The sequence below is a fragment of the Cupressus sempervirens genome, chromosome 3 (genome assembly GCF_028749045.1).
Source record: "Cupressus sempervirens isolate cs-2001-9-10 chromosome 3, ASM2874904v1, whole genome shotgun sequence".
Lineage (NCBI taxonomy): Eukaryota > Viridiplantae > Streptophyta > Pinopsida > Cupressales > Cupressaceae > Cupressus > Cupressus sempervirens.
The window spans coordinates 169026973-169099061 of NC_143120.1; the positions used below are offsets into that span (position 1 = coordinate 169026973).

At 36.2% G+C, this 72089-nt stretch overlaps 1 pseudogene across 1 annotated transcript; it reads right to left on the bottom strand.

Annotated features, from left to right (window-relative positions):
- Positions 1-29681: 29681 nt before the first annotated feature.
- On the bottom strand, positions 29682-56321 carry LOC149565301 (uncharacterized; annotated as a pseudogene). The gene is made up of 2 exons (XR_016362032.1): positions 55563-56321; positions 29682-30811 (listed from the first exon to the last, which is right to left on the bottom strand). The product of XR_016362032.1 is annotated as an uncharacterized LOC149565301 (transcript).
- Positions 56322-72089: the final 15768 nt, after the last annotated feature.

Sequence of the window (72089 nt, forward strand, 5' to 3'; positions counted from 1 at the left end):
CATGTAAAATCAAAGGGAAAGGCTCTATAAAACTTATAGAGAAAATTTCACGTAATAGTGCATACTATGTTGAAAGATTGAACTATAATTTGTTGAGTGTATCACAGTTAGGGAATGTAGGTTTCAAAATAGAGTTTAGAAACAAAACTGCCAAGATTTATGACACTAATAAAAATCTAATAGGAAAAGGTGAGCAAACTAGGAGTAACTTGTTTTACCTAGATATGGAAGATGCAACTTGTCTTGTTGTTAGACTTGATGATGTGTGGTTGTGACATGAAAGGTTGTATCATGTTAACTTTGACAATCTAATTAGTATCAACAAAAAGAAGAAAGTCATAAGACTGCCTAAATTGAAGAAGCTTGAAAATACAATGTGCAAACAATGTCAACTAGGGAAGATGACCAAGTCTAGCTTCAAAAGCAAAACATACGCTTCTAAAGAAGTACTAGAGCTAGTTCATACAAACTTATGTGGTCCAATAGAAGTGCAAAGTTACCTAGGAGACAAATACATAATGCTATTTGTAGATTACTAATCAAGGATGATGATTTCTATGTTTCCAAAGCAAAAATCTAATGTATTTCAAATGCTCAAGTGGTATTTGGCTAGAGTTGAGAAGGAAACAGGTAAAAGTCTGAAATGCCTAAGATCAAACAAAGGAGGTGAGTTTACATCAAAAGAATTTAAAATATTCTACAATGACAAAGGTATTAAAAGGAAAACATCAGCACCAAGAACTCCACCTCAAAATGGTATTGTTGAAAGAAGGAATAGATCAGTGATAGACTATGCAAGAACCTTGATGATTAAGAAAAATGTTGCTCTAAAGTATTGGAGAGAAACTATAAGTTCTACTGTTTACACCCTATATAGAGTCCAAGTCAAGAAAGGTACAAATACAACACCTTTTGAACTATGGTATGGTCACTCACCTAATGTTAAACATTTCAAAGTATTTGGTTTTAAATGATATATTCTTAAAGATACTAGAAATGGCAAGTTTGATGCAAAGAGTGATGAAGGCATATTTCTTGGCTACTCCACTAGAAGTAAGGCATATAAGTGTTTGAATACTAATGCTAATAAGATTGTGGAAAGTGCAAATGTAAATTTTGATGAGCATGTAGAATTTTAGGTTGATGGAACTAAGCAATCATAGGATTATAGATCCTTTGTATAATTCTATGAAGGAATGATTGCTGAAGACAATTCTATAAATCAAGTTGGGAATCAGCAACAAATCTTAGTATCAGCCGAGTCACACCCAATGAATGTCGAGCCAAATTCAAAAGCTAAGTTGCAGAATGAAAAAAACGCACATTCTGACTCTAAAATTAGTGCACATGAAAGAAATGATGAAGCACCAGATGAAGAAGAACAAAATGAATCTGAAGCTGAAGGATCAAACATGGAAAGAAGGATAGAACCAAGGTTAGCTAAGTATGTGAGAAGACATCACCCTGCAGATCAAATCATTGGTGAAAAGGATGTCAAACCAATGACAAAGAATAGACTAAGAAATGAATCATGTCTACTAAGCAAAGTTGAGCCCAAAACAGTAAATGATGCACTACAAGATAATGACTAGTATAAAGCTATAGAAGAGGAGATAGATCATAATAAGAAGAACAAAACCTGGACTCTAGTTCCTAGACCAACTAATAAGAATGTAATTGGTACCAAATAGGTTTTTAGGAACAAACTTGATAGAATGGTGAGATAACAAAAAATAAAGCAAGACTAGTTTGTAAAGAATATGCACAAGAAGAAGGACTGGATTATGGGGAAACAGTTTCCCCTATTGCAAGAATGGAATAAGTAAGAACATTACTTGTATATGCTTCTTACAAAGGTTTCAAATTCTACCAAATAGATGTAAAGTCTATTTTTCTAAATAAAGTATTAGAAGAGAAAGTTTACATTGAACAACCAGAGGGATTTGTTGATGACAATAACAAGGATATTGTTTGCAAACTACATAAGGCACTTTATGGTTTGAAGCAAGCACCTAGAGCATGGTATGAGAGACTGCACAAATATCTTGTGAAGATAGGATTTGAGAGAATAGATGACAATAGCAACTTGTACATCAAAGCTAAAAAAGGTAAAGATATTTTGATATCAGAAATCTTTGTTGATGATATAATATTTGGAGGAAAAGATGTTCTATGAAAAAAATTTGTTGATCAAATGAAACATGAGTTTGAGATGTCAATGTTTGGAGAAATCAAGTTCTTTGTTGGATTGCAAGTACATGAATTGAAGCATGGCATATTTGTGACACAATCAAAATACATCAAGGAGATACTCAAAACATTTGGATTGGAAGAGTCAAAACTAGTTAGCACACCAATGGCAACAGGTCATAAACTATCCAAGAATGATGAATCAACTGAAGTGAATCAGACAATGTATAGATCAATGATTGGAAAGTTGCAATATGTTGTACATAGTAGACCAGACATTGCATTAGCTGTTGGAATAGTGGCAAGATTTTTTGCAAATCCAAGAGAAAATCACTTGATGGTAGTAAAGAGAATAATGAGGTACCTAAAAGGAAGTGATGACTTTGGTTTGTATTACAAGAGAAGTGAAAAGTTTGAGTTAAGAGCCTACACTAATGTAGATTGGGGAGGAAATATTGATGATAGAAAAAGAACCAATGGAGGAGCACTTTTCTTGAGGAAAAGATTGATTACATGGACCAGCAAAAAGCAAAGTTGTACCTCACAGTCCACTGCAAAAACTGAATACGTTGCAGCTGCTATAAATTGCACCAATATTGTATGGATCAAGCATTTGTTGCGAGGTATGAAGGAAGAGGTAAATGAGCCTATGATACTTTATTGTGATAATACAAGTGCTATCAATAAACATATCAAAGAATCTTGTAATACATGTTAAAACCAAGCATATTGCAATCAAGTATCACTATGTAAGAGAATTGGTAGAAGATAAGCAAGTGAAGATGGAATATGTTAGCTTAAAGGAACAAATTGTTGACATCTTCACAAAAGAACTACCTAAAGATGTTTTTGAGTATCTTAGAGGTAAGTTAGGGGTAATACCCCTAGCCAAGGCTACTTAAGAATAAGAAAGACTCCCCTGCATCAAATGAGTTGATTGTTGAAGATTTTACACATTGATGCAGATGATGTTTACTTTAGGAACATGCCTGAAGTAATTGAAGTACTGAAAGTTCAAGTTCAATCACAAGCAAGGTGACAGAGGGAGAAATTGAATAAACTTGCAAAAGCTACACTTGCATATTAAGATGTTGAAATGGTATGTCTTTGGCATTGTTGTCAAAGAGGGAGAAATGTCAAAAAATTGATCAATTGTTGAGAAGATAAAGAATGAAGAAAGAGGGAGAAAATGAAGAAATTGATCTAATGAAGACTAAGGGAGAAATAGACAGAAATGATCAATAGTTGAAGGAAAAGATGAAAAAGCTTATTAGAACAGAGAAAGAATAGGAGAAAATAAGCAATACATATAGAGGGAGAAAATGTAAGAATGGAGAAAACAAAGAAAAAAGGATACAGCAGCTAAGAGGGAGAAATAGAAATAAAGCAATCAGGATAGTATATCAAGAGAGGGAGATGTGAAAATTGATGGTAACACAATTTTCTTTTTGGCATTTGACTTATTGTTCTAACCTAGTTAGCATGTGGTTGAATAGTTTAGTCTGATGGTTGATTAGTTTGGTTTGCTATCAATACCGAAGAGGGAGATTGTTGGAAATTTGATTGAAAAGATCATTAAGATTAGTTGATAATGAATGTTTTCAATCATTTTTTTGTCATTGATGTCAAACCTACTATTTGTAGGAATGACAATTGCTTATAAGATCTAAGTACTATCAATTAGTTGATTGATGAAGAGGATTTGATCAACAAGATGTAACAAGAGTACCTAAGGGAAAGGTTGAGTTATGGTTTTGTAATGAAGTGCAAGGATTAGTTAAGACAATGATTAAATAATGTATTGATAACATACTCAAAGATATAGAGGCTGACCACACTTAAAAACATTAGAAGTATAAGTTAGAACAAGATTAACTACCAAAGCTTAAACTAAGTTCATTAGTGGGTGCTGAGAAAGCTAGTTGAAGCTGAGCAAATTCTCAGTTGGAGCCAAGAAAATGCAAAATCTAGTGTGTTCCAAGTGAACTTTAGGTGCTGAGTGAAGTTCAAGTGTTGAGCAAAGTATCAGGGGTCGAGCATTAGTAAAATCACAGTTGATGCCGAGTAACATAGTATCAGGTTTCGAGCATCAGGATTTGAATATTGTTGAGCTACTGCATTATTTTAAATAACGAAGATTGGCCAAATCTAAGCTGACAAAGTTGTTATCTTGAATTTTGTGAACCAATTGGAAGATAAGAATGATGAGCCGGTGGCACAGAATTCCATGTGAACCATTTTTTAGCAAATTCAAGAAGATTCTTCATGATGTTTTCAGAAGAAAATAATATGGGTTAGATACAATGAATCCTACCTAATCCATACGAATTGAAATTAAAGGAGGGAAGAACCGAGTCAGAAAGAAACTTCAAGACTTTTATTTAAGGAGTCACAGACCAAGAAGCAAGAGCTACTGGAGTGCTAAATTGCGAAGTGGTTAGAAGGGTGTCAAGGAGAAGACATCTAGGAGAAGGAAGAATAGCACATAGAGTCTCTGCTTCTACTAGTGGTCAAGAAAAGATGATTGCACTGGTACAGTGAGCATGAAGACTCAAGGAGACTAAGCTTGAAAGGAGGGCAAGCTATCAAGAATTGCAGAGACTGAAAGCCAGGCGAATGAAGAAGAGTTGAATGGTGATCTAAAATTTGCAAGTTGAGTTGTATTATGTAATCAGGTCAAAACCCCTAATTGTTACTCTTTAGCAATTGTATCAGTTAGGATTGAAGGGAAATCCTATGGACTTAGGTTGTTCTAATAGCCATTTGTAAATCCTTTAACAAGGTGGCATTCCAAGTAAATATTCTAAAGTCCTCGTACTAGGCCCACTTCAAACAAGGTGGTTAAATTCTCTAACAAGGTCACATTTAACAGTATGTTTTAAGCCTTTAACGGGGCAAGCCTTTCATAGGGCATCACTTCAGAAGAGTGAGAATTGAGTAGCATGTTACTGGTGGTTTTTTCCAAATTGGGTTTTCACGTAAATCACGGTGTTATGTGTTGATCTTTTCATGTGTTATACTTGCATGTTATTTTATAGTAACTTGTTGATTAGGAAAGTTAAAACTTGGATGAATGAATGGTTGAATGGGCTCACTAAGTGAAAAAGTTTGAATTGGACATGTTGGACCCTGAATAACTAATTCACCCCCCCCCCCCCCCCCCCCCCCGCCCAGTTATTTTAAAGCATTTCTAACAAAGGAATACCATCAGCATTCATGCTAACAATCTCCCCATTTGGCATTGATCACAATATATATGAAAAACATCTAAAGTTCCAAAAATACCAAAACAACACTCTGTTGCAACGGTTGTTCTCAACTTTTCAAATCCTCTTCATCAATCAAATCTAAAATGCTTTGGAACACAACTCTGTTTTGCATCTCTTTATTTAGGATCGACAATAGTTGTTCATACTAAAATCCTCTCAACTTCTCCCTCATACATCAATATCTCCCCCATTAGAGGATCTTTTCCCACATACATACTTAAGAGATGTTTTTCCATGCATACTTCTATTCTCTCCCATTCATATTTAGGAGATTTTTTTCATGCACACTTCTCTCCCCTATTGACATCAATAACAAAGGATTCATTATGTCAATCATTAGTTTCAAACTTTCAATTAGCTCAATTGTCCAAAGACACTTTTCAAGACCAATTACCAAGAGTCCTAGAAAACTCTTCTCATTTTAGATACTTCCCCATATAGGAAGCATCAGCATTCAATCTAGTCAAACAATAGTGCTTTGTACCACTGGACTGATGCAATCTATGCATCATCTACTCAAAAGCAATCAGGGGCATAACCACAAGCATACCTCTCAAGTACTCAAATGTATCTTTAGGCAAACACTTTGTAAAGATATATGCAATTTGATTTCTTTCTCTGCTACTTTCTCTCTCAAAAAATGATACTTAATAGATATTTGTTTAGTCTTAGAATGTAATACAAGATTCTTAGACATACTCACTGTACTTGTGTATCTCCACTATCTCATGAGTCATAGCCTCTACTTGGCTCTCTTTACCAAGACCTCTTCTTATGGCCCAATCCTGTCGCATCTCTACAGTCCCACATCCAGTCATCCTCACTCTTCAAAATATATTGTAAAGGCAATCAGGCATCCTAATCTCATGAAGGATACTACTCCCTCTAGTTCTTTCACTATTGAGTCCAAAGCTTGAATATCTATAGAGGCCACCACCTAGCGAGCCCGAGTCACTAGAGCTCCTCTATCCGCGAAGAATGTCTCTCTCATCATTGCTTTTGGCACTACTAGATGCTCCTACTACACACCCATAGCGCTCTCTATTGCTTTTGCCATCTGTTATATAGTGTTATGTAGTAATCCCTCATCTTGTGTCTGCTCCACCTCCTATGCCTGGAAAGGGTTTTCCTCTAGAATTGCTTCTTGTGTAGGTGTTTGCAGGTATGCCACTTGAGGTGTTGGGGTATGGTGGAACCGCATAATCAGGTACATGCTTAACTTCTAGGTTTTTCTTTCTCTATCTCCCTTAGGTGATGCTAACAATGTCGTAACCACCGTAACCATAGCATCTGAGCCTACTATGTCCAATTGGACACCCGGCACCCTCAAACCCTCGCCTGTCAATACCTCCATTACTCCTACCTCCGTGTCCATTTCTATATTAGGTACAAGTACCTCATCCCCAACCTTTGGTAAAGCCTCACGAGAAGGCTACATCATTACCTACCAAGCAGCTATCTTTGTTGGTGACGGATGTGCCTCTGCTAATGCCTCAAGTATGGCTCGTGTCTCCACAATGGGTTGCATCGCAACTGAAGTCAGCATCATCACTACTGGTTGCCTAAGCTGACCAAAACTTGGAATGCCATGTATACCAATAGGAGTCAAATGTGTCATAGCTGAAAGTGCAGGCTATGGGAATATCAATGGTGTATTTATAATTACCTCTACCTCCTCCCCATCGGTCCCACTTTCCTTAGAAGAAGTCTCCTCTTGAACACTATCAATATTTCCTTCGTCTGGTCTCGGTTGATTATGCTTGATGGTCTTAGTGCCAAGTGCATCAAGATGTCTCCACTACATAATCAGTGGTTCACCTAGCACGAGTGGTCCCGATTTGGCCTCTAGTATATCATTGAGGATCACTTGCATTGTTGCCTCTAAGAATAGGTTGATGGTATAATGCATCATGTAGAATGTCTATACAGCCAACAATGTGGCCTATATAGCCTACCGCGCAAAATCATGTTCATCATCACCACATGTGGAAATGAAATATCTGAGGTGCAGCTAGAGCCTATGAGGAAACTCTTCACAATGTCCATCAGACAACACCAATGACCTTCATGCACATTGGATTTCTTCAGCCCTCAGCCCCTTGATGTGTCCAAGAGAGTTTCTTGTTCCACCTGCATTGGGTCTCCACACGCTAGCTGTATCAACTATATTTTTACTTATTGGCTCATCATTTTGGGTTTGCTTTCTATTTTCCTTCCCCCTGAGCATGGTCAGGTATCTCGAATACTCATGTGAAGTTGGCGGGTTTGAATGATACCACCAAGTTGCAACCAAAGTAAGAAAACGTACTAGTCAAGAGAACCTATCATACGTTTCTATCATGATGCATAGAAACCCTTCATAATCTTTGATACAAAACATTGGCATTTGTATCACCCATTCAACTTGTGCTTTTCGAATGTTGGCTTTCACGGGATGGTTATCAAGTGTCTCCTACCATCACTTCCAGCATTCTACTCCATTCAATCCTTCAAATGCAACATTCTGCGCTATGAGAATATTCATCGCAATCAACTGTGTTGGTTGCTTCACTTCCTTTTTGCTCAGTCTTGTACTGGTTCCTCCTGCTACACGGACTCCAGATGGAAAAAAATTTTACAGTCTTTTTGTCATTTTTCTTGAATACAAAAAAATCTGTTAGGTCAATTACCTCTCCGTGCAATTTCCTAGTGCTTGCGTACAACTTCTTATTTCCCAACTCTATCTGTTGTACAGCTACAGTCTTTTCTCCTTCTAAGATTTGCACAGATGGTGACTTCTAATATTTCAGACAACCCAAGGTCCGCAAAATGTATGGTGACTCTCCTCTTGTAATCCTCTTAGTCGTATATCGTACAACAAAACCAAGATGTGCTTGTGATGGTCATATGGTTTTTCCTTCTCCAAGTTCTTTCCATACGGAATGGCTCCGAGTACTTAATTTGCTGATGTTATATATCCTTGCTATCGTATGGTCTTCCCACTCTAACCGTTGCTTCTGTATGGACCGTGCAACATAGTTCTTCAGCTGCCAATGTATGTACAAGTTTTTTGTATTATCTCTTCTTCTTCGCCATATAGTCACCCAACCTCCAATCAATCTAGCTGTATGGTCATACGGGGCACCTATGGGTCTCTTCCTGCAACTTCCCATCCATGTAGTGTATCCTGATTTGTTCCTTGTATGATTTCTTGTGCAAAATTCTCCCTATCCTCTGGTGGTCGTACGGTCCTCTTTCCCTTTGCTACGTAATTCTCTATGTTCTCGAGTGGCCATACGGTCCTCTTTCCTTTGTTGGAAATGATTGCTTTCATACACATTTAGCACTTTATTGATGGCAACTATACTTCCTTTTATCGTATAGTCGTATGGCTAACCTTCTTTCCTACACTTGGTCATACGATCAGATTTGTTTGTAACTTGTTCATAGCTTTATTTATGTCCATACGGTCATTGCCTACTCCTAGTGACTTTCGTACGGGTCGTATGACATGACATTTTTTGTTCCTCGGTGTGTCGTATGGTCCTTTCTTCCTCAGTACAATCGTACGGTGCCTTCCAATTGTACATTGCTCAAATTACTCTTTGTTCTCCAACGAGTGTTATCGTTCTCTGTTCAACAACATTTATAGTGTCCTTTTTTTATAACACTTATTTTACATATATACATTAATATTCATTATCTACTCTCAGTTTTTTGTTCATGGGGGCACATTACTTCTTTCATGATAGATTTTCAACTTTGACCCATTCACTGTGTCAGGTACTTCCTTCCCATCTAGCATCCATAACTTGATTACCCCATTAGCGCCAACTTCTCATATCTTGTATGGTTGGACCCATTTAACTTTGAACTTTCCTTTCCTAATCTCATTCCACCTATTATACTTCAAAATTAACTAGCCTAGTTGAAACTTATTTAATTTTAGATGCTTATCATGCCATGCTTTCCACCTAATTTGTGCAACTTATGTGGCTCATTGTGCCTGCAGTCGTCACTCATCTAGTTTATTAAGTTGTACAATCTCTCCCTTAGGCTTTCCATGTCGCCCAATTTGTTCTTGATTGCTATTCTCAAACTCGGTACCATGAATTCTATCGGTACCACTGCCTCTTGTTCATACATCAGCTCGAACAGAGTGTGTCCGGCAATTACTTTATATGCAATACAATACACCCATAATGTTGATGGTAGCTTTTCTTCCCAATTTTCTCCCTCAATTGCACAAGACTAATAAATCACTCTGACCAAGATTTTATTTGTGGCTTTGGCTTGTCTGTTGGCTCTCGGGTAGTACGGGCTCAATTGTCAATGATAAATTCAGAATTTGGTAGTGAGTAGTCAAATGACATGATTAACAAAGTGTTCTCCCCGATCACTTGTCAACTACAGTGGAATCTCATATCTGGTGATGATTTTCTCATAAATAAATCTCGTTGTTCTCACCATAGAGTTGTCTAGTAGTGTGTGTGCCTCCACCATCTTGGTCATGTACTCTATCGCCACCACAATCTATCTGCACCTTCTAGTTTTTCTTACCTTTAGGGGTCTAACAAAGTCCAATCCCCATCTTTCAAAAACCTCCTGCACATGCGAAGGATTCAAAGGCATGAAGTCTCTCTTCAATGCTTTTCCAACTTGCTGACATGTGTGTCATGTAACAACCCACTCTTTGGTGTCATGTATGGTTGGCCACCATAACCCTACCAAAATTATCTTCCACGCAGTTGTGTCAAGCCCCATGTGTCCTCTTGTTGATTCCTCATACACTTCAATACCTTCAAAATTTCTTGCTCTAGGATGCACCGCCTTAGACTTTGATCGAGTCCCATTTTGTACAGTAGCCCGTTGATCAACTAAAATGTTCAGCTCCTTAGCACCAATTTCGTTCTCTCATTCGGTGACATCTCGCTAGGAAACTATCCAGTCAATAGATACTCCCCAATACGTGATACCAGGATGGTAGTACTGCAACTTGAAATAGCTACGCGTCAAGACAATCATCATTGACTCCCTCTGGTAGCTCTCCAGATTTTATCCTTGACAAGTGGTCTGCACTTACATGACTTTTCCCTAGCTGCACCACAATCTTAAATGTGAACTACTACAATAATAATAGCCACCAACTTATTCTTCCCTAAACAATTAGCTTATTTACCAGATATATCAGTGCCTGATGATCTACATAGAATAAAAATGGTGTTACCAAAAAATAATGTCTAAATTTTTGTACTGTGTACACCATCCTTAGTGCCTCTGACTACGTCATAATGTAGTTTTTCTCCGCCTTAGATAATAATCTACTTGCAAAATACATTAGATGGTCCAATCTGTGGTCACCTGTCTATGCCAGTGTTGCTCCAATGGCATAATTCAATGCATCTACATGAACATGAAATTCCTAATCCCAATTCGGATAGGCTATAATCAGTGTCGTGGCCAACCTCGTTTCTAATCCCTCAAAAGCTTCATTCTATTTTGCTTCCCATTTGTAAGGTTCGCCCTTGCAGGTGAGTTTGTCCAACGGGTAAGAAATCTTTGAAAAGTTCTTAATAAATCTCCGATAATATCCAATGTATCCGAGGAATAGCTTTACTTCAGATACATCCGTCAATGGTGGCATATTCAAAACTACACAAACCTTGTCTGGATCCGTCTTTAGCCCTACGTTGTAGACTGTGTCCGAGAAGCTTCCCTTGTGGTACCATGAATCTGCACTTCTTCGAATCCAATGCCAATCTCGCTCGTCTACACCTCTCCATGCATTCTCGAAGTGTTGTTATGTGTTTATCCTCTGTGTTAAAAACTAACCAATCATCTAGAAATGCTTTAAAACTTCCAACAAACATTTTATCAAATGTGTAGGATAATTCTCTAGAACATTGCCGAAGCATTGCATAGTCTAAACGGCATCCTGTTGTAGGTGTATACTCCATCTTCCACGATGAATGTTGTTTTTAATTTGTCTTCTTTGATGATGGATATCTAATTGTACCCCGAGAACCCATCCATGAATCAATAAATTTCATGCCCCGCAACTTCCTCCAAAATGCTATACGTGAATGGCATCGAAAACGGATCTTTAATTGTTACCACATTTAGGCATCAGAAGTCTACGCATATTCTTATCTGAGTGGTGTCCTTTTTCAAAGATATCACAATCGGTGACACCCATTCACTCGTTTGTACTCTGAAAATAATTCCTACTTCCAACATTGATCGATCTCCTTTGTGATTTGTGTGGCATAGTTTTTGTTCATTTAGTACGGCTACTTTTGTACAGGTACTACATCTTTAATCAATGGTATCCAGTGGACACATAACTTTGGTCGCACTCCTTTTAAGTCTTTATACGTCCAAGCAAAGATGTCCTTGTACTCCATAAATATTTTGAATGTTGTTGTCTTCAAAACTGGATTCCAATCATCTCCTACAAGAATATATTTTGGATTAGCCTCATCTCTCAAGTTCATTATTTTAACAATAAGCTCTTCATACTTTATAGGTTTGTATTTGCTAAACATGTGGGCCAACGTCTCATCCACCTATGATTCTCCCTCCTTTATTTTGCTATACTCCTTTGGAAACTTGTTCCCTTCTTTTCCCTCCTCAACAGTCAACATGTTATAGCTCGAGAAGAGCTTGTAATCCTCCATCTACCAATGGAGTAGTCCATTCACTGAGTCTAGGTCATCATCATATGACCCTCCTAATCTCAATACTCCTTCGTCTGGTTCCATTCTCTTCTTTCCTTCATCATCACTCTCGCCTCCACCTTCTGAGTCTGACAACGTTGTCTCCTCCCTTACCATTTATGTGGTAGGTCGATTATGAATCGTCTACCTCCGCATTCCATGAATAGGGTATTTCGTTTCCACTCATGTTTCACTTTTGCTTGTACCAACCAACCCCATCCAAGGATAGCATCATATCCTCTTCTTTTTAGTAGAATGACCACAAAATCTAATTAAAATAGTTGTGTTCCAATAGTTACCCAAAATGCCATCAAGGTTCTCAACGATTTGATTCTGTGCTGATCCACCGTGATTAACTGGAATGTAGGTGGCCACAACGTAGGTTGTCCTAACTTTTTTCATATATCTTCTGGTAACACATTCACACTTGACCCTCCATCCACAATTGTGTCTGTAAGTATAGTTCCCAAAATGCCCATCTCAACTACTATCGAATGCCTTCCTATTGTGAGTGCCAGTAGCATAGGGTCTGTTGTTGTTGTTCCATTATCGTCCTTTCCTATTTTCTCTGTTGCTTTCATAAGTGGTGTCATATTCAGGATGGTTGTCCATAACTGGGGCATTATAAGGTCTTTTAATTTTATAGGGACTTCTATTTGCATTATCTGCCTTATCATGTTTTGTTCAGCTAAGTTCCTCTTCGAGGTATATCGACAATGTCTTTTACTTGCAAATTCCCTGTTTTCATCTGTCTTTCCAACTTTGTTCAAGCTTACTGCAACCTCTCCTTTTCTTCCTCTGCATCAGGGTACTTTTCCTTCTTAGCTTGCTCACGTGTAATGGCTAGTATTTTCTCATCACATGCTTCAATGCTTAACAAATTTACCCCTGCTTCGGGCATTTTGAATCTTCATGGTCTCTTGAACCACACCATCTGCATAATAGTTGTGACATCTCCTCAGTACAATCTCTGGCTAAGTGCCCCCAGAGGTTGCATGTACAGCACTGTATCATTGGTCGTCCACTCACATCGTATTGTATCTGACTCTGGACTCCATTGTTATTATTATTATTATTATTACTGCCCATTCCACTTCGATTATTGTTGCGATAACCCCCTGAGGTTGCATCGTTGTATATGTTTGTTTTGGAAAACACTTCCTGCATCAATAATACTTTTTGGTGTCCTTTTGACTTCATATTAAACAAGCACTCCTTTATGAAATGTCTCACAACCTGGCAAATATCACAAAATTGTTTCTTCAGGCATGAGCCCTTTGTATGGCCTTCCTCATTACATTCTGTACACCACAATTCCTCCTTCACCGAGTCAAGATTCTTTTTCAAATTTTTAAATTCTTTCATCGTCCATAGCATATCCTTCTATAATGCTCGAGCTTTCTTGCTTGATTCTTCATCATTGCTGCTACTTTCAGATGATGAATAGTCTAAATTCGAGGATTTGTGCTTCTTCTTGCTTGTTTTCTATTTGCTCTCCAAATCCATCCCCCAATTATATGCATCTGTGTACGATGCTAGAAGTACAATCTTCATTTTCTTCTTCAGAGCTAGTCGTAGCCCCTCAACAAACCATCATTTCTTCAATCCGTCGGCCGATTGACTCTCCATCTTCCCCACCAGCTCTTTCAGCCATCTTGCATAGGCATGAATCATTTCATTCTTTCCTCACTTTGTGTTGTATATCTCTGCTACAATTTCGTTATCATCCCGTAGCAGTCAAAACTCTGCTATGAACTCTTTTCTAATATTTTCCCATGTAGTCAGTTTCTAAGAGTCGGTATCTGTGAACCAATCAATTGCCACACCCTGCAGGGTTGCTGGAAACTATCGAACCTAATCATCCTCATCTATTACACCATTTGTTGTCCATATTGTTTCACATGTAGTGCCTACCCTCGTTCACATCTTTTCTGGATATTTTTGTTGTTATTATCAAACTATGATGGATTAGTTTTATGTTGATGAATTAGTGGTATTGTTTTGACACTATCAGACATTATGTTATGGATTCAGTGGTTATGTGATGAGATCATTTAGACTTTACATTTCATGCATATATAATGATCATTATATTGTTTTCAGCTATGGTTGATGATTAGTTGATGGTTATTATCTCATGTGTTTTATTATGGATACTTACCCCATACTTGCATGTGTATGGTGTGCGTGTTTTCTTATTGTATGGCATTTCTGATGTGGTTAAGGAAGGGAGTCGTAGTCACCTGATTAGTCGGGATCTACACGATGCACCACTTCCTGTCATTGTCTGTTTAGCTTAGCATTATATATTGTATGTGCATGCATAGTTTTTCTGCAGGTTGCAGGTATCGGGTATCGACTTCCTTGAATTGCCAAGATGAGCGTACCCTATTATACTATCTCAATGATAAGAGAAGGGAGATAAATTCTCAAGTCCAAATCCCAAACCTTTAAGCCAATTGTCCTAGTGAGGAAGGACAAGTATCTGGATATTTTACCCACCGAATGTGTCGGATGCCATGATTTGTGATTTTTAACCCTTTAGATTGATTTTGAGTGATTTGCTCTATGATGGGTTTTCATATTTTATTCTTGGAGGTCTATGGTGAATTTTCTATTAATTAAGTCTTAATTAATAGATTTAATTAATAAATTAATTATTTGAGAAAATTAAGATAAAATATCATCTTATTTGATATTTTGATTATAATTAATTGAAGGAAAAGAATTAAATAAAAGAAAATTAGAAATTAAAACTAATAATAATAATAAAATAATAATAATAAGTAATAAATAAATAATAATAATAAAATTTATAAAAAATAAAAATGGAAGTTATAAATATTTAAATAGAAATTATATAAAAGTGATTTGGAGCTACAAGCTTGCATGGGAGTTAACACACTTTTCTATTTCTCATGTGTCAACAACATGGGGGTTAGTGCATCAATTAAGCACATGGTGTCTACAACCCTATGGCTCATCTTGAAGGTTCGAAAAGACCCATGCTTAGTTGGTGACATCTTCCAGCTATTTCTAGAAGCATTCTAGATATTTCCTGAAAGCTCTTTATATTCAGGCATTCCTAGAAGCTTAGACATAGCAGTTGGAGTGCAAATTGGAGCATTGGAGGACTCGAGAACTCTAAAGAGGGAGGAGCTTGCTCTACGGGTTTCTGAGGAAGAGCGAATTAGCATCAGAATCTGGGTAGATTCTTGTGATTTTACTTATGCTATTTCTGCATCATCCATTCCCTATCTTCTTCGTGTCTTCCATATGTCTTCTGAAGAAATTCATAATTTATTGTGCATTCTCAATATGGGTAAATTAATTTATTTGAGAATTTTTATATGCATGGATCTAAAAAGAACATGGGGCTAGGGTTGAGATTCATAGTCAAACCCATTAGATTAATTATTGAAAATTTTGGCAGATCAAAAGTTTATGGGGGAATTCTGAAAAAATTGAAGTTGTATTGTTATATTGTCAATTTGCTTTTATATATATATATATATATATATATATATATATATATATGCTCATATATTGTGATATTATTAATTCTGCATATATTTGTATATATATACATACATATATATATATATATATATATATATATATATATATATATGTATATATAATATATATTTGTTAAAAAACAGATAACATACCCGTAGGCGAAAATGTTTTAATAAACATTTTATACCAAATCGCAAATGAAAATCGTGTTAGCGATTTTAAAAATAATATAAGCATTTTATAAACATTGAGTCGGGGGGGGACGAGACCCGCACCCCTCACTGCGGTCGCAATGTACCCCGTCGTAGGCCCTGCGACCGCAGGGTCCTGTGTACCGGCAGTCATATTATATAATGTGTGTTGTTTTTAAAAACGTTTACCATATTCGATTTTGGCATTAATTGAATTTGATTAAATCGATTTTGTTAAATGATAAAATAATTTATATATTCATATATGTATTTATATGTATATATTTTAATAAATATATATATAAGTATGTATATAATATGTAAATACGATTATATGTTTTATAATTGTAAATTGATAATTGATTTATATCAAAGGCTCATGATTAAAATTAATTTTTCTATTAAGTATATTAAATATTGATTTGGTGGGGGAACGTTTGGATTAAAATTATAATTAAAGAATGGATTTGTAATCATGTATAAATGTTCCTTCAAATTCTTTCTCTAAAATTGGAAACGTAAACCGAGACTTTTGCATTTAAATTCAAATTGTGAATTTAGCAAAATCAAAACATGTGTTTACATTGTGTATTCGTTATGTTATTGTTTTGAGTTTTGGGTTGACTAGTGTTGACCAGTTATAGGATGTCTACCAGAGTCTTGGGAGTTATGTGATGGAATGCTCTATGTATTGGATGTGAGTCATGATGATGTTTAAATTTTGATCTTTATAAACCCAACCATGGTTATGTGATGGAATGCTCTATGTATTGGATGTGATTACTGATTGTTATAGTTGAGATTCTTATGTATGAGACACTTGACTTAACCATTATTTTGGTCATCGATCAATTATCCTTGGTTATTTTCTAGTCTCCATGATGGGACTGTGATGTGGATTTATTCTTGATGATGTCATGTTGTGACATGTTTGACTCAACCATTTTTGGAGTCTTCGATCAGTATGATTGAGATATATTTTGGTTATTGAGAACCATTGGATACCTTGATTATCGGTGATACTTTAGTTGCCAATAGAGAGCTGTTGTGTTCATGATTTTCTATGGATGTTTGCTCATGGAAATTTGATGCTTTTATGCATATTTGATGATTTTATTATGGATTATCTTTTGTGATTTTGAGATTTATGGTTCTATGAGCGTTAGGGTAGGATATCTACATGAGGTGATAGGAAGTGGCTTGCAATGGGGGCCGGGGCCCTAAGAGGCTGCTAGGGTAACTCATTGTAAGTTGGATTAATAAGTGATAGCATTCACACCTAATACTAACTGAATGAACCTAAAAAGATAAGTGTTTTGTTCTCGCCCATGCCTTGAGTGCTTGTACAGGCTAGGATGGGAGTAGTGAGACGCATGGTTGCGACCTTGCATTCCGTAATATGCCTCGTCAATATGAGAGGATACTAGTGGCCGCATGAAATCAGTATGGACCCGTGGAGTTTAGCTAACTGCCAGGGTAACTTGTACGTGATAATTGCGATGACACTTTCTCTCTTGCATAGTAGGTTCCTACATGTCATGGTGTGCCTCTGGGATTAGATGTCGATTTTGTGTTTGGAACCTTTGAGTTAGTGTACTTTTAGGATTCTTGGACTTATAGAGATTTGTGCTATGTGATTTTGTTAGCCTATTTGGGACTTGAGATTATCTCCTTAGCACGGTGGGAGTGGACCACTTAGGTACCACACGGTTGGGTGGTAGTGTATTTTCCACTCTTATCATTTTGAGATTCATTGAGACATTGTGGTTGATGCGTCCTTCATGATGGTGGAAATGTATCCTTTTCAGTGATGATTAGCATATGTTAGATGATGTTATCTTATGCTTTTATTTGCATGTTAGATTACTTTCTGCATATGATGGTGTATATGTTAGGAGTGACAATCCTGCTATGTTATGTTTAATTTCAGATGGACATTACTATTGCTTCCATCATTGTGCATAAGTTATATGTGGTGTTTACTTTCATAAAAAGAAAAAAAAATGCTAATAAACTTAGTAAAATTCTAGGTTAATTCTTTGGATCCTTTGGCGGGGCATTACATTTGGTATCAGAGCCCGAGTTTCTACATTGAGAGCTCTAGGTATTTTGGAACAACTAGAACTTTGAACTATTAAGTGTATTTTTCTGAACTTGATCTAGGTGAACTGAAGCAGAACTTGAACTGTTACTTGAATATTTTTCATACTTTAACACTTAGTTTCAAAACTAGAAATTTTACTTAAACCTAAACATAGAACTAAACTTAGTATATTGCAACATGTGACTGTAATAGTACTTGGTGCTGTTGTAGGATGGTATCTGGGACTAGGTCTTCTATTAGAGGCTATGGTAGAGGTCGTGGATGTGGCAGAGCTATCAGTCCCCATGAGTCTTCCCATGAGGGATCGGCTCATGTAGAGAGCAAGGAAGAGCACTCTAGTAGGCAGCAGGAAGAGAGCCGTAGAGAGGACCAAGCTAAGTCTGAAGAGGTTGGTTTGAGGCAGATGATGCAAACTATTCTAGAACGTCTACCTCCTGTTCAAGAACAGCCTAAAGTGCACCAGACAAAACAAGAACATAGACCCATATCTAGAAGTCCTCGGAAGGATTGTCAGAGGTCCATTGTGTCCACTCAGATGAAGGATCTTTCAAGATCCAAGGTTAAGCCTTTCAATGGGCAAGGTTCTGGTTATGAGGCTGAGTAGTGGCTTATTTCTCTCGATGGGATTTTTTCCATGCAGGAGTTCAACAGCAATGTTAAGGCAAGATTTGCGATCACTAATCTAGAGAATTTTGGGGCCACTTGGTGGACGATAAAGGAGAAAAAGTGGGTGATCACCAAAGGAATGGAAACAGCAAAGGGCTGATGAATTTCATAATCTTAGACAGTACACTTTGTCAGTGATCGAGTATGAGCGTAAGTTTTATGAGCTCATGTCTTTTTCAAGGTTCAGTGAAAATTCAGCTCAATTGACACAACATTTTATTAGGGGTTTGAATAACCGTATTATTGGATGAGTTAAGGTATTTGAGCCAAAAACCCTCAAGGATGCGGTACATCGAGCTATCCTTGTTGAGAAATGTGTCAACCTTGGTCAAGGTGGTTTTGTAGGAGCGCCAGTAGCATCAGGATCTAAAGGCAACTACAATTCAGGTGGTAACAAGAAGTTTTCTTTCTCTAAGGGGAAACAGTATCAGCAGCAGTCTCAGCAGACACAGCAATAGAAGGGATCGAATTCTCAAGCTCAAGGTGGTGGCAAAGGTTCTAACACTAAGAACAACCACAATGTTCAACGCAATAAACAGAATCAGTCCAATTAGCCAGCTCAGAGTAGCCAGTCTTTTGTTAGCAAGAACAGACGTCAACAATCAAATGTACCACCTATGGGAAGAGATTCTGGCAGAAATACGAAATGTTTTTCATGTGGTCAAATTGGACATTATGCAGCTCAGTGTCCTCAGCGAGCACCTCAGTTTTCAGGACCTAGACCTACCGTTTTAGAGCCTACAGTTGGTGATGCAGGTAGAGCTCATAGAGTCTTTGCAGTAGTTGATCAGCGTCAGGCATATCATCAAGGAACAGTCGTTGAGACCACAGGTGCTATTAGAGGTATATCTCTTGCAGTATTGTTTGATTCAAGAGCTACAAATTCATTTATTTCACCATCTATAGTTTCTAAGTGTAAGCTGGATGTGGTGAAGCAAGATCGTGGTTGGCAAGTGGAATTAGCCTCAGGCATTAAGGTCTCCACAGATTTTGTAGTTCATAAGTGTGGGCTTAGCGTAGGAAGCTTTGATACGGTAGTGGATCTTCGATTCATACCCCTTGGTTCCTATGATGTGGTTCTAGGCATGGACTGGCTTGGATCTCATAGAGCCAGTATAGATTGTAGGAAGAAGATTATTATGTGCCAAGATGACCAAGGGAATGATGTGCAGACAGTTGTGATACCGAGGCCTATACCTCTGCGGATGATTTCTGCTATGCAATTGAAGTGAAGTTTCCATAAGGGATGTCAAATATTTGCTGTTATGGTAAATGATCTTGATGAGGAGGATTCCATGAGGGAGACTTTAGATCACTCGATTTTGCAGGAGTATGCAGATGTCTTTCCAAGTGAGGTTCCAGGCATGCCTCCAAAGAGGGACATTGACTTTAGTATTGATCTGATTCCTGGAGCAGAGCCTATCTCTAAAGCTCCTTATCGCATGACGACATAGGAATTGGGTGAACTACGTCTTCAGCTAGAGGAACTTTTGGCCAAAGGGAGCATTCGACCTAGTGTATCACCATGGGGAGCTCCAGTGCTCTTTGTGAAGAAGAAAGATGGTTCTTTGTGCCTTTATATTGACTACAGACAGTTAAATAAGGTGACTATTAAGAACAGGTATCCCCTGCCTAGGATTGATGACTTATTTGATCAGATCAAGGGAGCTACAGTATTCTCCAAGATTGATCTTAAGTCAGGATACCACCAACTTCACATTAAGGAAGAAGATATTCACAAGACCGCTTTTCGAATGCGCTATGGGCATTATGAGTTCACAGTGGTACCTTTTGGGTTGACTAATGCTCCATCGATTTTCATGAGTTTGATGAATGGTGTGTTCTGATCTTATCTGGATAGGTTTGTACTCGTGTTTCTCGATGACATATTGATATATTCTAAGACTCAAAAGGAGCATGAAGAACACCTGCGGTTGGTTTTGCACTGTTTGAGAGACAATTAGCTTTATGCGAATGCAACTAAGTGCAAATTCTTCAAATCGAAGATTTAGTATTTAGGGCATGTTATTTCAGGTGATGGTATTTCAGTGGATCCTACAAAGATTCAGGCGATAATAGATTGGCCTACACCGACTAATGTGTCATAGATTCGTAGTTTCATGGGTTTAGCCGGTTATTATCGCAGATTTGTCTAAAACTTCTCTAGGATAGCACATCCTATCACTTCTCTTCAAAAGAAAGGAAAGAAGTTCGTATGGACAGAGAAATGTGAGGAAGCTTTTCAGAAGCTCAAGGAGCTTTTGACTAGTGCACCGATTCTAGTTGTACCTAATCCAAAAGGCGATTTCATGGTATGTACGAATGCTTCTCTTGAAGGGATTGGGGCAATGTTGATGCAGAATGGATGAGTGATTGCGTATGAATCATGCAAGCTCAAGGATCATGACTTAAATTATCCTACGCATGATCTCGAGTTAGTGGCAATAGTTCATGCTTTGACTAGATGGAGACATTTCTTGTTGGGGCACAGATTTGAGCTACACAACGATCATCATAGCCTTCAGTACAATTTTACTCAGCCTAATTGGAATGCTCGCCAGAGGCGATGGATGGAGTTTCTATGCGAGTATGATTTTGAGGTTAAGTACATTCAAGGTAAGGAGAATGTGGTGGCGGATGCTTTGAGTCGCAGGAGACATGTGGTATCATCGATGACTCTTAGTGTGGATTTGAGGAGTCGGATTCTCCAGGCACTTCCTACGGATTCCTGGTATCAGGAAGTGTGCAGAGAGATTGATTCAGGAAGATCTTTGGAAGGTAAGTTTGCAGGTTATGTTCAAGTATCAGATGGTCTGTTAAGACATTTGGGGAGGATTTATGTGCCATTTTTGGATGAGCTTTGCACCTTGATTCTGGCAGAAGCCCATCGTACACCTTACTCAGCACATCCAGGTGTCAAGAAGATGCATGCTGATTTGAGACATTTGTTCTTTTGGTTTGGGATGAAGCAAGATATTGCTGATTTTGTGGCTAGGTGCCTTGAGTGTCAGAGAGTTAAGGCAGAACATCAACACCCAGCTAGACTTTTGCAACCAAATCTCATTCCTTCTTGGAAATGGGATATCATCTCCATGGATTTCATTGTAGGACTACCTATGACAGTTCGACGTCATGATGCTATCATGGTCACCGTTGATCAGTTGACTAAGGTGGCACATTTTTCACCGATTAGGTCTTCCTACACAGCAGCTTCTGTAGCTAATGTCTTTATGCGTGATATTGTGAGATTACATGGTATTCCTAGAAAGATCATTTTTGACAAGGATCCTGTATTCACATCTGCATTCTGGACATCGCTGCAGCATGAGTTTGGAGCGCAGTTAAACTTCAGTTCGGCATATCATCCAAAGACTGATGGTCAGACAGAGAGGGTGAATCAGGTTTTGGAGGATATGTTACAGATGTATGTGATGGATAGGCAAACACATTGGGAGGATTATCTCTACCTGGTGGAGTTTGCTTACAACAATGGGTATCATAGTTCTATTGGCATGGCACCATTTCAGGCATTATATGGACGTCCTTGTCGTACACCATTGAGTTGGGACAGTCTTGAAGATCGCATCCTGTTGGGTCCTAAGTGCTGCAGTAGCAGAGCGAAAAATATGATAAGTAATGTTTTACGTTTTGTGTGTGTTTTAAATTTAAATGTTTTCAATAATGTCCTACATGTGGTGGCATACCTGGAGTAGCAATTCGATGAGCTCTCTAGATATAGCCACCTAGGACCAGGTGTGTGGATTTCAAAATTAGAATAGTTATTTTAATTCGTAGTTGTGCTAAATAATTAAAGAGAATTCCATCAAATACTGCTGACAGATAATAGGCAGTTACAAGAATACCCATGATTGCTGCATGGTATTGATGATAAAACGTCTTTCAGATTCTTATTCTTAGCAGTTACAAGAATATCCATGATTGCTGCATGGTATTGATGGTAAAACATCTTTCAGATTCCTATTCTTAGCAATTACAAGAATATCCATGATTGTTGCATGGTATTGATGATTCCTATTCTTAGCAGTTACAAGAATATCCATGATTGCTGCATGGTATTGATGGTAAAACGTCTTTCAGATTCCTATTCTTAGATGGAAAAGAAAACGTTTTTATTACTACTTGACAGCAAGGCCAGTCAGACTTTGGTTATTAAAAAGCCAATCTTTTATGTAAAAAATGATTCGAACTTGAGGAGGAATGGAAAGTTTTATGTCTCCTTTGGTCTCCTGTGTTTTTTTTTCAAGATTATGGTTCTACTATTATGCTTCATATATTTCTCATGGCAATCAGTTTAGGGAATAACAATTGCAGAAAAATGTACTCTGATGTGGGGTCAATATCTCGGGTTTGAACCGTTGGATTTCTCTCAAATTTTTATATGTTGTTTGAAACCTAATTACGCCAAATATCAACGGTTAGATTGAGTAAATATTTTCTGGTTCGAAAGTTATTCATGTCTGAGTGCGGATCTATCCAAAGGAAGCAAGAAGATATTTTGGGGGATTTATTTTCAGAAAAAATGTACTCTGATGCGGGGTCAATATCTCAGGTTTGAACCATTGGATTTCTCTCAAATTTTTATATGTTGTTTGAAACCTAGTTATGCAAAATGTCAACGGTTGGATTGAGTAAATCTTTTCTGGTTTGAAAGTTATTCATGTCTGAGTGCAGGTCTATCCGAAGGCAGCAAGAAGATATTTTGGGGAATTTTATTTTCAAAGTTTTGTTTATTGAATCTGATTTTAGTGTGTGATTTTGAAGGTTGTAGATGCCCCTTGAAGCATCTCAGTTGAGTGACTGATTCCTCCTGAGTTTTCCAAAGTGTCGCTCTACATCACTAAGATGCTTCGTGATATGGAGCAACAGGTGGTGCATATCCGTGAGCACTTGACTACGGCATAGGATAGGCAGAAGAAATATGCTGATGCTCATAGGACTGATAAGCAGTTTGTTGTGGGTGATAAGGTTTTCTTGAGAGTGCGTCCAAGAAAGAGTCCAATCCGATACGGAAAGGGTTCTAAGCTAGCACCTCGTTTTGTGGGACCATTCAAGATTCTAAAGAGGATTGGCCTAGTTGCTTACCGCCTTGCTCTACCGCCCAGCCTAGCTCGCATTCATGATGTTTTCCATGTTTCAGTGCTTCGGCAGTATATTCCTGATATTGTACGTGTTCTTGATTGGAATGCGTTGCAGGTAGAGGACGAGCAGCGGGCTTTGGAGCCGGTTCGTATTCTGGAGCAGCGGGAGTTGATCCTCAGGGGTCGAACCATCTAGCAGGTAAGGGTCCAATGGGACCCTACTGATGATTCTTCAGCTACTTGGGAGGATGCAGCTAGATTGAGGGAGTTATATCCCTACTTGTTTGTAGGCTTCCAGGAGTAAGCCTAACCCAAGGGGGGGTGGATGTAGTGCCTACCCTCGTTCACATCTTTTCTGGATATTGTTGTTTTTATTATCAGACTATGATGGACTAGTTTTATGTTGATGGATTAGTGATATTGTTTTGACACTATCAGACATTATGTTATGGATTCAGTGGTTATGTGATGAGATCATTTAGACTTTACATTTCATGCATACATGATGATCATTATATTGTTTTCATCTATGGTTGATGATTAGTTGATGGTTATTATCTCATGTGTTTTATGATGGATACTTACCCCATACTTGCATGTGTATGGTGTGTGTGTTTTCTTATTGTATGGCGTTTCTGATGTGGTTAAGGAAGGGAGTCGTAGTCACCTACTTAGTCAAGATCTACACGATGCACCACTTCCTGCCATTGTCTATTTAGCTTAGCATTATATATATTATATGTACATGCATGATTTTTCTGCAGGTTGCAGGTACCGGGTATCGACTTTCCTGAATTGCCAGGATGAGCGTACCCTATTATACTATCTCAATGATAAGAGAAGAGAGATAAATTCTTAAGTCCAAATCCCAAACCTTTAAGCCAATTGTCCTAGTGAGGAAGGACAAGTATCTTGATATTTTACCCACCGAATGTGTCGGATGACATGATTCGTGATTTTTAACCCTTTAGACTGATTTTGAGTGATTTGCTCTATGATGAGTTTTCATATTTTATTCTTGGAGGTCTATGGTGAATTTTCTATTAATTAAGTCTTAATAAATAGATTTAATTAATAAATTAATTATTTGAGAAAATTAATATAAAATATCATGTTATTTGATATTTTGATTATAATTAATTAAATGAGAATTAATTGAAGGAAAAGAATTAAATAAAAGAAAATTAGAAATTAAAATTAATAATAATAATAAAATAATAATAATAAGTAATAAATAAATAATAATAATAAAAGTTATAAAAAATAAAAATGGAAGTTATAAATATTTAAATAGAAATTATATAAAAGTGATTTGGAGCTACAAGCTTGCATGGGAGTTAACGCACTTTTCTATTTCTCATGTGTCAACAACACGTGGGTTAGTGCATCAATTAAGCACATGGTGTCTACAACCCTATGGCTCATCTTGAAGGTTCGAAAAGACCCATGCTTAGTTGGTGACACCTTCCAACTATTTCTAGAAGCATTCTAGATTTTTCCTGAAAGCTCTTTATATTCAGGCATTCCTAAAAGCTTAGACATAGCAGTTGGAGTGCAAATTGGAGCATTGGAGGACTCGAGAACTCTGAAGAGGGAGGAGCTTGCTCTGTGGGTTTTTGAGGAAGAGCGAATTAGCATCAGAATTCGGGTAGATTCTTGTGGTTTTACTTATGCTATTTCCGCATCATGCATTCCTTGTCTTCTTCGTGTCTTCCATATGTCTTCTGAAGAATTTCATAATTTATTGTGCATTCTCAATATGGGTAGATTAATTTATTTGAGAATTTTTATATGCATGGATCTAAAAAGAACACGGGGCTAGGGTTGAGATTCATAGTCAAACCCATTAGATTAATTATTGAAAATTTTGGCAGATCAAAAGTTTATGGGAGAATTCTAAAAAAATTGAAGTTGTATTGTTATATTGTCAATTTGCTTTTATATATATATATATATATATATATATATATATGTATGTATGTATGTATGTATGTATGTATGTATGTATGTATGTACAAATATATGCAGAATTAATAATATCACAATATATATGCAGAATTAATAATATCACTATATATATATATATATTTGTTAAAAAACGGATAACATACCCGTGGGCAAAAACGTTTTAAACCAAATCGCAAATGGAAATCGCGTTAGTGATTTTAAAAATAATATAAACATTTTATAAACATTGAGTCGGGGGGGGGGGGGGGGACGAGACCCACACCCCCCACTGCAGTCGCAGTGTACCCCGTCGAAGGTACTGCGATGGCAGTGGTACGCAGTACCACTGACGTCGCAGGCCCTCCGACCGCAGGGTCCTGCGTACCAGCAATCATATTATATAATGTGTGTTGTTTTTAAAAACGTTTGCCATATTCGATTTTGGCATTAATCGAATTTGATTAAATCGATTTTGTTAAATGATAAAATAATTTATATATTCATATATGTATATATTTTAATAAATATATATATAAGTATGTATATAATATGTAAATACGATTATATGTTTTATAATTGTAAATTGATAATTGATTTATATCAAAGGCTCATGATTAAAATTAATTGTTCTATTAAGTATATTAAATATTGATTTGGTGAGGGAACGTTTGGATTAAAATTATAATTAAAGAATGGATTTGTAATCATGTATAAATGTTCCTTCAAATTCTTTCTCTAAACTTGGAAACGTAAATCGAAACTTTTGCATTTAAATTCAAATTGTGAATTTAGCAAAACCAAAACATGTGTTTACATTGTGTATTCTTTGTTATTGTTTTGGGTTTTGGGTTGACTAGTGTTGACCAGTTATAAGACGTCTACCAGAGGCTTGGGAGTTATGGGATTGTGATGTCATGATGATGTTTAAATTTTGATCTTTATAAACCCAATCATGGTTATGTGATGGAATGCTCTATGTATTGGATGTGATTACTAATTGTTATAGTTGAGATTCTTATGTATGAGACACTTGACTTAACCATTATTTTGGTCATCGATCAGTTATCCTTGGTTATTTTCTAGTCGCCATGATGGGACTGTGATGTGGATTTATTCTTGATGATGTCATGTTGTGACATGTTTGACTCAACCATTTTTGGAGTCTTCGATCAGTATGATTGAGATATATTTTGGTTATTGAGAACCATTGGATACTTTGATTATCGGTGATACTTCAGTTGCCAATAGAGAGTTGTTGTGTTCATGATTTTTTATGGATGTAGTCTCATGGAGATTTGATGCTTTTATGCATATTTGATGATTTTACTATGAATTATCTTTTGTGATTTTGAGATTTATGATTCCATGAGCGTTAGGGTAGGATATCTGCATGTAGTGACGGGAAGTGGCTTGCAATGGGGGTCGGGGCCCTAAGAGGTTGCCAGGGTAACTCATTGTAAGTTGGATTAATAAGTGATAACATTCACACCTAATACTAACCGAATGAACCTAAAAAGATAAGTGTTTTGTTCTTGCCCATGCCTTGAGTGCTTGTACAGGCTAGGATGGGAGTAGTGAGACGCATGGTTGCGACCTTGCATTCCGTAGTATGCCTCGTCAGTATGAGAGGATACTAGTGGCCGCATGAAATCAGTATGGACCCGTGGAGTTTAGCTAACTGCCAAGGTAACTTGTACGTGATAATTGCGATGACATTTTCCCGCTTGCATAGTAGGTTCCTACATGTCATTGTGTGCCTCTGGGATTAGATGTCGATTTTGTGTTTGGAACCTTTGAGTTAGTGTACTTTTAGGATTTCTGAACTTATAGAGATTTGTGCTATGTGATTTTGTTAGCCTGTTTGAGACTTGAGATTATCTCCTTAGCACGGTGGGAGTGGACCACTTAGGTACCACGCGGTCGGGTGGTAGTGTATTTTCCACTCTTATCATTTTGAGATTCATTGAGACATCGTGGCTGATGCGTCCTTCATGATGGTGGAAATGTATCCTTTTCAGTGATGATTAGCATATGTTAGATGATGTTATCTTATGCTTTTATTTGCATGTTAGATTACTTTTTGCATATGATGTTGTATATGTTAGGAGTGACAATCCTACTATGTTAATACCGATAATCTCTTCGGTGATTTGGAATGTTACGCACGGAAGGATGGCTAGGATCCACGATGGTCTAATGATGCTATTAACGGTTGGGAAGAACCGTGCACTTAGTTATTATGTTTGATCTTTATGATGGATGTATATGTCTTCTATGATGATGTATCATGTGATTATCTTTACTTTGATTAGAATAGGATGATGTACCTTATTCTATGTATGTATATTCTTTTGAACTTGTCATACCCTGTGACATGTACAGTGGATGATTGAGTATTTGAAATGTAATGTATAAGCATTGGACTTATCATTATTATTTCATGTATGATTTATGTTTCTAGATGTAATCCAACGTTAAGGGATCTTTAAGAATGTAATCTATTATGTATGTTATGTTTAATTTCAAATGGACATTACTATTGCTTCCATCATTGTGCATAAGTTATATGTGGTGTTTACTTTCATAAAAAAAAAAAATGCTACTAAACTTAGTAAAATTCTAGGTTAATTCTTTGGATCCCTTGGCAGGGCATTACATCACACGTCTCGCAGTGTCTAATCGGATCTGTTGTTCTATCACCATTAAACTTCAACAATTTCTCCTCGGATCCTACCATTGCTACTTTCCTTTGATTCTATGGTACTTGTTGTGTACTCGTGTTGTTCTAAGCACCCACGTTGTTCTGAGCACTCGCATTGTTCTGAGCACCCGCGTTGTTTTGCACAACTGCATTGCTTCCAACAACTACATTACCTAGTGAAAGAAGATCTTCCTCAAGCGAAGTTGTTCGATTCCCTGCCAATATCCATTCGTTGGGTCTATCGGGAACGAAGAGTTCACTCCACACTCGTGCTCACTTCAAGTCATGCGAGTTGCTTCCCTTCCATTTCGATGAGCTACCCTCGGCGTATACAAGTTAAAGAACTCCTCCCTTATTTCTTCCACCAAATTCAATCGCTGTTGAGTCTCTTCGAGCAATTCCTCATCACTCCTCGGTCTACTAGGTGAATGCACTCCCTCCATTTGTGCTCCACCCCCTCGGTGCCCGTTGGCAATTTGCTGAAAGCTTCTGCCTGCATTCTGTCTGTTGTGCTAAAATTAAAACTTCGTGTTGTACGTATTTCATCCTTATCTTTTATCTTATTCCTATCCTTGTTAAGCAAATTCGGCTTTAATCTTCATAACATTTCCTTCGTTCCAAGTTCAACTGGCAATGGCGCCAAATGTTTACCATATAGGATAAAAGGATACTTATTACATGTGGTACAATAAGATATAACACAAAACAGATATTTTATTCATATACACAATATGCACATTACAATTATTTTGCTGCTTACAATTATGATTCAAAGTCCCTTCCGAACCGTGTATATATACTTTCCCGAAGGGGTGACTCAACCGTCACGCATCCATTCAGATACAATTCTACCCATCGGCTTCAATATAGAATTTACCGACAACAATGATCTTAGGAAGGAACAACAAAATTATAGGTAGTCATAAGCTAATACATGAATTATTTTATCAAGACAATCAAACAAATCTTGGGGACCCTAAGTTAAAGATTAATGCTTCATAACAATCGTCTAAACATGTAAACACAGACTGATAGGTCCTCCAGAAAATTCTGGCCAGGAGGACCTTAACAAGTCATTGTAGTAAGCAATCTTAAGAAAAAACACCGAGGCAAATATATGCATTCTAAAATTTTGAAAAATAAATAAAGCGCTAACAGTTGTAGACTATCCCATCTCAACAAGAATCTATTTCATCATCTCTGAAACAGATTTATTTTAAACATCTTTCAGATTTTATGCAAATTCTTTGGGTACATACCCAGTTAAAGCACACATAGAAGACTATGTAGATGTGACCAGTGCTTTGAAACTCTTCTTATACCAAGGTATCAACTGCATATATTTGCAGTGTACCCTACATTTATAAACTAGTTAGTTAAATTAAAGAGCCTTGGCTTTCTTGAATTTGGATCAATCTCTACTCTCAGGCCCATTTCTTCAATTGCCAATGTATTTACAGAATTTTGCAGCTCCAGCTCTGCAACTTCTCGCTGGTTCTCTCTATTGTCTTCTAGTAAATTTCTTACAGCCCATAAACCCCATTCTCTTAAGAATGGATTTTTCTGATCAACTACACAATGTTGAAAAATAATATATAAACCACCACATTCTCGAATCTGATCTTGGACATGCTTTCTCCGAAAGCTGGCATTAGCAAGGACCGATTACTATGTCTCGCCAATAACCTTTATAAGGGCACAATTCCCCTGTTTGATGAGCATGAACTGCCCTCTCTTTGTCGCCTTCATGAAACAAACAAGAGTCTTCACACATATCTGCTGAAGTGCTTGTCATGATTTTACTAGGAGTCTCGCATGTCATTTCTTTAAACTTTTTGGGAACTGTCGGGCAAGGATTTGAACTTCCTGTGTTTTCTTGCCTTGTGGCTTTCTTTACAGCCTCAGGAGGACCAAGCTCCTGAAGCATACCTATCATCAGTTGTATAAGATCAGATGAAACCAGAGAGTTTTCCGGATATGATTTTCCATTATTTTGATTTTGGTGTATGTCTGCACAGGAGGAAGGAGAATCCTCACATGCATAGATATCTTTGAGTATATTTAAAAAATAGCCCAAGACATCAATAGCAGGAGATCCAGTTGGAAGTGTTGGAGGATTCACAGACTTAAAATTGATGCTTCCCTTGGAACTCCGTACAATACCCACAATAAATGTTACAAATTCCCTCACAACAGATTTGCATTCCTTTGAATTCACTAACAGTGAGAATTCTTCCATTTGGTGATTTGCAAAATCGGCAATGATGTATAAGAGATATGCCTGTTCTGAACAAAAGATTTCACTTCCATCTCCAACCCTGGCTGAAGAAACTTCTGCTGAACTTAAACCAGTAAATAACTGTACAAAAACTGGTTCAACAAAGCATATCTTTGTAAGGAGGAGCTCCAGCCAATTGCCTTCGATCCCAACTGTATCCAAGGCACAACAAAAACATATTAAATCATATTTCAATTCTAACTGCTAAAAAAACTCTATTTAGAGAAGTTACTAAATCAAATCTGAATCATCATAAATTACTAATATATATATTTACACACTACTTAACACCCCATATTTCTAGAAAGCCTTGTTATCTGCCCCATAAGAAAACAAACCAAGAAAGATATCAAAAAAGAAAAGAAAAATAAAAATATAACCCATATTTTATTCATTGATACAAAATCATAATTTAAACAAGAATAACAAAAGCAAAGAAATAAAATTAAAACTGATATGATATGAAAAATAATCAGTAGAAGCATTTTTGACAGACTTGCCAAAGGCCTCAAAAGCCCCAAACATCATCTCAAGGCATCAATATGACAAACCCAGAGACAATAAACCAAACAAACACACCGAATCCTGCAACATAATACACAACATCCAAAGTTACTCAATGCATGAAGGGATATCCAGGGACACAATGGAATTGTGAAAGAATCAAAAGTTGTGCTCCGTGAGGATGCATCCCATATGCTGGCACCCCTATTCCTGAGGGATGGTACCAAGAAGCAAGGACGTTGTTCAGAAGTACCCTGCCCATCCCCAATCTTTCCAGAATTTCAGTAATTGTTCTGGCGCATAGGGGACAGAAAGGGTATGTCCGAGAAGTCCCCTCTGTCCTAGGGTTTACTCATAGTCCCCTATGCCCAGACTACTTTTGAACAGGCAGTTTGAAAAAACAACAAAATTATTTAATTTGAAAAAAAAGGCTCAGCAGGCCCACAAAGACACCAAAACCACATAAATGATACCAAAACCTAATCGAAGCATAAATTACCGAAATGAAGGAAAAGAATTTTGTTTTCACATTTGCAAAGGAGGAGGAGCAGGAAGAGAAGCAGAGATAGCCGGAGGAGAAGGTTGGGGTAATGTTACTCTGTTTTGCAAACATGGCCAAAAAATTTCAAATCAAGAATCATTGTCATTTATTATCCCGAATTCATCAATGAATGTACACTCTGACTTCATTGATGTCCTGACTTAAAATTTCACAAGTTTTGATCACCTAGTGATGAAAGAATTGTCATTAATGTCAAAGGAACTCATGAGAATGAACACATACAAGATGGACAAACTAAGTGTAAACACCATCAATGTTAAAGATCTAATGAAAGGAATGAAGTTTAATGCTGAAAGGTTTCAGACTGACAAAACTGAATGGAGAAGAGATGTATGAAGTAGATACATAGAAGTGTGCTGGCAGATTTGTGATCAACACCAAGTAATTACCCTAAAGAGATCTGTGTGATTTCACATATTATACTGCAGCATGTCTCAAAATGAGATAAAGATCAAACGACAAACAATACTCGATGAATGTTCAAATATGAAGATTAAATGACCAAAACTAAAGACTAGAATAATGGAAGACATACATGAAAGAAAAACACTTAAATCAAGGTTCATATGAATAAAAATACATTAATTTTAATATATTAACAGTATAGACGAAGACCAAAAGAATCTAGCCGACAGCCTACGAAGTAAATGAAAATCAAAATAATAAATACATATTTAGTCATACAAAGAGCAAGTTTGCAAAGTCAGACAATGGCGTCAAGACCAAGACTATAAGACAGTGGTCAGTTGTATTAAAATGTTTATAAACAATATATTTTCAGTGTTAAGGAAGTCACACACAGGACATAGGATCTGTTTAGATGACAGCGACAGATTAAAGATGGTTTCAGCATTCAAAACTCATATACAATCAAAACCGTTGATGCTAAGTAAAGATAGTTTCAGCATTCAAAACTCATATACAATCAAAGCCGTTGATGCTAAGTTGCAATTATCATCACGTGAGCAGCAGGGATATCGATACCATCAAATGATGAACAGGAATTACAATATTGGTCGTAAATAATGAGAAAGAGTGACAGTAGTGACGGAAACAAGGATTCAAATGGACACAAACTTGTATTCAAGTGGACACAAGGAAACCTAAAATAATTGCTTTGCCCATAACGGGACTAGAAATAAGTTGCATGAGCCTTGATGAGAATTAGAAGGCACTTTCAAAAGTGGATCCCGCAGTAATTTTCAGCACCGATCATTAACTCCATAACAGTCACCTGCCTGTCATAACTGAAATAAGTTGCATGAGCCTTGACAAGAACCAGAAGCCAGTTTGAACAATGGATCCGACAGTAATTTTCAGCATTGATCATTAACACCATAACAGCTTATGATATCAAAGAATCTTCATCACGAACTACAACTACCTGGGATATGATTATGCCCCAATGATACAATCCTCTCAACCAGAAATTTGTCATACAAAGCTAGGTTGCGTTAGCCTCAAAGATTTCTGGAGATCAATAACAGAAGAAGATGCATCCGCATTAGCCAGTAGAACTGTTGAAAACGGGTTAGCTCATGCAGCTGGTTTTCTGGTGGCAGTTCAATGTGTAGATTTGGTGATCGAGAGCATGAAGGGCTATAATCCTGAACCCAGAGAGATTAGAACAATTGATGACTGCTTGATGTCTATAATTGATGGGATTTCTATGAGAATCGCTCTTGGATTGCCATACAGGAAGCAGTACAGGCATATCAGTAAACACAATGCATTTCAGTACTCCAGTGAAAATAGGAGTAAATGTCTGAATAATTTGGCAAAGAAATGGCTACAGGTATCAAGGGGTGGAAAGTCTCAGCTTCCTAAAACCCTTCATCAGTCTCTCGTCATTGGTGATGTTTCAAACTTCAATAATATTACTTCACTAATTAATGGGCAGTGCAGAATCTTCTGAATTTGAAGTATGGATGTATCTCTTCATTATCATCATCTCAGCCGAGAAGCAATTTACTTACTGGGGCAGTCTCTTTAGTGATAGCTTGCATCATCAACTAGTTCGTTTGGAACTAATTGACATTTCCATGTCTTTGTATTGTGGATTTGGTGATCGAGAGCGTGAAGGGCTATAATCCTGAACCAAGAGAGATTAGAACAATTGATGTCCGTTTGATGTCTATAATTGATGGGATTTCTATGGGAATTGTTCTTAGATTGCCATACAGGAAGCAGTACAGGCATATCAGTAAACAGAATGCATTTCAATACTTCAGTGTCTGAATAATTTGGCAAAGAAATGGCTATAGGTATCAAAGGGTGGAAAGTTTCAGCTTTCTAAAACCCTTCATCAATCTCTTGTCATTGGTGATGTTTCAAACTTAATAATATTACTTCACCGATTAATGGGCAGTACAGAATCTTCTGAATTTGAAGTATGGATGTATCTCTTCATTATCATCATCTCAGCTGAGAAGCAATTCACTTACTGGGGCAGTCTCTTTAGTGATAGCTTGCATGATCAACTAGTTCAGTTTAGAACTAATTGACATTTTCATGTCTTTGTATTTGGTAATATGCTATTGCCTACCCAAGCTCTTGGCCAAGACTCAGTACTAGGGGAACACTCAGTCAGAAAACACACACATAAATATTACACTCAGCTGGACTTAGAGGAGAACCACAAACATTTATGAAGAGTGAATGATGCATTCACCATGCTCACAGTGAAGAAGCTTCAGGGTAATTTGGCTCAGAGAACATCACTGGAAGCAGCGGCACTGATCCAAAAGTATGGTAGTTTCTTTACTCAATTTCCAAGGTTCACCTATTTGCTGATAGGGGCATTCAATGGCTATCCACTCAAACTAACAAGATATGTGGATGACAGACTTATATTGATTGTAGTTTGTCGACAGGTGAGTGCACTTAAATAAAAGGCGTTCAACCAAGAAGAAAACCAGACTCCCCTTTCCTATCACTCTTGGCCACTATTGCTTCAAGACTTTGTTGGATGCATCAAATATCGAAACAGAACTGGTCAAAATTGATCTTGTTGGTTACAAAATGAGGTTTCATTTTGATAGTAAGAGATGTGTGAGGGATCATCTCCAATTGAGCCTTGGTTATTTGCATTTCTCTAACATTGAAGATTACTGGGAAGACTGCAATGATGCATATGAGGTCAGAAGGCGAGAATGATAAAAATTCACAATGCAACACATGAGAGATTTCAAGATGGACTTGATCATAGATGGCATAGAAGAGGATGGTAGATCCAATCTATTTTGAAAAAATTCAGACTCAGAATCTCCCAAATATTAATTGGAGAGATCCGGAAACCAGAAAAATCAATGAAAGAACTGTGATGGTAATCAAATGTTCAGAAGCCTGGGTTAGGAAGAAGATAGCCGAGATGACAGCAACGACGCCATCTAGCAAAGAAACTCCAAGGAGAAGAACGTGATGGAGCCTAAAATTTAATCTCCATTATTGACCATGATAATTGAAACATGAGGTTTGGAAGTTATAGAAACAGACTCTTTAGAAAGTTGTACTTCATTATTTGTTTCAAATCAATGCTGCCTTTAGAAAGACATGACCATACGGTCACAGACTAAAAACAATAAGGATTTGAATTTGAAGGCTTCCCCAAAATGGATGGGCAAAGATGTAACAAATGTAAGTCAAAAAGGATAGGGAGATTCATGATAGTAATGCAGTACTTATTTTGCCAAAGAAAAAGCTGAGGATACCATAATTTCCAGCTAACTCATCTTCATTTACGACTATAACAGAGACATGAATCATGAAATCGATGCTCAAGTAGACAAGACATGAAGTATCTGATGAGGACTCCAGCTAAAAAAGCTATAACCAAAAGGTGCTATTGCTGACAAAGGGCAATAGAAAGTGATGGCAACGAATGTTGAGAGCCCGATAATATTGGAACATTGAATCAGAAGGCTTCTACAGATTGACTAAAGGTATCGTGAAAATTTATATGCAGAACGATGAACAAAGACATAAATTTATCAACAAAGAAAGATATAACACCATGTCTTTAGAAAGAGAATCATAAGGAGCCATCGAATATAGAAATAAAGAGATAGAATAGCCTTCGAATCACCAGGCGGACGTTGTCAAGGATCTTCGTTGCAATGAAACAAATATTCGATAATTGCCGGAAAATGTGTAGTTTGCTAGGGAGGAATATATGGTGTAAGAAGCAGTTTCACATGCAAACAAAATAATTAAAATTGAGAATAGTAATCTTGTTGGATGGTGAGCAATCAACGCAAGTAGTTAGTCAGCGGTGAAATGGATGAAACAAAAGAAAAGATGTCTTATTTAATCATTGCTAGAATATAATTATCTGAAGGGTGTTGAGTAAAGGATTAATAGGCTTCGACAACAATAAAGGAAGTTATAATAAAAGGGCTGCAAAGATATATGAAATTAACAACCGATAGAATAATATTCAAATCATTACTTATCAAAAGTAAATTAAATTTATTAAAATACTATGAATGAAGAGGTGCTGATATAACTTAGAGAATACTGATATGGGACATGACTTTTAATTTGAAAAGTCGTATCTTACAAAGGATAAGATATAAAACTTATTTGACTTTTGAAGAAAGAAACAAATTCGAAAGCATTCAGATTCATATTCTCAAAGAAGAAGCATTTTATATTATTTTGTATGGAGGGGTAAGGAGCTTAATATGGCTTTTTTAATATAAATTCTATCATTTTATTTTAATAATAAAATAAAATGTTCTTTGTTTATTATTAAAGACGTGGAGATTTAAACTGCAGATGAATCGTTCTTTGTAATTACTTTTGGAATTCTGTGTACAATTTTAATGTCGGATAAGTGGACATGGTCATTTAGCATTTTAAATTTGATCATCACAAATATTGTGAAATATAAAATTGTTTCCACATCTGTGTCCAGTTTGTCTCCCTACCAGACGAGTTAAAGTTCAATCTAGACTAATTTAAGATTGCGTATATATTTGATCTATGGCATCTTGATTATTTAATTGTTGGCAGTAAAGTGTGTAAAACATTATAAGTTGTATGTGAAAATTTACTGAAGTTGACTCTATTGCCCAGATGAGCAGAGGCACTGGTCTTTTTATTATTGAAGTCAGAAAATCTATAACTTCCTTCCTACAAGCATCAGATTCATTATTAACAAACCTTATACAAAACATTCAAACACTCAGCATCCAGTTTTCATTTTAATAGAGTTCGAGGACCTTGCCAGATGGAGAACTCCAAAGCTTCAATTGGCTTTAGAAAAGCGAATTGAACCCGGTGATCAGATTCGAGGAGAAGGTCTACCTGCTTAGGTGTAGCGGAGCCTGAAGTGCAGGAGAATCGAGAAGTATTCTTGTTCGTTTGCCAGAACTAATTGCAGAATCCTATAGGAGAAGTGGCAAGCTCTTGGATTTCCAATCTACGATTTTGGGAACCAATAAAACGGATCATCAAGGTGGTTCTTCCTCATCTGCTTCACCCAAAATGCCAAATGCAATCAGGCTCTCAAATACAGAGTAATCAAGGAGTTAGAAGGCAAAACCAAAGGAAAAGGAAAATGAATTTGTACAAAAGTATAAGGGAAAAAGCCCAATTGAAATCCAGGATAATCCTGATATTAATGAAGGAATACCATGTCACCCTCAGTCCTAATGGATTTCGTCCTACTGAAGGCTCCAGATCTAACCATAGAGGCTCCTCCTCCTCCCTTGTCAGAAATGGCTCCTCCCTCAAAGGTTGCTCACGAAGGGATAATTTCTACACCATCAATGCAATAGAATACTCAGAAAAATGAAGTGCCAGAATCATCACAACCTTTTTCTTCTTCAAGGATAGAACAGAGTTTTAAAATGGAAAGGGAAAATGATGGAATTAATCATCCCTCATTTCAGCACAGTCTCGAACTTATTTCAAAAACCTAAGAAGCAAAAGAAAATAAAAGTAGCTTCAAGACTAAAAGCAGACTCAACAACTGGGAATGTGTGTTGAAATAGCGCAACTTATCTCAGAGAAGAATGTGGAGAAAGCAACACCTTCTCATTTTGTTACGACAAAGTTCAACTTGAGGCCATCCACAAAAGGTAGAGAAAGAAAGACTTGCAAAAGAAAGATACAAGCAGCAACTAGAATATAGAACTTCCACAAAGGAGATATATAGAACTTCCAAGTGGTCGCTGAGAACCTACTACAAAAGGTAGAGAAAGAAAGACTTGCAAAAGAAAGATATAGGTAGCAACTAGAATATCTTACTCCTTATGTGAAATCTCTCACAGATACTTCCACTCTGCCATTGAGTATTGATCACTCGTCTAGCACCACAGCACCACAAGGGGAGATTGATACTCGGGCACTTGAAAACATTCATAAAAAATATTAGTCCTATGGAAGGAAGACCAGAAAATGGGTGGATAGGATCAAAGCACATGCCTCCCACTTCCTTACTAAAGTTAACACTATCTATGATAAGGCAAAGATAAAAAAACAAGTGGTTGAAAAAGAACTAGGAAACATCAGAAAAGAAGAGGTGTTATGTAAAGATATCATGAAAGACCTTAGTGAAATGGTAGGAATGGATATTAACACCTTGATTAGAGAAAATATTTTTCCAAATGCAAACAAAAATTACATTGCCCCTTGGCTCAAAGCTATAGAATGGAAGTTGATAATCATCAATCAGGTTTCTGCTGAGCAAGAAAAATTGGCAGCTAATTGTAATATATTAAAAATCAAAATCCAAAATGAGCTCTCCACCATTCATCCTACAGCATCAATATTAGAAGATATTCAAATAATGCAGGAAAGTTTTTACGCTACAGGCAATGGAAGCTTTGAGTGATGATACTATGGGTAAGTTATCTGACATCTCTAAATTTCTCAGAGCTTCAGAAGCTTGGGTGCAAGATCTCCAATTTGAGCTACACGGAATACATATAAGTTTGAGGACTTGGAAGGCAAGGATGACCATTGTCGTCATTCCAAGAAGCAAGGTGATTATCCCTACCATTAAAGCTTGCAGGATATTCACAGAAAGATCCCCTCTCCAACCAGAGCAATTTTCAGCACCAGGCTCTTCTTCCAAAATTTCAACAGCAAAGGATAAGGATCGGTAAAAAGAGTGTGTGTTGAATTGTGTATTGTTTTTTGAATTTTGAGTTGCAAAAAAGTCATATTTTTGGCTAGTTGTAAATATCCCATATGACTTGTTCTTCGTCTTCTTCGCTTTCTTGTCTATTTCTAAAGGCTTTGCTTGAACCCATGTTTTGTACAAGTTAGGCTTATCCTAACTTCTTCTAAAAGTAGTTATTCTAACTTCAAAACTTATTTCAAGCAAGTAGTTTTGGAAATGTCTCAGTCAGTTACTCTAGGAAATTTGTTTCAAATAACTACCAAGTAGTAACGAAAGGTAGTTAATTAGTTACCTCAAGTAGTTACAAAAGGTAGTTAGTTGGCTATCTCACATAGTTATGAAAAGTGGTTAGGCAGTTATTCAAAGTGGTTAAGTAGTTATCCCACTCATTTCCTATATATATGAAGAGACTTATTGTAAAAAGGGTTCCATACTTTTCTCACAAAAAGACATTGTAAAGAAACTTGAATGGTGTTTTCAAGCAAAGCAATAAAGGAACATTTTGGAAGTGCTTCAAAGGAGTTCTCAAGTGTTAGTACTGATGATTGTATACTCATTGGCGATAAATCTTGCTTTCTTGAATGTCTTATATGGATCGATTTAACTTATCCTCTTTTTGGTATCTAAAAGAAGATGTGTTGAATCTTTTTGAGTATAGAATATTTCTTACTTTCTTTCCCATCTCTCTTTCACATATATGTTTGCTCTTTTAAAACCCCAAAATACCAAATACCCATATCATACAAGGGAGCTACCCCTCCAAATGCAGAGAAAGATCACACCCCTAATGTGATCTATCCAACTGTTATATTCAGTTTGTCACTCTTCCGTTGGACATTTTTTATAAACTTTAAAGTGACGAACCTGTTTACTAACACACATCAAATATACTTGATTAAGACTCTTAGACCTGCCATCTATTAATTACAGACACCAATATATTATTACGTTTTCTTAGTTCCATGTTTATCATCTACCATTTTTCTCATTTCACAGTTGCAACTTGGAGTCTTTGGGCATTTTGTGTTATAATTAGAATATAATACATATGCAAATTGACAATGAAAGTTTCTACAGTGATGAATCACTTTTCTAGATCCTTGTAAATGTATTAAGCTTCTATAATGTCTATGATGAATGCTTTATTGATGCTGTGATATGAATATTTGAAATTTCTCCATACTTAATAAAAATCCCCTTATTTTTTGAACAGCTATTCCTTGCCATCCCCTAAAATTGCCCTGAAAATAGCTATGTACCGGAAACACATCCCACTGTTCCCTGGCATCCCTGTCTCTAAAACTTGGTGGAAAATAGCTCAAAAGTTAAATATCATATCAGCATAAATGTTGTCATAGATCATTGGATAGTCATTTATTTAACCTGAAAATCAGTAATGCACCAGTCGAGCTGAGTTCATATCGCTTCATGGCTTTGCTAGCTACATGTATGCGTTCTGTATGTTTCCATTTACAAGGTGATTCAAATCTATTTACTTAGCTTTTCTATCATGTCGGTACATGAGACATAATTTGGTGGGATTGAAAATCTTTTGAGCATGAGGAATTGTGCAAGAGACTCCAACACTCAGAAGGAATGGGATACAGAATTTTAGGGCACAAGAAAGCCCCTAGAAATATCTTGATGCTCAAAAGGTTCCATAACTATCAGTTGTGATGGATAGAGAAAATGGGGAATAAAAGCATGATTGCTGGAAAAGAGCATTTGATTAGCTTTCAAGGAAATGCCTTGTGATTCGTTTAGTTTATCAAACTTCCACAAAGAAGATAATAGGTAGGTAAAGTGCGAAAAATCATAGCTCTTCTATCCATCAATTAGTGATATCTAAATAGAGGTATTTGTTCTTATCACCACAAATCTTACTAATTTATGCATATAAACCAGTGTAACATGGGTGCAAACCAGTGTAACCGGGGTGCACGCACCAAGGCCAAAACCCCAAAGCACCGGGTGTGCATACGTCCCTGGTGTGGGTGCATTGCACACCTGAGTACCCTCATCAGCCGAAAAAGCATAGCCACACCTCAACCGCATCGATCGAGCACCTGGGTGGGATGCGAGACGTGGGTGTGTCGCTGGTGTGGGGGTGCGCGGGGTGCTACTAGGGTGCGCACAGGGTGTGGCCAGCAGAATGGGCAAAAAGTTTTTTTTTAAAAAGACTTTCTTGCATTTGTTTCTAAAGCAAGCTAACCCCAATTGGGTGTGGGTCCCATGTGGTCTATTTTAAGGTTTAATAAGGCCAATACACCTCATTTTCATTTCACCATTTTACTGTTTTGGAGCAGCAAGGAGCAAAGTGAGCAAAAGAATTTGAAGGAGTTTGTGAGAGCTTAGTGGGTGAGGGATTGCAAGACCAAGAGGAGCAAGAGGAGCAAGAAGATTTGATTTGGCAAGTGCCTCGTCAAGTTCAAGGTAGGTTTTTTTTATTTTACACCTTTTTTTGGTTTTAGAAATCAATTTATAATTTTGTATTTAGCTTTACTTTCAGCTTTAAATTTTTGTATGTTTCATTCTTGAATCTTGCTGATAGTAGATAGTTGATAGTTCTATGATTTTTATTATCTATATTAATTTTTGTTCTTAAAATATACTGAAACATATTTACTATTTAGCTTCCTTTTTATATATATAATATTTTTAAATAGTAAATGCTAAAATTAAATACTAATAGTAAAGTTTTATGTAGGCTGAAACTAGTTTGTTATAACTTGTAACTTATTGATTACTTGGGCTGAAATGTATCATGATTCATAATCATTTTTATAATTTTACTTTCATTTTGTAAAATGCAATTTTATAAATGACATCTAGATCTGGCCAAAGTGTAGAAAACAGAGAAATTAATGAGGGAAGTGCATCTGATTATGAGCCTGAGCGCGAGGGAAGTGATCATGGGGCTAATGTAGACGGTCAATTTGAGGAAGAGCCTCCTTATGTTGCATTAGAGGTGCCTTCTATTGATTGCCCTTCAAAGATTTTGGCACTGTATGCTAGGGATCCTTATGATCCAAAGTCCCCTCTAAAACAGTTTGCTGTGAAAATTACATGCTCTACACCTACAGGTGGTGGAACACGTAAATGGAAGTGTAATATATGTAGTGCAGAATGGTTTGGCAGCATTACAAGAGTTAATGCACACCTTCTTTTTTGGACTGGTTATGGCGTGAGCCCATGCATATTCTTGGCAAATACTGAGAATGTGAAATACAAAGTTGAAGTGAACAAACTATGGGGCATTTCTAATGATATTGAAGTCCCAGTGCCTCGATCTTTGGTTGCTAGGCAATAGGTACAGAGTATACAGCAGTTACAAGGGCAGCAAGATACATCTACTCCTATCTTGCATCAGAGAGCGGGGACTATGTCACCTACACCATCATTTTCCTCACCTACACATAGTTCAGCAAGAGATAACAATAGCGGGAAACGGAAAGCAACTACAAGTCGTCATAGAAGTAACCCCATTGCTCATTTATTTAACATGCGTGCAAGGGACCGATTAGATGATGTTGCTGGTGATTTCTTCTTTTCCAATGTCATCCCTATACGTGTCTCGATCTCCCTATTTTGTGAGAATGATGTCCATGGCAGTAAAAGAGGTAGAGCCATCATATGTGCCACCAGGGGACCACAAGTTGAGGACCACAATGTTGGATAGAGCCTATGACAAGGTTGGGATCTTGATGGAGCAGATGAAGGCATGTTGGATGGATTCAGGCTGCAACATTATCATGGATGGGTGGACAGACATTAGTCAGTGTCCACTCATCAACATTATGGTTACATGCATCAAGGGCCCATACTTTTTGAAGGCAATTGATTGTTCAAAGCATCGTAAAGATGCTTATTTTAAGTTTCATGTGCTTAGGGAAGCCATTGAGGAGGTTGGCCACAAAATGTAGTCCAAGTTGTGACAAATGCAACACGTGTGCAAAGTTGCAAGGAGGCTTGTTGAGGCAGCCTATAGGCATATTTGGTGGACTCCATGTTGTGTGCATGCCATGAACAATGCACTCAAAGACATGGAAAAAATTGACTAGATTAGACAGGTGGTTAATGATGGGAGAGAGGTGCAAATGTTTATCTACAATCACCATACATCACATGCACTTTTCAAGAGCTTCGCAAAGAAGTAATTCCTGAAACCAATTGAGACCAGGTACGCATCATATTATATTCTCTTGAAGAGTGATTGAGTTGCAAGAGCCATTGCAACTCATGGTTATGACACAAGAATGGAATCGATGGCCTGAGTCCATAACAAAGCAAGGAAAGAGGGTAAAGGAGACAGTGAAGAGTGATCAGTTTTGGAGTGATGCAAAATGCATAGTCCCCACCATTACTCCAGTGTTTCAAGTGATCAGATATGAAGATGCAGATTCACCTAGCCTTGGAGAGGTTTATGAGTGCATTGATTCCATGCTTGGGCAGATGAGGGTTGTTGTGCATGAGAGAGACCTCACTCTAGTATTCTATATGGTGCACATTGAGCCTATCATTTTCCATAGGTAGGAGAAGCTAAACACTCCTTTGCACATGGTTGCCTATGCATTGAACCCAAAGTGGTACATACCTAGACCTAGTAGAGTCGCACCGATGAGGTGAAGAATGGGTTCTTTTGATGCATTTCCAGGATGTATGATATTGAGACTATTAGCGAGATTCGCACCGAGTGGTCCAAATTTGCTAGTCTTTCAGGTAATCCTTAAATCTTGATTCAGTGCTCTAAACTCTTTATAATTATAAGTTCTGTTAATTGTTACTTATAACTTTATTTAAGTTATTTTAATATTATGTTGTAAATTTGTAGGATACTTGGATATTGCAAAGGTGAATCTCAAAACTATGGCACAAAAGAATCTCATTTTGTGGTGGAAATGTCATGGGTCACAGAAGTCAAAGATCACCTTGCTAGCCATCCGACTACTTTCTCAAGTTTGTAATTCCACCCCTTTATAATCTTAAGAGTTTTACTTTACTGATTTTAATTTATGATTCAATGATTTACCATTTCGCATTTGTTACAAATTGTATGAACGTTTGTTTGTAAGTTGTAGCTTTCAACTTTGTTACTGTAATGGGCACCCCTGGATGTCCCAAAAAACTAAACCAATTTTCTGAAAGGAATTTTGTCAAACAGTTTGCATGCAACCTCTTATTTCTCCGTTTAATGTTTTAAACCCCTTATAACTCCGGAAATCAAACGTTTATTTGTTTGTTGTGTTTTGTGCATGGAATTGGTATCATACAACATAAACAAGAAAGAAACTACAATAATATGCAAAGTGGAAATGAACTGCTGCTAATAAAATGTTATTTTCAGAATTCATAAAACCAAATACATGGCAGATTTAACAACTCACTAATTACTTCAGCAGTATTGACATAATACTCCAGCCCATGCTTTCGAACTTGCTGCTACAATACTTTGTCCTTCAATCAGTCCACTACCTTCGTAATACCATTCCCTCAAAGTGGCATAAGCGTCGGACAAGTAGTGAAGAAGATATGAGCAAAATACCAAATCTGCCTGTAGCCGGAAATGCAACTAAACTGCCTGATAATGAAGCCAATAAGAAAAAATTTCAAAGGCCAAACCCCAAGGGAATGACGTCTAGAATGTTACAAGAGAGGACAGACGTCCTCAAATGCCAAGAACGGAGCTGCAACTCACACACCAATTTCTTCTCATATTCAACCTGCCTAATGAAGCCACAAATGCTTCATTTTATTCTATTTCCACGGGTCCACTCAACTCATATGGGCAATGTGGGATAAAAGATGTGTAATATATAAAACATATATTAAAATACCCCTTATGTCTCCCTTGGGTACACATCACCATAAAATAAATATTAAAGTAACACTTTAATATTTTACAATTAAATTAGACGTTAATTTAATAAAACTTCAGGCATTAAAATGTATTAGCAATCGGACTCCGAATAATGCGAGTGATAGCTCATCGGAAAGCTCTCACCGAGGAGTATTGAATCCAATCACCAAAATTGACCTGCACTGTGTCCTGCCGACTTACTAAAAATAGTAAGTATGCCTGAAACTGAGTAAATCAACTTCGTTTTGGCCCAAACTGGAAATGACTAGGCCAAAACACTCCAGGATCCCTTTAAACCCTTCGTTAGCCCTCAGGACCATGTAGAACAAGGGTAACGCACACACACTTGGTCAACTACTAAAATGGGGACATTACAGTCCGCCCCCCTTGAAATTGCTTGAATCTCAGTCCAGCCTGCTGAATAACCTGCTCACTCTCCCATGTAGAATCTTCCTCCGGCAGGTCTTTCCATCTGACCAAATACTCCTTCACTATCCTGTTTCTAAGCTTCCTCTCTCTGGTGTCCAGGATAGCCTCGGGTACTAACACAAGCTTCCCCTCCTCATCCAAAGGGGGTAAATCTGTAGAAGGCACTACACTCTGACCAATGGCTTTCTTAAGCCTAGACACAAGAAACACATTGTGCACTCGATTGCCCTCTGGAAGCTCAAGCTCATAGGCGACTTTGCCCACTTTGCGAATCACCCTGTAGGGACCATAAAATCTAGGTTTCAACTTTTCAGCTCCGCTCTTCTTGAGCGATGACTGTCTATATGGTTGTAGCCTCAAGTAAACCATATCCCCTACCTCGAAGCTGCGCTCTATTCGGTGCTGATCAGCATACAATTTCTGTTGATTCTGGGCCTGTTGTATATTCTCTTTGAGCACTTTCAGGATGTCCTGACTATCCTGCAATAAGTTTTTGGCTTTGGGCACTCTACTGTCCCCCAAAACTAAATCCATGAAGCTAGGTGCTTCATAACCATAGAGTGCCATGAAAGGAGTCATCTTGATGGACATATGATAAGTGGTGTTATAACAATACTCTCCCATATGCAACCATCTGATCCAAGCCTTTTGTTGTGTAGTTACATAGTTCCTCAAATATCCTTCCGCCCATTTATTCACAATCTCTGTTTGCCCATCTGTTTGCGGATGATAACTAGTGCTAAGTGTAAGATCTGTACCACACAACCTAAACAACTCTTGCCAAAAAACACTCATAAACTTACTATCCCGGTCGCTGACAATGAATTTGGGCAGCCCATGTAACCTGAATATCTCTCTAAAGAAAAGATCTGCCACCTGTGCTGCTGTGTAAGTGGACGGAATAGCAAAGAAGTGAGCAAACTTCGTCAAGCGGTCCACCACCACATAGATGCAATCTCTTCCCTGCACTCGTGGTAAACCAGTGATGAAGTCCATCGAAATACTTTCCCATTTCCTATCAAGAATGGGCAAGGGCTGTAATAAACCTGCAGGAAATGTGTGCTCTCCCTTATTCTGTTGACAAACCACACACTCCCTGACATACCTCTGAACATCATCCTTGAGCCCTATCCATGAAAACCGCTCTCGGATCTGCCTGTAGGTCTTGAAGACCCCCGGATGTCCAACTGTGGGTGCATCATGAAATGCCTTCAGTATCGCCTCTCTCAAATGTGATGACGGAATCAAATAAACCCTGTCCTGAACTCTGATCAATCCATCTATCACCTCATAGCGATCATCCTGTATGGTACCTGAAATCAATCCAGAAGCCCAAGCATCTCCGACATACTCTGCTATAATCCGATCTCTCCAATCTCCTGAAATCTCTGCCAGAGCACATAAGTGAGGTATCCGAGATAAGGCATCAGCCACCACATTTTTCTTACCTTTAACAAACTCTATGTCAAAGTCATAAGCCTGCAATTTAGTCACCCATTTTTGTTGCCGATCATTAAGATCACGCTGGCTCATGAAGTATTTAATACTGTTGTGATCAGTCTTGATCACAAAACGTCCACCTACCAAATATGATCAAAATTTGGCCAATGCATGCATTATGGCCAACATCTCCCAGTCATAGACAGAATAACTTTTCTCAACTCCCCGGAGCTTCCTACTCTTGAATGCAATGGGATGCTTCTCCTGCATCAATACTGCTCCAATCCCATCACCTGATGCATCACAATGAAGCTCAAAAGGCTTCGTGAAATCCGGTAGAGCTAGAACTGGACATGAAGACATTACCTACTTGAAATGCTCAAAACACCTCTGTGCTGCCCCTGTCCACACGAAGGCTCCTTTCCTGGTAAGATCTGTCAAGGGTGTAGCAATCTGTGAGAATCCCTTAACAAACCTCCTATAAAAACCACATAAACCAAACAACCCCTTAAGCTGTGTAAGGTTTGTGGGAGTAGGCCACTCTACAATAGCTCTAATCTTTTCGGGATCAACTCGAACGCCATCTGCACTAATAATATGCCCCAAGTAAAGGAGCTCAGTCATGCCAAACTCACATTTAGATTCCTTGGCATACAATGACTCTCTCTCCAGAATAGATAACACCTCCTCTAGATGATGTAAGTGCTCCTCCCAGGTCTTACTGAAGACCAAGATGTCATCAAAGAAGATCAAGACAAATCTCCTCAGCTGCTTCCTAAATACCTGGTTCATACAACTTTGAAATGTAGCAGGTGCATTGGTTAGACCAAATGGCATAACCATGAACTCAAAGTGGCCATAGTGACATCGGAAGGCTGTTTTCTCAATGTCCTTTGCTCTCATCCTGATCTGATGGTATCCTGATCGCAAATCAATTTTGGTGAAGAAGCATGCCCCATGCAACTCATCAATCAGCTCATCAATCCTAGGAATGGGATACCTGTTTTTAATTGTTTTCTTATTCAGTGCCCTGTAATCGATGCACATGCGCATCGTCCCATCCTTCTTCTTTACCAATACTACTGCTGAAGCAAATGGGCTCTTACTGGGCCTGATATGCCCCATCTCCAACAAATCCTTAATCGTCTTCTCTATCTCATCCTTGTGTTTCTTAGGATGACGATAAGGAGAAATCATAACTGGTTTGGCTCCCTCCTCGAGCTCAATAACATGTTCCATCCCTCTATCAGGAGGAACCCCATAAGGAATATCGCTAAATACTTTAGCGTGTCTATCAACTATCTTCTAGATATCTGGTGGATGACTCTTTTCTTGTGGCTCTGGTGAAATTGGCATAATGTAGCACTCTGCCGCCCACTCTATGTCATCATGACGAAAAAGTCTCTGCATTCTCCTCAAGGACACTACTCTGCAACCTCCATCTGAAAGTCCTCTAAGTACCACAGTTCTGCCCTCATGCTGGAATCTCATCTCCAATTTCGCTAGATTGAGTGTGAACTCAACTAGTGAAGCCATCCATGTCATGCCGAGGATGACATCATAATCTCCCATGTCCACAACATAGAACTCATCCTCCAACTCGTAGCCATCTCCAAACCTGATGTGAAGATTAGATATCTTCCGAGTGCATAATAACTTATCACCGTTAGCCACCATGACTCTAAACCCATCATGCTCCTCTGTCTGTAACCCTCTCTTGGCTACCAACTGTGCATCTATGAAGTTATGTGTAGCCCCAGTGTCAATAAGAGATATCACTTTCTGACCCTGGATAGTACCCCTGAACTTAAATGTGATTGCCTTTTGGGCCCCTGTCAAGCGTGCCAACGATCTATCATCCTTAGGAATGTTGCTCTCCTCTATAGTGTTACCCTCATCTGAATCGGAGTGCTGATCCTCCCCTTCTGACTCTGACTCTTCTGCTGAAAAATACTCCATTTGATTTGCCTTAGCCTTTAGAGAACAATTATGAGATAAGTCCCAAGGCTCTCTACAATGGAAGCACAGCTTCTTCTTTCGAAGTTCATTCAAGGTTTCATTGTCTAGTCCCTTTGATCCTTCTTTGGGTTTGCTATACTCTTTCTGGAATGGTTTTTTGTCTTTGTCCTTGCGGTAGGAAGAATCTGTTGAATGGTTTTTTCCTTTGTATACCGAAGGGGCTAAATCTCGTGCCTTTTTAGTTGCTTCAGCTAAGGTGAGTGGATCATGTCCCTTCACCCAACCTCGTAATAGATCAGCAAGACCATCACAAAATAACACCACCAATCTCCTAGGAGAGATATCAGTAACAAGTACAAACAAGCACTGAAACTCGGCAATGTAAGCATCCACAGAACCTGACTGTTTTAACTGTGCTAGCTCCTTGAAATGTAACTCAGGATCCTTAGTGTCAAATCTCTCAATCAATGTTTCGATGAATTCCTCATAGGATGTAATCTGATTATGCCCCAAAAGTCACCATGCCATGATGCCACCATTCATGTGCAACGCCATCCAAGTGCATAGCCGCATACTTGATAGCCTCCTCCTCGGGCATAGGATTTAGCTGCAAGTATGTATCTACCTTCTGCACCCAAGCTCATGCATTCATCTTCCCTGAAGCATCATAATAAGGTAAAGAAAGTTTTCCAACTTTCTTCCTCAGCTCAAAGTTTTGATTCCTCCCTCCTGCTTTAGGCATGTGTCTCATCCTCAAGTCCATATAATCTCTAAGGTAAATATCCGCCTGAAACTCCGGTCCACTAGCCTCCCAGTCCCTCCTGAATTGATCCTATAACTCGGTAATCTGCGGTTCGTTTACTGTTTGAACCGGATCTCTGGGTGGGAAAGTGGGTAGAAGAGGTCTCGAGCTCGCAGTCCGTGCTGGGCGTGCAACGTGTCTAAAGTTATCAGCCTCATTCCCATTGTTGTCGTGTCCATTATTACCATTAATGTTATTCTCAGGACCATTGTTATTGCCTTGGCCTCCATGGTTATTGTTTCCCCCGTTGTTATTGTTTCCCTCGTTGTTATTGTTTCTGTTGTTGGCATCACCTGGATTAATATTGACACCCATCTGTCTAGCCATGAGCTGCAACATCATGTCCATTCGCCTATTCTGCTCCTGCTGCATACGCTGCCCCTGCTCTAACGTATCCAGTAACTGTCTGAACAGTACCTTCCCCTGATCTGGACCAGCATTTCCGCCTCCGCCTAATCCTGTATTCCTGTCATCTCAATCACCCATACTATTGTCCTGATCACAGAATATCTTCTCTGTGTCTGTATGGTTGGATTCAATGTCCCACTGCACGGATGCACTAGACTGTTTGCTTGGCAAGTCTGAAATCCTATTTTGTCTTGCTCTGGTATCGCGGAAATTATAAGACCCCTGTCGCATGCTCAAACATAAATGCTTAGCCTGTGTTTTTTATTTATTTCTGATTTTAGTATTTTGACATTTAGTCAAACACTTTTTTCCTCTATCCGGCTGTTCCAAATTCCCTATAAGACCTCCACAGGATGGCAGGATTTATAGCTCTGATACCACTGTAATGGGCACCCCTGGATGTCCCAAAAAACTAAACCAATTTGCTAAAAGGAATTTTGTCAAACAGTTTGCATACAACCTCTTATTTCTCCGTTTAATGTTTTAAACCCCTTATAACTCCGGAAATCAAACGTTTATTTGTTTGTTGTGTTTTGTGCATGGAATTGGTATCATACAACATAAACAAGAAAGGAACTACAATAATATGCAAAGTGGAAATGAACTGTTGCTAATAAAATGTTATTTTCAGAATTCATAAAACCAAATACATGACAGATTTAACAACTCACTAATTACTTCAGCAGTATTGACATAATACTCCAGCCCATGCTTTCGAACTTGCTGCTACAATACTTTGTCCTTCAATCAGTCCACTACCTTCGTAATACCATTCCCTCAAAGCGGCATAAGCGTCGGACTAGTAGTGAAGAAGATATGAGCAAAACACCAAATCTGCCTATAGCCGGAAATGCAACTAAACTGCCTGATAATGAAGCCAATAAGAAAGAATTTCAAAGGCCAAACCCCAAGGGAATGACGTCTAGAATGTTACAAGAGAGGATAGACGTCCTCAAATGCCAAGAACGGAGCTGCAACTCATACACCAATTTCTTCTCATATTCAACCTGCCTAATGAAGCCACAAATGCTTCCTTTTATTCTATTTCCAAGGGTCCGCTCAACTCATATGGGCAATGTGGGATAAAAGATGTGTAATATATAAAACATATATTAAAATACCCCTTATGTCTCCCTTGGGTACACATCACCATAAAATAAATATTAAAGTAACACTTTAATATTTTACAATTAAATTAGACGTTACTTTAATAAAACTTCAGGCATTAAAATGTATTAGCAATCGGACTCCGAATAATGCGAGTGATAGCTCATCGGAAAGCTCTCACCGAGGAGTATCGAATCCAATCACCAAAATTGACCTGCACTGTGTCCTACCAACTTACTAAAAATAGTAAGTATGCCTGAAACTGAGTAAATCAACTTCGTTTTGGCCCAAACTGGAAATGACTAGGCCAAAACACTCCAGGATCCCATTAAACCCTTCGTTAGCCCTCGAGACCATGTAGAACAAGGCTAACGCACACACACTTGGTCAACTACTAAAATGGGGACATTACAGTTATCTTAGGTGTTTAGCTCCTCAACTGCAAAGAGGAACTAGTCCACCTATAACTTCATCCACTCTGTTAAGAGGAATAGACTTACGTCTAAGAGAGCAGAGAAGTTTGTTGTTGTACATGGTTTCTTGCTGCGCAAAGATCGCAAGATACGCGAGTACAAGGAGAGCCCTACATCACGATGGGATGTGGAGCCAGAGGATCCAACTCAAATTGATGAGGATGACGATGCAGAAAAAGCCAATGTAGAGCTAGTTGATGTTCCTTTAGAGGATTGGGATCTTACCCACGAGGAGTCTGGTAGTTCCAGTGATGAGGACTTTGGTATAGGGGATGAATAGAGAGCACTGGGGATGATTGGAGATTCCATTCTCATTATTGACATTATGTCATTTTGCTGATTATACTCACTTTGATTATTTGCTATGGCTATGATACATTATTTCATTTCACGATTTCATGCTACTCGGCTCATTGTCATCATGAGCATCTTTATGATATAATCATACACAATATTCGTATTTAAAGAATGAATTTTGAATCTTGCATCTTGAACTAAGTTAAATGGTCATTGGTAATGGTTATGAAGTTTCAAGTTTTAAGTTTGAACTTAAGGTTTATGAATTGCATTTCAATTTTCTCTTGTTGCACGGATATCAAAATTGCCTCAATTCCTGCCTTTTTGAGCTATGGTTATTCTTAGAATATGCCTCATTTTAAGCATTAAAATGGTCACTTACTCTCAAATTTTTTGAAAAATTTCGCCCTTCAAATATCTCTAGCTCATTCCCAGCTCCATCCAGCACTTCAAATTTTTAAAATCCAGCTTCCAAATCAAAAGTTGTCACAAGTTAATGGAAGGAACCAAAATACGTAATTCCAATCAAAATCTTAACCATTAACCTTTAAAAAGGTTAAGGTTCGGGGTCCAAAACACGTGTTTCACTTTGAAATCTTAACCTCTCCATCAAAAAGAGGTTAAGATAAAATTTCAAAACACGTAATCCGAACCATTAACCTTAACTTCTTAACCTTTAAAAAGGTTAAGGTTCGGGGTCCAAAATACATGTTTCACTTTGAAATCTTAACCTCTGTGTCTAGCTGATAAAGGTTAAGAATCAGAAGCAGGATCATCTCAAAAGCATATGTAAGATGGAATATGCGTTTCAGACATGAAGGTATGGAATCACTAGTTTGAAGATATGGAGTCACGGCATATACCATGATTAAGGAAGGTCAACAACCCATTTTTGCCATGAATTTGATGTTTTAGCCTGCAACACATTACATTATTGAAGGAGATGATTAACACATACTTCTCATGAGTTTGGTTGGCAACAAATCATTGACATATCACTTTGATAATACTCAAATATGCAAATAAACATGGTGATCATGGACAACTCCCAGTCCCCACCATGTCATTGATTCAATAACTTGAGTTTGTGCATAAGGAGTGTTTAATATGGTAAATGAGAATTGTGCTAATACAAATAAATTAAAAAAGCCTAAGCAATCAACAATCCATTGGTTCAAATTTCTAAATGATTCAATCCACTTGCCTGCAGCTTTCCTCCATCCCCCAACCCGCAACATTCAATGCAAATGCAACATATGTGATCTAACAAAAGGTTCCTCTAGTCACCATATTTCATGAATTGGTCTAAATACATGATTTAAAGTCTTTCAAACTCAATGCGCAAAGGAGAGATTCATTTCTAATCCAAAACATTTAAAAAGAGCATAAACATCGAAGTAGAAACAGCAAGAAAGGCGGTGAATCTGACTTGTTTGATGGAATGCGCAATTAGAATGTGACTGAACTGTTTGACACAATTCTTCAATCTCCAACACACAGGTGACCTTTGGCTCTCCCTCCCCATGGTGTCCATAGAAAGGCTTCAATGTAACTAATTGGTTCAAAGAGTTGGCAAAATGATGGAGTGAATATATTCAAGACTAGTGTACTCATATTATCAAACCAAATATCATCAACTGATTGCGATGAGCACAGCGTATGAGTAACACCATCGCCTCCATCTAGTTCGTAATATAGCTCTTCTTAAACTAATGACAAGAATGTTAAATAAGTCATACTTCTCATTCTCCTTGCTCATGAAGGAAGACATATGGGCAGATATGCATGCACGGTATAAAAGCGTAGACAAAGCACGTGAACTATCTGGCACAATACCTCAAAAAAGACAATGCCCGGGCATTCGAAGCACGTGGAAAAATATAAAAAAGGAATCCCTCAAATGGAGTGCGACAAAGGGTGATATATTAGCGAGAACATGCTGAGGTGTCAACTTAGAGGTATGAAAGCAACTGAATCAGAACAGAGCAATTCATCAGCAAGTACCAATGAAGCAAAGTTACAATCTAGTGAAGGTGGAGGTGGAAAAATCATTTCGCAAGCTATGAAGAATGCAAACATGGCTGAAATAAAAGAACAAGAGATGAAGATGAAGACAAAGATGGAGATGAAGATGGTCGATGATGAACCTCAACTTCCATTACAGACATCTTGTACCCATTCTCAGGAGAATAATAATCTGGTTTCAAAAGGTATAGAGAATAATACATTAAGCATGATAGCTGAAATTACTCCTAAAATCAATGAGAGCATTTTGGCTTCACAAGGCATGGAGAATATTATAGACACAATATCAAATGAGAACATGTTAGCAATAAGAGAAGCAGACATAGACTTTGGAAAAGGACTGGAATTTGCATCTAATCTTCCACTGGATCACGATTATAATCCAGGTTCTGAAGAGGACACAGATTTTAATTGTGAATGGTTGCTCAAAGATCTTGAAAAGCTACCATTTACACATTGTTGAAGGAGAAGATCCAATGGCTACCATCAAGATCAAGTATTCAGCGCTCTTTTCAAAATGTTTGTCTCTAGAGTCACTCTAGTTAATTTTAGCAAGGTTAATTAACCTCTCCAAAATTACGTATTTTGGAAGTAGTTATTAACCAAGAAAGAGTAGTTCTTAACCTCTATGTCTATAAAAGGAGTCATTTTTGGCTTTGTAAGGGACTTTTTGGACTTTGGAAAAGGGGAACACTATGCTAAATTTTGATTAGAAGATAATATTTGGAAAGTGTGTACAAATTTTGTCTTTGTAATCAAAACTTTCTCGTGTTCTTGGTGCAAGAAAATAAATGAACGTGCAATTTGAGTTCTCTTCTTTCAAATCTAAATTGTTAAAAATATTGATTCTCTTTGCAGTGAGCATTCTTACAGTATTGTGCAAATGTTTATGAATCTTTGGATCAGCATTGTGCTAGTAATAGTTCTCAAGTGTAAATCTTGACTGTTGTTATTAGCGGTTTTAAGTCAATTCGGAAAAACTTTGAATTCGTGCAGTGCATTCGTCATCAATGGCTTTCTATTTATCTTTAAAAGTTTGATTTCATCTTTATTTGAAAAACTTCAAAATTATATCATACAAGGGAGCTGCCACTCTAAACGCAGAGGAAGGCCACATATCAAGAGCCTATCCAACTGTTGTGAACAGTTTGCCACATACACTCTGCTGGGCCATTTTTATAGTGACAAATCTGTTTACCAACATCTCTATTCAACTATATTTGGCATGTTATATGATATATTGAAGTGTCATTTCATAATTTGCATTTTCAATCATATATATATACTATGCAACCCCCCCTCCCCCCCCACTGTCCCCAAATTGAGGCCCTTTTTTTCCCACACCCAAAACTCATCCCGACACCCCCCAACGCCGCAGCCCTGCGCCGGTGTAACACTGATATAAATGCCACTACGTGCTGAGCTTAATTCTTTTCCAGGTATCAATCATCGAATTCTGCTATTAATCCCTGTGTATCTCTGAATATATTTTTGGAGAGTAATAGAAAACATAGCATTCCAAGTTTGGGGACTGCGTAGATTCTCTCCGAATACTGATGCAACTTAGTCAAAAAATATGAGGGCAACGCTACTGAATTAAGCTAAACTGTATCTGGTCAGGCAGCTCCATATAATTTTAGGGATCAACGTTGTATAGGCTATATATAAATAGATTTTTTGTTGTTGGCATAACAGAGGTAGATCCGAAAAAATGAGTAAACAGGCAAAAACATTGAATTTAAATTTTGACTTTAATACCCTGCTTATTAGAACCCTAAATTGCAGGAGAAACTAGTTTTCCCAAAAAAAAATGATGTCAAGGAAATACAGTTCATTAAGATGTAAAAAGGAAGAGCAAGTGGGCTAAAACAGATAAATTTAATCAAAGACGCTCAGTAAAGAGGGCAATACCTTCCTGTGATGTCTTCAAAAGGCCAGCGAAAATTGGGCATCCATCATTTCCACAGATATCCTTGAGACGTCCCCGGTTGTCCTTACAACAGGTACATATGACCATACACAAAGGCTTATATATTTTATCATTTTGAATTGTTGCAAAACCTGCAAACATTTGAGGAAAAAATGCCTGCCATACTGCAGATTGTTGCTCCTCTCCTGCCAAGCAAACATTCCCCAGCAACTGCAAAATCATCTGGCAAACATCTGAACCTTCCCATGATGAATTTTCCTCACAACCAGTGTTACGACTGTACTGTGATATTAATTGTTTGGAAAGAGAACCTGTGATTCCTAAACCCCCGTCGTAAATAAAGGAAGTTTGGTTTTTTATTTCTCCAGCGTGGAGGTTGTACCTTTAAAACCGTGCAGGTGAGTTCATAGGATTCCGTCTTCTCATGGTTAGAGACTTCAGTGAGGGAGGAAAGACAGTTAAGAAATGGGGAGACTGGTAACTTCTTTCTGTGGACATCTGAGCGAGAAGAAGATAAGAAGAATTGCAGGATTGCGCTGAAATCTGAAGGTGGGTGATCTGTAATAGAGTGGGCAAGCTCTCTCAGTGTATTTTCATCGCATTCCATTCGATTTCTCTTGTAAGCGCGTCAGATTCAAACTTATAACAGGGGTTATGGTTTATTGATGAAGCTTACCAGCCTTGAAAAGAGACTCGACTGTAACGTGGTCTAACAAGAGCTCTTGCCGAACTGTTTTGGGTGAAAATAGAATAGAGATTTGCTAGAAATTTGCTTATAGTTCTGATTGTATATATAAATAATTGATAAATATTATATTTATAAAATAATAATATTATTAATACAATATCAATATTATATTATTTATAAGTAAAAAAAATTCAATAGTCTTTATATTAAGCTTCAAATCATAATAATGTCTTAAAATTTAAAAATTGTAAAAGGCTAAAAATTAAAAAATTAATGTTAATCAAAGAAATTATGTTTGTATATACAAATATTAAAGATATATAAATTATGATATGATAGTTAAATAATCCTTTAAAATTTCAAATCTACTTATCAAATATATATATAATCATCTTCAATTATATTTAAATTTATTTTTTTAATAAATAAGTGTTTATTAATAACTTATTACTTAATCATATATTATTGATTTATAGATTTATGTAATAATTATTTTTTGAATGTTATATTGTGTCTTATTAAAAAAATTATTTTATATTTCTCATGATCATTGTATTCAAAATAATAATAATAAATTGGAACAAGTGAAATTAGTCACAATGTAGGGGTTGATTTATTGCCACCATAAAAAGAATAATCGTCCACTAAATGAAGTTGCAATATATGACAGGTACGTTAGTGCCTAACTAATAATAAATGAAACTCATTTATTACTCATGAAAGACATTAGTTTTTCTGTGCAAAAATTAATGTCGGTGAGAATTTGGGGGCTAAGGGGAACATTAGTTCCCTACCTTATATAAGACAAGGAGTAACAACATTCTACGGTAGTAAATGAATGCGTTGGGATGTGTTAACTAGGCACTCCTCTTGACTAGGCATTTGAAGAAATGTGGGCTTTACTTTTACTATTAATTTCTTTTTTAAGAGTTATCATTTATGTTTTAATTAATCTTCATCAAATGCTACGAAGGGTTTAATTTTATCAGTTCAACAACATTCTACGGTAGTAAATGAATGCGTTGGGATGTGTTAACTAGGCACTCCTCTTGATTAGGCATTTGAAGGAATGTGGGCTTTACTTTTACTATTAATTTCTTTTTTAAGAGTTATCATTTATATTTTAATTAATCTTCATCAAATGCTATGAAGGGTATAATTTTATTAGTTCCTTGGCAGGTAAACGATTGCTTTCATTCAACCAATCATATTTTAGAATTATTTTATATTTTAAATATATTATAAAATTTGTAAATTTTATTTATTTTTTAAATAAATAATAAACTATTTATTCAAATTCCAATTAGTTTGAGAGAAAAAGGCAGAAGAAAAATATTTTTTAGAAACAAAAATTAGAAAAAAAGTATTATTATCACATGTACTTAGCATTAAATGTGCATTATTGTGTGAAAATAACATTTATTAGTAGCAATAGCACCAACTTTTATTATGCAGCCCACCAATGACCAAGATCATTATGCCCACTTTTATTTGTCATGTTCGTTTAGAAGGGAAAAATATTGCATATGCAACATGCATCATAGTTTCCCATTTTTCAATATAAAAGCTTGTGTTCATGAAATATGAGGATTGAAAAAAATGTTAAAAAAATATAATTTACTAATTATTTTTTGAAATTATAGTAATTTTCAAATAATTAATTTAAAATTATTATTTTTTAATATTTATAAATTTTAAAAGTATTACAATTTTATATTTTATAAAATACAAATATTTTTTGAATAATTAATATTTTAGGTATATTAAGGTAGGTATATTTAGATTTTTTTATTTGAAGTGAAGACAACATATAATCTAATTATCTATCTAATAGTCAAATAATCTAATCAATAAGATAGCATATAATCAAAAGTTAAATAATTACTTTATATTTATTAATTTGAATTTAGCTTAAACCATATATAACTATGTAAACCTAAAAGGCGTGAGCCTACAACACAGCGGTAGCTTGTGAGCCTCTCATGTGGAAGATCTTAGGTTCGAATTCACTCAACACACAAAAAATAATTAATTAAATTAATTAACAAAATTTAATATAGGCTTCGGCTATTTACCAATCCAAAAAAAAAAAACTATATAAACCTAAAGATGATTCTCATTTTTAATATTGAAGATCTCAAATCTTGTGTTCATTTGAGCAACAACATGACACATACAAGCATATTCAAGCTCCTTACAAGCAATCACACAAAAAACAAAAATTGGAAGACCAAGAGTCATAACTTAGGATCCACCTTTTACAATGAGATATTTACAATCAATACAAGACCAATTGTCACAACCTAGAATTCCACAAAGATACCCCTCTTGAGATTTGAACTAAGGTCTTTCAAAAATTATATAAATTAAATATAAGAATACAATATTTGAAAGTAAAATTTAACCTAAAAAATATTTTTAATAATGAATTTATCTAATATTAAGTAATTCTATTATACAAGAAAATTGAATAGATATCCATTTATGATAGTGTTGGATATCAATAAGATTCTTGTAGAAATTTAGATTCTGAATCTACTTTATTTGTTACAAATAGTTGTCTCTCACCCTATCATTACCTCATGTTCTCATACACCAACTCTACAAACATTTTCTAAAAATGTTCAACACCCTCTTTAGAAATGGATATTTACTATGTACGTCTCAATTGGCCAACACATTGCATGTTATGTGGTGCAAGCACTAGTCTTATGGAATGAGAGATATATTCCCATGTTGAGTTTGTAAGTCCTCAAATAGTGGTTGTTTTTTACTCTGCCCAAAATGTTTTGACAAGATTTTTAAGATCAACGGTGCAACAATTTGAGTAAATTTATGCATTGTTTGAGTTCTTAAGGTTAAGTAATAGAGTATGCCTTTGGAATAAAGGATAATATGTTTATATTTTTTACATGAACAATTTGGATCACATTTAGTGATCCACCATTAAGATGATAAAAGGGAAATGAAATGAAAGAAAACAACACATTACAACACCTAATCCATGTGACAAAAAAAACTAATGCATGTCTCTTGACACCATTCCTTACCAAAAGATTATTGCAATTACATTGTTGCACATCATGACATCGGCTTGGTTCCAAGCCCTTTTGGTATTCAAATTGTGTAACATATTAGAGAACTTTGCATAAATGCATGGCATAATTGTCATTGTGAGACTTGCCTCTCCTATTCTATAATTAATCTGAAAAGGATCTAGATTTTGTACTTCATGGAATGCTTTTTGGGAAAATGACACTCTATGGGAAATGTATTAGATGGTCTAGCACACCAAAATGCGGACTTTGGTAAGACACAAAGTAGTTTTCCTGATGGAATTTCTAGTTGTAGTTAGTGGAAAAACCATAAATGTTGGGTGAATGCAAAATGTCTCTTTTTTAGAAGTGCAAAATTTTCACTCTCAAACTTAGAAAAACCTGGAAAATTGTCAAACATAATCCTACTCAACACATAATTTTATCAAAACATTTCCATCATGCATTCCAACTTAATTGGTAATGTATTAATCCACGGATCTTAGCCAATCTTAACTCTCTATGCATAACACTGTTGGCAGGAACTTTGACGCTTTGTGTCTCTTGTTTTTTTAGGCATTTATTGTGTAGGATTCTTGGTGATATTTGTGTATTAAATAAATGATTAAAAAGGTTGTCATTTATAAAATGGGTAGTAGGCTAATAGAAGTAATGTTTTATATGACATTTTGTAATGATCATTTTTTTGGGTGCAAAATATCTCACGATATTTACGTTTAGTGTGGACAAGCTTAGAATGCACCAATTTAGCTATTAAAACTACACTTCGAAAATAAGTATATACAATTAAAAAATAAGAGTTGGGTTAAAAGGTAGACGAGACAAGTGTTATAATAAACTCCAACCATGTATGTGATGTTATCAAGAAGCACACAAAATCTTAGATAAATATTATTTTTCTTCATACATGTAAAAATCAGTTAAAATTTTTACAACAATATTAAATTTTCTTTAAATTTTAAAAAATATTTAATTTTAATTTTAATATTATTTAATGTAAGATTTATTTTTTAATTTTATTAAACTATTTTGTTTACAATTAAACTAATTTTTATATTGTTATACTAATATTCTCCTAGAATAATTTAATTTGATAGTTAAGTTATTTCCTAATAATATAATATTATTAAACTAAGTTAAGAAATTTTAATTTATGTATATTATAATTTAAAATAAATTTTAACCATTTTTTTTTAATAATCATATCTATTTTAAATTATTAAATTATTAAATGTAATAGAACTTTTGTAGTATATGAGATCAATTAATTTTAATATTATCAAATTTAATAAACAATTAGTGAACACTATTCATTTTGCATTTTGAGAATATATAATAATATAGTCTCATATGTTCTAAGAGTTCAATTAGATTTTATAATTTAATAATTCTAAATAGATATGATTATAAAAAGAATATGATTAAGATTAATTTTAAATTATAATATATATAAATTCAAATTTCTTAATTTAATCTGATAATATTATGTTATTAAAAAATAATTTAAAAATCAAATTATTATAGGAAGGACTAAAGAATTAAAATAACAACACTAAAATTAGTTTAGTTTAATAAGAAAAGATGCTAGGTTAAGAAAGAATATATTTTGTACCTAAAAATTGAAGCTATTGAAAAGTAGAATTTGTAAATATCTTCCTCAATGTAAAAATATAAAGTTTTAGTTATCTTCTCTCAAGTCGTTACTAAAAAGATTGATAGCTCATGAACTCCCCAAAGATAAGTTTTTGAAGTCATAGATCCCTTAATAGCACTTTAGTTTTTTATGGGACTACTTAAAAGGAAACCTCTTGCAAGGCATTTTTGGATTGTGCATGAATCATATGGATTGGATTCTTCTCTTCTCGAAAATTTGCAGCACAAGATGGGGTTTTTTCCTCAAAGAATCTCTACAAATTTTCTTATACCAGATGCATTCTTACTATTCATTTTGGCAGTAAATGGTCAATTTCAATAAGTTTTGCCTAGTTTTGGGTTGATTAGTGGCAATGGTTTTTTTGGCACAGCCTTTCCAACAAGATGTATATGCCAAAGCATTCTTCAAAGTCAACTACACAACATTTGGAGTGAGGCAACTACAAGTAGTTTCTTAGTTTATCTATGAATCTAAAAAACCTTGTGCGCTAAACAATTGGTCATAAGAGGAGATGGCAAGAACACAACACCTTATTGGCTAAGTATTATTTTGTAGCAAGAGAACCATGAGTCTATTGTGGGGAGGAAGAGATGAAATAGTTATTGTCAGCCTCAATGTCGTAAGAAGATACAAATATAAAGCCCTAGAATTTTATTTTTAGGATTTTCTATGTAAAAAAAAAATATTAAACTCTGGGAAAATTATTATCAACCAATAAGAAAAGAGGAATTAATACATAGAAGTAGATTTTTAAAGTTCCCCAAACCTTAGAATTTTAGATCATTTTTTTATTTTACAAATTAATAAACATGTGCTAGGGAAAATATTAGTCCCCTTGCGCATGTGCACAAACACATAGGAAGGGACTAATAATTAGATAAAAATTACAAAATATTATTCAATATTATTTTGTAATGAAATATATGAATACTAATTCATGTTCCTTATATCATTCAACCTATGTCCAAAAAATGTTAAATCTACAAGATATCCCAAACCATGGTTATTTAGATTAACATCATATTCTTAATGAATAACATGACAAATAAAACTAGTCTAATTAGTAAAATACATATAAATATTACACTTTAAATAACCAAATAGCAACTTAAAATGATTTGGCATTTAAGCAAGTTACCCTGCCACATTATCATAGAGTGTTATACACATCGTAATCTTCATTGAACTCTAATTCATTTTGAAGGTTTCCAATGTCACAAGGAGAAACATAACCATATCAACAACTTAGAGTTCAATGGTACATTTTAAACTGAAAATCTTTCAAGTGCATCATTGGAATTGTCTTAATTTTGGTAACTAGTGGAAGCAACACAAGATTTAAACAATCAATGACACTTATAGCCATGTCAAATTAAGACAAACAACTTCGATCATTCTTAACATTTGAAGTTAAGCTATTGTGATTTCTGTATTTTCTTTATGAATAGTGAACCTTATATAAGAACGTGTTATTTATCTTAAGCATTCCCAAAGTTAATAACTTTTAAGTTGAGTACTTAAATGTAATGAGTACAAAACTTGAAAAGATATGTAGAATAAAGTAACAAAATTCTTAAAAGAATGTTCTATCAAACCTATCTATCAAGATTTATTGAGGAGGAGATAGCCTACTAATGGGCATATCTAGGCTAATCTAGTTTGATCATAGAACAAATAAGTAAAGTAGTAGGGTCTAAAGGAAGGACTTCTAATAGTGAACTTTGATGGAGCTCATATGAAGGAAACTTAGGCCCTTTTATGTAGGATTTTTGGGAGAGATTATAAGGAGGATGTGGTAGAAATTGGTGCAAAGAAGTTGTCAAATAGATCAAATAACGTAGCAAAAGAATAGGCAACCCTAGAAGTGGTATTGATCGATAGATAATTTGATCCATTTTGAAAAAAATTCAGTGATTGCATGGAGGCTGTTGATTAGAGATTGAATAAATATACTAAAATACTTCATGATTCACTAAACACTTTTTAGGCTTGTAATTCATCCCAAATATATTAAGTGGCCAATGAGGTGGTGGATTCCTTTCTCAAATGGGAAGTGTCATTCAATGTAAATATTATAATAGAGTATTTTGAAAATCCCATGGTTTCAAATGGAGTGAAGATTGCCAAAGTACACTATTAGGGTGTGCAATCAATAATGACTTGAAAAGGAGTTAAGTTTGATAGGATGGGTGAAGTAAGGTGTATTTATCTCAAGTGATTGTCTAGAGCTAAGGAATTTTAAAAAGAGGCTAGTTGTGAGAAACATTAAATAAAAAATTAATCTACAAAGCCTATAGAGGTAGAGTGCAATGGAATCAAATTTCATTGATCATCATTATGAAGCAACAATTAGCTTTTTCAGGAAACATGACGAAAGGTGCTCCACTTAATACCTTAAACACATAATAGAAACAAAGAAATAACAAAATATTGTGAGAACTTAATATGGGCTTCTTATTATTGTTCTAAATGTAGAATTACAGAATTTAGAATTACAATATGCTAACCCACTTTGGTGCCTTCATTATAGTAATCTCCAAGACAAAGGTACAAACTATCACCCAGAACTATCCTAGACCATGTACTAGCATTTCTTAAATAGGTAATTTTATGCAACTCAGGAAGGTTCTAGACACTCAAACTTTATACCTAGGGCCGACATACCCTAACAATACATATAGAGTTAGCCAAATACATTTTTGGCATTTGTTTTGGAAGTTTTGGTCAGCCCAAATTTGAAAGTCCATAACTTTCAAATTGTTACTCTAATGGGCTATTATCACCCCTTTTTAGAATCATCAGCTTCTGATCTACATGCTTGAATAGGTGCAAGCACTGATTCATCAAGTTTTCAAGCCTCATTCGTGCACTTTTAAGCCTTCAATGGTGAGCCTGAAGTTTTCATACCAAAATTACACACTAAAAATATGCAATAAATCCACGAATACTCATGATATGGCACTAAGACTCAACTAGTAGGCTAATATATCCAAGATGAACATCTACCTCTAAAATTAGGACATTCTGAGCTCATATGACTGACTTACTAAGTAGAAAGTCTCCAAAAAAAACAACTCTACACTAAGACAACCATTATTCAAGAAACAAAAATGAAATATTTTTGGGTGATGCAATATTTCTCTTACACTTGGGATGCTCTCAAACACCTAGGGTAATTTGAGAAGTGACCCCATCACATCTCAAATATTTAGAGGAAAACCAAGATAGTTAACATCCTCCCTTGCTAACCATGATGAATCTTCTATTGGCCTCCCTTTCTATTTGACTAGGTATTCTTCATAAGTTTTGTTCCTTGTGCTTTTTCCAACATGACTATCTAGTATCCCCTCAATCTCCTTTGTATCCAAACTAGCTATTGGAATACTCCATTGCACTTCTGCGACTTCATCTCCATCACCTCCTTCTTAATATTCTATCAAATTTGAAATGTTGAATACTAGTGAAATATTCAATTTCGTAGGAAACTCAACTTCATAGGCATTTCCAAAATCATGCCTTTTCACTATCTTGCATGGTCCAAACTTCTTTATTTTTAGCTTTTTATGTACCCACTAGAAATGCGTCTTTCTCAAATGAACCATGACTTCATCTCTAATCTAGAATTCCTTATACCTCCATCTCACATCTTCCTTAGCTTTATACTATGTAGTCATCTTAATAATTTGTTTCCTCACCTCTGTATGGATATTTTTCAAATGTTTAGCAAATTCTTCTACTTCAACACTACTTATTTCTCATTTATCCAATTTCTCCAATTCAAAAGTATTTTTAGGACTGCTCCCATACACAATTTGGAATGGTGATTTACTAGTACTCCTATTGAAAAAATTATTATATGCAAACTCTATCTATGGTAAAATCAGATCTCATCCTTTTGGTTTATCTCCAACCAAACATCTCAACAAGTTTCCCAAACTATGATTCACAACTTTTGTCTGTCCATCAATCTGTGGATGATGTGATGAACTAAACTTCAAATTTGTCATCAATTTCTTCCACAATGTATGCCAAAAATACCCAAGAAATTTGGTATCTTCATCTAAAAGTATACTCTTTGGCAAATCATGTAGTATAACCACTTCTCTAAAAAATAACTATGCCACATGAACAACATCACTAGTCTTTTGTGAAGGAATGAAATGTGTCATCTTCAAAAACTTGTCAACCATGACAAAAATAAAATCATTCTCTAGTTGAGTCCTTGGTAATCCAAGAATGAAATCCATATTGACATCCTTCCATAGCTTCTCTAGTACAGGTAATGGTTGATAGAACCTCATATTCTGGTTCACTCCTTTTGCCATCTAACATACTCTACAACTCTGTACAAACTTCTTGACATCTTGCTGCAACTATGGCCAATAATAGTTCTCAATAACTAAAGCAATGGTTTTATCTCTATCAAAGTGTCCATCCAATCCTCTACTATGCTTCTCCTTGATGAGATTCTCTCTCATTGAACTTTTTGGAATGCACAATTAGCTTCCCTTGAATAACATACCATCTTGGATGATGAAATCCAACCAGTTCATCTTGTCAAGTGTAACAGGTTCTATAGAAGCCTTCCACACTTCACCAAAATCAAGATCCTTTGGATAGAAATTATTGAGTTCCTTGAACCCAACCACCTCAATCTCTATTTTTGTTAGCAAAAGTTGTCTTCTACTAAGAGCATTTGCAACTTTTTTAGAATTCCTACTCTTGTGTTTCAAAAAAAATGTATAACTTTGCAAAAACTCAAGCCACTTCAAATGCCTTTGGTTTAATTTTCCTTGACTATTTAAATATTGCAAAGCTTGTTGATTAGTATACAAAATCAACTCCTTAGGAAGAAGATAGTGCATCCACTTCTTCAATTCTTGAAATATAGCATCAAATTTCTAATCATAAAAATAATACTTTCTTTCGGCATCATTCAAAGTCTCATTGAAATAAGCAATAGGTCTACCTTCTTGGCTCAAAAGATACACCCAAATCAGATGACCATCGCATCTTCGTAAGAGGCCCAAGCAATGATGCAAAAATACGAGCATCGTCAGATCAAAAGTAACCCAACAAAAGAATAAATTGCCATGTGGCAAAAATCTGACAGTTGGCACATTCCCCAATGCACTATGGAAGAGACAACATCAATTTAGCTATTTTGTAGAAGCAAGAAGTGGAGCTTTCCAAAATGGCAAAAAATGGGATAACATGCAAGTTTGCCCATTGCCATGTGGCACAAACCCATTGGTCGCAAACTCGATATCACCATTTCATAGAAGCAAGAAATGAAGCTTTCTGAAATTTCAGAAAGAGCCAAAAAATGAATTTTTGAAATAATAAATTTTTCTATTTCAAAAAGGGCATAAGAATGCCTCTCTGAAATAGCGAAAATGGTTAACATGAAATGTTAACCCCTTCAAATGCACATTAACCCACAACCCAACAATATAGGAAACTGAGTTCACTTAGTCAAGGAATAAACTGGGCCAACTCGATCAAGGAAAAAATTAAGCCAACTTGGTCAAAGAACAAAATGAGCAAGCTCGATCAATGAAGAAACCGAGACAACTTGGTCCATGTAGGAACCAAGCTAACTGAAATGTTAGCTACCAACCAAAGCACGTGTTAACCTAAAACAAAGAATCCACCCCATTGAAGGTTTCTCAAATCGATTATCAATGATGGGTTGAACAGGGGCTAAAAATGGCCAATAGTCACTAGGATGAAGTGCACACAAGTCTTTATTATCTTCAATTATGCAATATTATAGATGCCAAAAGAGAGAAAGAAACAACATGTATTTATTTTTCAAAATAGTAGTGATACTAGTTGTGTTAGCAGTGGGGCAACGTCCCTCACAAGATTCATGACTTGGTTTAATTGCCTCTTATGATTCTATTAGACTATTGGTTGTATTAGGCATTAACAAGTTGATCTTTTGGTGCAACAACAACCCTGTTCTTTCTAATAATTGGTATCAGAGCTTGGTCACAAGTTTGAATCCTGCAAGCCATGATGAGTGATGCTATGAGGGGGATCATTGGTAGTGAGCCAATGTCCCTCGTAGGATTCACAACATGGTTGAACTGACTCCTATGGTTCTATAAGACTATAGGTTGTATTAGGCATTGACAGGTCAATCTTTTGGTGCAATGACAACCCTGTCCTTTCTAACAAGTTCTTCATTGTAGTGCCTGCCCTAGTTTGCATTTTGTTATTTTTGTCAAAGTCTTTTAGGCCAGTTTAATGCTTGATGATTAGTAGCATTGTTTAGAGATTATTAGATATTGTTTCATATTCAGTTGATTTATAATGAGATTACTTGGTACTCTATATTTCATGTATGCATGATAATTATTTAGTAATTTCAGTTATTGATGATGATTAGTTAGATGGATTATTATGTGTCTTCTTATGGATACTTACCCCATACTGCATATGTATGGTGTGCGTGTATGTTTTCTTTATATATAACATTTTTTATATGGTTAAGGAAAAGAGTCGTAGTCACCTGCTAGTCAGGATCTACATGATGCACCACTTCTTGGCATTGCTTGTTTAGCTTAGAATATTGTGTTTGTACATGCATGAATTTTATGCTAGTTATAGGTACCAGGTATCAACTTCCCTGAATTTTCAAGATGAGCATACCCTATCGCATTATCTCAATGGTAAGAGAGGGGAGATAAATTCTTAAGTCCAAATCCTAAACCTTTAAGCCATTTGTCCTAGTAAATTAGGACAAGTATTTGAGTTGACTACCCTTCGAATGCGTCGAATGATGTTAATTTATGATTATAACCCTTAGATGGATTTTGTATGTGTTTTTCTATGATGGGTTTTCATATTTTATTTTATGAGTCTTTGGTGAAATTTTCTATTAATTAAGTCTAATTAAAAGATTAAATTAATGATTAAATTTAATGGGAAATTATTATGATATTTTGATATTTAATTATATTTAATTAATTAGAAAATTAAATTAAATTAAATAAAAAGAATTAAATGAAAATATAAAAGTTATAAGTTTAAATTTTGGAACATGATAATATTTATTTAATTTAATATTAATATATTTAGAGTTCATTTTTAAATAAATGCTAAATACTATTATTATTTAAGTTAATAAATATTTGATCAATTAACGTTTCAAAAATAAATTAAAACATGAAAAGATATAAGGAATGCATGAGATTAAAATATAACAAATTAATTAAAAGTGAAAAAGAAATTAATTTATTAAAAGTCTCATGGTTGCATGAGATTAAATTTAATAAATTAATTGAAAAGAGAAGTCAAGTAAAAATTAAATGAAGTTATTTTATAATTCATAAACATGCATGAAAAAGATTAAGAAAAGATTAAGAAAAGTTAATAAAGAGTTAAAGTCTAGTGAGCAAGGAGTCCTCTCGAGTGAACGCACAATTAGTGCCTCAATTTTAGGAGAGAACTCCTTATCACCAATCGAGGGTTCATTTTCAAGGGACAGAAGTTTTGAGAAGGACCACGAATTTTGGAAGAGGAAGGAATTTTCGCAAAAATGAAGGTTCTGTGAGGAGGGATTTCTCTTCAATCTTCTTGGGCATAGCAATTAGCATAAGTGTCTAGGTAGATGCTTGTGATTATTCACTCAATCTATTATGCTCTTTCTTTCTTGTCTTCATCATGTCTGTTGAATGGTTGTCTAAATAATTCTTGTGACAGATGTTTCATTTTGTGAATTTTTAGTATGTTTGTTAATTTGTGTATACATGGAAAGGTTTAAATGATTAATACAACCCTCCTTCAATAGATTTAAAAATGGGAAGTTAATTAGGGAAGGGTTTGAATTAAATTGGAAATTATAAATTTGAAAATTTATAAAAGTTAAAATTAACAACTACAAGAATTAAATTTAAAATATTATGAACTAATTATAGCCGGAGGGAACTGTAGATTATAATGAATTAAAGATGCTAATATAAAACCATAACTAACCATAATAAAGAAAAGGAATAAAAAAGCAAATAGCAACACAATGATAAACACTAATAACATAGAGAATCAAGAGAACAGAAAATGATAAAGGCCAAAATGAAGAAGGAATAAACTAAAAGTAATAAATAAAGATTAAAAGCGACAAAAAACTCAAAAGACAAAATTTAAAGATATCCTCAAATTATGAACCCAAATATATCCTTCATTAAAAAATAGAAAGTTCACTCCATCAGCCCCTAAATTTGCTAGATTATCAGTGATATGATTACCTTCCCTATATATATGACAAATTCTATACTCCTCAAGCTAATCCAAAAGGGCTAACACTTCTTCCAGTTGAAAATTGAGGACCTAGTTTGGGGTAGAGTGTTTCCTGATGGCATTTAGCACAATTTAAGAGTCTCCTTCGATGATGACATTGTGAAGATTTAATCTGAGACATAATTGTAGACCATGAAAAAGCGCTTCTAATTCTGCCAAGTTATTAGAAGTAAGTTTGATGGACATTGCTTTTTTTTTTCTACCTAGTGACTAGCTACATTATTAATGATGCATCTGATACCAGTTATACCAGGATTTCCTTGAGTTGCTCCATCAAAATTAAGTTTGACCCAACCATAAGGTAGGGGTTCCTATTTGCAGTTCATCCTGGCCTCTTTACTAGTTCTCTTGTAAAGCAGAGGAGGATTCAACAACTTAGACCAATGGTTCTTCATTAACCCATCCCAATTCATGAAGGAGTCTTCCTCCAACTGAATGTTCCTAAGATAAGCATTAGTGGTTTCTACAATACTAACTTCTATGTTGGAAATTAGATCTATTGATTTGAATTCCAAATTTTGGAAAATACAATGGTTTCTTTCCTTCTAAAGTTCCCACATAATGATAGAAGGAGAGATATTCCAGAGCTTGTTGTACACATCCTTGACCAAAGTCTTGGGCCAACTTCTGAGAAGATCCAACAAAGACTTGGGGAGTGGGGTGGACTAGCCCAACATGTGCCTAAGCCATTCCCAACAGGTTTGAGAATATGAACAATTATAAAGGATGTGATCCACATCCTTAGAGTTTCATTTACAAAATACACATCTAGAAGGACCTTGAATGCCAAAAATGTAAAGCCTATCCATGGTCAAAATCCTATTTTGGATGGCTAACCACAAGAAGAAACCAAATTTAGGGAGGCAAGCCAAATCCCAACAGAGTTTTAAGGGAATATCAACTCTCTCCAGATCCTATGAGTCCAGAATAACCCTGTAGCCATCTTTCACATTATAGATACCATTATTTGATGCTACCCAAATTAAGGCATCACTCCTACTTGAATTTTTAAGTTTCTTATCTTTAAGAAGATTTTCAAGCTCCTGGATAGATTTAGCATCTAGACCTAGGCCATCTAGAGTTTTCAATACCCATTTGGGAGATCCATCTACAAGAATCTGCATTTTATAATCTCAAACTTTGTTTCCCCAAAGATTAATAAGATTTTCAATGAGGTCAATTGAGATATTGCTCTGAATTAATGGGGTTTTCCATCCCAAGAGTCCTTCAAAAGAGGGCTTCCTCACCCCGACCAATATCCCAAGTTAGATGCTTACATATCAGCTCACGACAACTAATCATAAAGTTTGAAGTCTCAGACCCCTTAGGGGGATTAATAACTCTAAAAATAGATAGGGGATCTTCCCCTTTAAGGTAGTTGTTGTAAATAATCTTGGCCCGTTTACAATCTCTATCCTGATAAAGATGCCAAATAAGTTTAGCTCCGAGAGCAGAATTCTACCACTAAATTTTTTTTATCCCTAAGCCTCCCAGTTCCTTTGGTTTACATATGCTCTTCCATTTAATTAGTGGTAGCTTTTTATCCGCTTCATTGTCCCTCCATAAAAAGTTCCTCATTTTTTATTCGAGCTTATGGAGAAACTGATTGGAGAGTGATAGACAAGAAAGAGGGAAGGTAGGAATGGCTGAAAGAACTGAACATATCTTAGTACATTTACTAGCTTTCGTGAGCCATTTGTCCTTCCAATAGCTAAGTTTTTTATCTAGTTTCTCTATTGTATTATACAAAACTTTACTTGATCTAGAACCTTTTTCAAGGGCAATCCTGAGGTATTTACAAGGGAAAGTACCTTTTTTATAACCCATCAACTTACAAATTTGTTGTTCCATATATGGATGTGTGTTAATATAAAAGATCTCATATTTGGATTCATTAACTTTCTGACCAGATGCTTCCATATATAGTTTAATAATATTTTTTAGGCTACGTGCCTCCTAGATAGAACTCTTTCTAGGTAATATCGTGTCATTAGCAAATTGTTGATGAGTGATGTCAGGCACATTCTTAGTAACAATGATACCTGAGATCCTTCTCTTAAAGTATGCTTCAGACACTACTCTCCCAAAAGCTTCTGCCATGATAACATAAAGTGAGGGAGATAAGGGGTCTCCTTGGCGGATACCCCTAGAGACTTTGAAAAAACCTTTTGGCGATCCATTAATAAGAATAGATATCTTAGGTGTAGAGATAAATTTGAATATAAGATTGATCCATTGTTTGGAGAACCCAAAGGCTTCCAGAGTCTTTCACAAAAATCTCCAATCGACCATGTCATATGCTTTTTGTATGTCTAATTTCATGAACATGCGTGCTTCTTTATTGGACAGAGCAGAGTGAATTGTCTCTTGGATAGTGATGATGCCATCTAGGATAGACCTACCTGGCATAAAACCAAACTATTCCTCAGAGATAATTTTAGGAAGAACATCTTTGAGTCTATTTGCTAAAACTTTAGAGAAGACCTTATAAACAATATTGCATAAAGCGATTGGTTTGTAATCTACCAACATTTCAGGGTCTGACTTTTTAGGGATAAGAGTGATAAAGGAATGATTTATTTCAGCCAGAAGGGATCCCCCATTCTTGGAAGCTTCAATGGCCTTCCATGAATCAATTCCTAAAATATCCCAACATTTTTGAAAGAAAAAGGCTTGAAAACCATCAGGTCCCAGAGACTTATCTGGGTCCATTTCAAATAGGACCTTTTTAACTTCTTCCAAAGTAATAGGTTTGCTTAAATTTTTGTTATCTTCATTTGATATAATTTTAGGGATAACTTTCAAG